Below are 72089 nucleotides of genomic sequence, written 5' to 3' on the forward strand. Positions count from 1 at the left end.
AGGCCATTGTTAGAGCACTGGTAACATTTACTTGTATTCACTGAATATTTCAATGAAAACCTGACCCTGGGGTAATAAAACTCAGATGAGCTCACTTTTGATCTCAGTCTCACTTTTACCAAAGGAAAATATAGTGGAAAAGTGAGACCGAGATCAAAAGTTTTATGACCCTGGGGGCCTGTAAATATTTTAATTTAATGTCAGTAATTTTAAGTTCTAGTCTTGATAACCGGACACATTGGTTTCATGAGACACACTATTTAGTACCGTAATACCCAATGCCTGTTTTGATTTCTTTCAGACGTCAGTGGAGAACTGTAATGTGTCTGCTCTAGATAACATGTTCAGGACACCATTACACTGGGCAGCTGTACTGGGTAAGTTTCAATTATCACTATGGATTAAATTTTGAAAATCCAATTAGATCTGCACAAGCATTACTTGCTTAAACTCTCTCAGTATAGTCAAAAACCAATACAATACAATATTTAGGGTGCAGACAGGCAGTGCACATTTTATCACAGATGATTTCTTATTTGATAGGCCATTCTGCTGTGGTTGCGCTGCTGCTGGACAATGGTGCTGAATACTCTGTATCAGATTCTAATGGTGCCACTCCACTCCATTATGCTGCTCAGAATAATCACTATGTGAGTCAAGAAAAAAATGATCTACTGATTGAGTCATTTTTATTTTAAAATGATTTTATTTACTAGATTGCTATTGCACAGTATTTTTTTCTGATATGGTTTTCAAATTAATTTCAGAGCAAACATAATGTATGTATTCAAATTAGGGTGGTATGACAATCTTAACAAAGGGGAATAACTCTTAATTATGCTACAAATCTATTTACATGACAAATGTGATTTGACGTTAATTTTCTTTTCTCCTATAGGAAACAGTTGAAGTGTTCCTTTCGTGTAAGAATGTTGTGGATGAGCCAGACATTGAGGGTCGCTCGGCATTTATATGGGCTGCTGGGAAGGGTGCGGATGAGGTCATCGGAGTCTATCTCAAACATAATGTGGACATACAGCAGGTAGACAGTCACGAAGGATCAGGTAAGTCCACTTAACTAAGCGTGTCCATTACTTACCAGTATGGTAAATTTAATCCTGTTGTGTATCTGAGTGAAAAAAATTTCTGCAAATTCCTTTTATTTCGAGATGATTAGTACACATTTACTGCAAAAGTGCTCTTAGACAATAGCAAGAACAATTACGGTATTCACAAGTAGATGGTTGCTCAACAGATTTTTCATATATATCAGCACCATAGCAATAAAAATGGGTAATTTTAATTTTGTCAATGGTGCTTTTCACAAATTTGTGCTATAATTCTCGTGTATATTTAGGAATCTACCGTATGTGTGTGAAACTGATGATCCTTTAATGATTTTTAATTGCAGGAGTAATTTTTAAAATCTTCTTGAAACTTAAGATTGATGAATGACATTCTCTTACAATTTATTGAATTTGGTAATTTTATGAATTTTTTAAAATTTTCAAATGACATTCGATGTAGAAGTTAACTAAATCATCACTTTCTTTGGTGTTTCAGCCCTTCATGCTGCTGGTTTGTCAGGCCATGCTTCGACGGTGAAGCTTCTACTGGACCAGGGAGCTCATATCGATGCTGTGGACCGCCTGAAGCACACTGCCTTGTTCCGAGCTTGCGAGATGGGACACACGAGTGTGGTTCAGTCATTGATTGATTATGGTGCTAGAGTCGATGTTCTGGATTTTGATGGAAGGTCACCCCTTCATTGGTAAAATTTTATTCAATACACAACTCGAAGTTCGTGAAAAAAAAAATTCTCTTGAGGATACGCATTTTCAGACATATGGCAATTACATGTACTTGCATCAATGATTCTTTGAAGAAATAAGTGTGACAAAAGAAGAAAAAAACAATGGTGAAGTTTTCTTCTGACATGTTAATATTTCGTTTTGTTTCCTCTATAACAGGGCAGCTTTAGGTGGGCATTCCTACATTTGCCAGACTCTCATTAAGTATGGCGTGGATCCTAACATCAGAGATTACTCAGGGTCAGTCGATTTATAAGTCATACTGTAAACCAACTTTTATTCACAATGACTTTATTTCGCGATTTACCAAGTCTATTTTGGATCTGTTGTTAATAGACACAGAGACTTTAAGGACGGGTTTGCGGTGAGAAATAATCGTGATGATGAGGCTTTCACGAAGTAGCTGAAATTTCTCATGCAGGAATAAAAGTTGGTTTACAGTAATCTCATACGTGTACAGCATTTTTTTTTCATTGGGAAAGACACTTTGTTTTTTTTGTAGGACACTTTATAGTATATTTATTTCAATAATTTCAATTATAATTTAGGATAACATAAAGTGAGATTCTGAAGTTAAATTCTCGTCATATATGTAGATCTAAAGCATACATGATCAGCTTGTAATTAAATAAACCTTTCTCTGAAAAAGTATCAAACCAAAATTATAATCAACCAAATATAGATACAGAAAGTATTTAAGTGAAATTCACCAAAATTGAACTTTGTCAGTACAGTTCTGTCTTTTTAAATTGAAAGTGATTAAATATCCCACTGATTTAGAGGAAAAGAATGTGCCTGCATGATATGAGCTTTCCTCTTTCTTGTCTCCTACAGGCGGACTCCTTTGCAGTGCGCTGCGTATGGTGGTTTTGTGAACTGTATGTCAGTGTTAATAGAACACAAGGCAGATGTTAATGCCAGGGACAGAGATGTAAGTCAAGTGACAGGATGTTCATTTCATTATAATTAAATTAAACCCTAAGGGTTTAAAATTTAATGTTTCATACAAATTAATGTACATGAAATATATATATGTAAATATCTTTATAGTTCTACTAAACTTTAGGAAGTTACGAAATTTCAGCATTTCATACATGAATTGTACATTTCATTGAAAGTGAGTAATTTATAACTTGAAGATGAAAAGTTGATAATTAGATAGACATTAAATAATATTTGACTATTTCAGGGTATGACAGCTTTACACTGGGGGTGTAGTAAAGGACATTTAGATGCTGTTAAGTTACTGATTGAGTACCAAGCCTTTCCTAACCACATGGAGATGACAGAGGACAGGTTAGTTTCTCAGGCACATTGAACCATCACTCAAGTGCATAGTTGATATGAAATCTGAGCTTGATTGATAATAGGCAATATTTCTACTCTAACCTTATTACTGTAAAAAACTTTTTATTAATGAAAACTTCAATTTTTCACGTAGTTACGCGAGTTTGTCTGTTGAGGAAAATTACAATTTCTTGTATATTTATGATAGTAAGGATTATGTGTAACAAAACCATATATAGCTAGCAAAAATGTTGCCTCACTTATAAATACGCAATAGCTATCTCACAAAAATAAGGTGTCACAAAAATATAATAATCTACAGTATGCAGCTTACATACGATGTGACATTGGTTAGCATATTTTAGAATTTATAATACATAAGAGTAATTAATAATTTCTTCCTACTACTACAGTCCTTTGGCCAGTTCCGAATTTTGACCAGTTCCAAATAATTATTAATTGAAGAGCTGATAATTAACAAATTCAAGGTGTAAAAATAAATTGATACCTATGGTAAGAAGGCCTATTGATATGTGTTTGAATTATGTGAAGTTTGATTTTTTCACTGTCAGTTCGATTTTGTTATCGTACTTGAAACAGTTGCCATACTTTTACAATGCAACAAATCTGAATCAACACGACGCGTAAGTCTGCAGAAAAACCTCTGTAGAAATGTCAAATTTTCACATAACATTCCAGGTATCAAAAGTCAGTTTGATATGTACTCTAACAAATACTAAAAGTTTGTCTTAAATATATACTTAGAACACTGGAAGATATCGGAATATTTTTGTGTTTTCCTTTTACTAGTTCCGAATACCCATTATAAACACTATAATAAGTATTCATTTTTCGTTGTTTTCTTCATTGTTAACATGACTTATTACACCCAATCTTGAAAAGAAGGGGTAGAGGGTATATATATTGATGGGATGTTTGTCCATCCATCCGTCATTACTTTTGTCCGTCTAGCTGTACGTTAGCCCGTCTTACACGCTTTGACCCATTTCTTCTCCCAAATCCTATTCTACCACTGAATGAAATTTAATGAGACTTTCACAGAATTTGATGAGGCTTTTACAGAAGCTTTGTTAAATAATAAATAGTGCCAAAATGCATCTTCTAATTTATTTTTTGATCGATACATAATTTAGGCTCCTTTAGCAAAACATGGATACTGTCATTCTTTCTTATATTGAAGGGTATACCCATCTCCTATCCGCAATTCCTCCTATACCACTGAATAGGATTTGATGATACTTTCACAGATTCTTTATTCAAAATTCCATTGTGCACCAATTATTTTACTGATCTGACACTTATTTTAGGTCTTTCAGAGCAAAACTTGGACTTGCTATGATAATCATAGAGGAGACGTGGGCAATCATTAAAGTGAGCACAGTGCTCACAGTACCTCTAGTTTCTCTTTATCCTTCGGAAACACAAATACATGTAACTTATTTGTAAGCAATGATTTTAAATTTTCTTGGGCATGCCAGTGGATAATGTGTGAGACAGATATTTTTTTTGATTTAGGGTCAAATTGAATCGGAACTTGTCGGCTTATTCGTAGCTGGTAAAATGAGTACCTATGTTAACTTGCTAAATAAATTTTTTGGGAAATGGCTGAACTTTTATGAAACAATATTTTATTCCACAGGTCATTGAACTGAGAAAAAAAACTGAGATTTAGAAATAATGCCTTGTACGGGTATATTTACAGCACCACCGAATTGGTTTATTTCTTATTCTGAACTGGTCAAATAACTGTTCTAATCTATTAATAGATTCTACCACCAGAAAATAAATATGAGTTAATTTATTTTGCAAGCAGGGATTTTTGTGAAATTATTCAGCAATTGATTTCGCATATTTTTAGGGTTCTAGTATGGCATGCTTATAATTTTATAGGATTATTTTATCTTGTGGCTGCTGTATGAGCTTTATATGTACCTGGTAAAACCAAGAGAGATAACTCTTGAATTTTTCACCAATTGTATAACTACTTATGCCAAAATCACAGCATGAAGTATGCCATGATAGCCATCATCTGCCTCTCCTCTGTGAAAAAATTTGTAACAGCTAGTGATCTTTTCTATGACCTTGACCTTACCTTTCTTATTTTTGCATTTAATTCATTTTCTTAATTACAATTAGGTATTCTTCAAATTCATAAAAATTCCTTCACAGATGCACCTTTAATTATAGTGACAGCATTTCTTCCAGCCTTGACCTTTCTTGTGAGCTTACTTTTTTAAAAAAAATGTATTCAAAACATTTTATTTATAATGGTTAAGTAATTCATAGAACTTCATGCTTACTAGGTGCATCTTGATGAGAGCATCTTATTATCACATTCATCAGAATCCTTGGACTTTCCTAATGACTTTAAACTACATGTAACATTTGATTATATTATTTTTGCTGGGAATATTTCAATTGTGGTGGTCAGCTGGGTTTGATCGCCGGTGGCCAGATAGCTCAGTTGGTACAGCACCTGACCGGAGATTCAGGTGGCCCGGGTTTGAATCCCGGTCTGGTCCGCTGCATTTTCTCCTCTCCGTTACAAAATATTTTTCATGTTCAGCTTTCTTGTGACCTAATTTACTCTAATTTCTTGATATTGATGTAGCTCAATGAGGTAGATATTCATGTCATACAAAAAAAATCATTTTAATTACATATGCTAGATGTTATTCGACCTGAATTACTTTTTTAAAAATAATGTGATCCAATATACCTGCTTTGAATGCCTAGCTTTCATTTTCTTTCGATTTGCTGATAGACAAATACTTTGTTGTAAAATTTAAAAAAATATTTGTTTAGAAAAGAGATTTGGCAGCAGTTATTATTTCACTGCAAGTTATCTTGATGCAATAAATGATTACTTGTTTGCATAGTTCCAATTTTGACATGTCAAATTGAAATTCTGCACGTGTACGTAATTTCAATAGCATCTTACATGAGTTTATGCAAATACTATTTGAACATGGACAAATAATGGTATTTAACTTATTTGCCTTTACTAATTTAACCCAAAATTTCATTGATACTGAGCAGCTGGTTTCAACAAACTGCAGACAACAATTTTTGTTAAGTATACAATTGGCATTCAGAACAATTTTCAATTTAATTGCAACAAACGTGAAGTGGAAATTGAATTTCAGATATTGACTGTTTAAGATTTTTTTTTCAGTATTGCTCTGAGAATGTAAAAATGTTTTTAGTTGCATAGGAATTATCATCTGAGATGTATCTTGCAATTGCTCTTTCTTGTAATGAATTACAAAATGTATACAAAAAAATTTTCTGCCAAAAGTGAGATTTCCAAAACAGATTTCCTTTGACTTTCTCTTTTGTCTTAAGTCATAATCTCTTGTTGAAACTCAAATTTATTTTATTGATAATCTGTTTTCCTTATATTGTAATTACATTATTTTAAGTGTGTACAATATTTGGCAGAAATTAATTTTCAAACAAGTTAGCGTAGATTTGATTGAGTGATTTCTTAATGTTCCTATTCCTGTGTATATGTTCAAGACATTTAGCATTGAACTAATGGAAGTTACTCTCCACCAAAAGTGCTTTCTTGTAAAAGAATACATAATGCAGCCATATGTAATATGCTTACAGTACTATTTTGCTAACATGATCAATGAAATTATATAAAAGAGGGAAAGATTCTGTTGATGAAAGTTCAGAAGGGGAGATCACACTGTTTTGTAATAAAAAAAAAGAAGAAAATTTTTTGCAATGTTTTAATTAAAAAAAAACAAAAAATGGTGATTATAGATAAATTCTACATGTAGTGTCAAAGAAATAGTAGCGTGAGATATACACTCAAACTTTGGTTTATCTTGAATACAATGTTATAATGTCAGAGTGAATTGGAAACCCCAACCACTTTTCTACTGTATATATATGCATTTTAATGTTATCTCAATTTTTTTGACGTCTTGAAGTTTACTCTCAATTCCATTGAGTTTAAGATGAAGAGGTTTGGCTGTATTTATAACATAGAGTAGCAATAAGATTAGGACCCCTGATTCTGTTCAACAAATTCATTGTATTTAATATATAGATGTTGAGGAGCAGTAGATTAAACCATACGTGTGTGGTTTAATGTAAATTCTAACTACTATATTTTAGGTACACGCCCCTGGATTATGCTTTGATGGGAGAGCACCACGATGTCGCACAGTACATGCTGGAGCAGGGGGCACTGTCTATTACGGGTATTCAGGATCTAGCTGCCCTCAGTATCCAGGTATTCAGTCATTCGTTATCGCAAATCTTGCTTCTGAATAAACACTTGGTGATAAACTATGCGTTTAAATCCAACTTAATTGCTTATAAATTCAGCCAGACAAAGAATCTGAATGGTGCTTTTCTATATAGCCCACTTTCACATGGAAACGGTAAACAGTGACTTATTTGACTAATTTTGAAGTATATAGTAGATCTATGAAATACCTTATTTATTATTGTGACTTTTTAATGAAAATTCTTCAAATAAAATCCAATCCAGGACTGGCAGAGTTTTAGAAATGATACACGTCAATTTTTTGTGATGAAACAAAACCAGCTTTCCCGGAAAGAGGCTGCAAGGTAGGCATCAAATTAAACGTACTTAAATGTTGGAAAAATGTATTTCTATTTGATATTAATTATTTTATAGTGAACGTATAAATAATATTGATTTGTTCAACATTACAGTAAAAAAAAAAGTGCACTGCATGAAAAAAACCACAAGGATTTCGACTTGTTTTAAAATCGCCAAGACGACCGTTAAAATAGCAGTAGCACACACACATTTTGAAACATGGTATTTTTGACAGTCATGGCAACAAAACAGTAAACTTTTGAATAAATCCGATGTTTTACCACGTAGGAATATATGTATATATTTTTTCATCAGATGCTCCGGTATTAGGTGGGTATGCTTACTACGTAAGTACGCAGTGCAACATCGAAAACGGAAAATGCCGTGAATAGAAAATTACTGTCATACAAGTACAATATGAAAATAGGTGTGTCATCGAACGATATAAACATGTTGATTGGATTATTATATATGAATTTTACAGGTGTTTTTTATTTTTGTTTGTGTTTTTTTGTCAAAAAGTCACCATCGGTTTCAGACAAACTATTGCAAGGATTCCAACCTAAATAGGCAAAAATTTGTACACTTATTATTCACCATATGAAAACGCTTGTGTTATGGAATTTTGAAACCTTTTGATTTAAATTTTTTTCATTTTACAGGTTTTATTTTTTATTTTAATTGACTCAAGGCATTTTGGGCTCATGTATAAGGTTTGAGATATATAATACACAATACACTCAGGGACATTTTGGCCTCCGTTTTATTTTTGCCTCGTTCACCCAACCTTAGTAGGTGAATTAGAAATGATCAAAGTGTTAAAAACAATTTTATTTTACAGAATTGACAGAATATAAATTGATATTTAAACAGGGCAAAATTGTGTGCAAGTCTAAAAGACCGAAAATAACACAGGTCAAAAACAAACTTGTATACAGTATAAAGCTAAATTACGTGATTTGTTTTTGCAGTACCATATCAAAAAATATTTTCGTCTTGAAGCAGAGATTACTCTTAGTTAACATATAGGATCTTTGAATCAAAAAGTGGCTATATACATGCACCTCATGTCTATGTAAGTTGCTTTAAGTTACATCTCTCTTCTACTAGATTGCCTCTTAATTGTATATTTATTGTCATGTCAAAGCACTTCATTACTGAAAACGATATAACCCGCTCTTGAGGCATTCTTCATGTAATGCAACTTTAACATTGATATATCAAATTTCATTGAGATGTTGAGAGTGTTTTTTTTTCAACAATCAGTTTGCAGATTACTGCCTCCTGCAGTGATATATAATTGCAATATATTTTTGCATATGTGAAATACATGTAACCAAAAAAATAAAATGAAAAAATAAAAAATAAATGTTACAATGGAATTACAATGTATTAGTATTGTATGTTTCATTTGTTTTGCACTTTTTAATTGTAATAATAACATTGCATATTAACATGATGAGAAATAATATTTCACTGCAAATTTTTGTAAGTAAACTTGATGAAACATGACCAGCTTCGGAAAGAGGCTGCAAGGTAGGCAGAACTGGCCAATGTTGGAATCAATGTATTTCTATTTCTATTGTTTTGATTCTATAAATACAAACACTTTATCAAAATTAGCATAAAATGTGTCAGTTGTAATGCTGATGTGTTTCTCTAGGACCATTTTATCTTTTCAATACAGTAAATTGTTGTTAAAATATAATTTATTATATATATGTCTGTTTTGATGTGATTTAAAAAATTATTATGAATAATTCATCAAAAAATTAATTTAATGAATTATTATACTGTAGGAAGCGAGCTGTGGAAGAAACAAGAAAGAAAGAGGACAAAAAACACAAAGAGGAAGTCATTAATCGCCAAAATATTGTGTTCAAAGAAATGAGTCTGGTCGAACAGGAACCTCCTCCAACAGTCAAACAGGAAGAGGTTCTACAGGAAGAGGAAGTGCCAAAGATAAGGGAAAAGAAAGAGCCCAAACAGAAGAAAAAGTGAGTACAGTTCAGTCAAGAACCATAAATATTTAATCAAATATTTTCAAATCTCATGTAATTGTAAAAATATTAAAAGAAAGATTTCAGCAAAATTTTAGAAAACAAAGTCATTACGTAGATGAATATAGCATAACTGCTTTTACACATATACAGGGACTGTAAATTTTTGAATGTATACTTAAAGATTTTCCTGTCAAATGAATTTAAAAAATTTAGATACTATTCTCACCTCATTTTGGGGATTATTTACTTGTTCTGCATTTTTGTTATGTAAAAAATACATATAAATTTACATTGTAATCTGCACCTGTAGAAGAACTTTTAACCTTTAGGTAAATTTGCTGTAAAGGCTTGAAATGATCCAGTTGATAAGACTGCAGACATAAATTCCAATCGAGGGTACAGGATGCTAATCCTATTAAATTTATGTTATGAAATTATTTTCACTTTTTCAAAACTGAAAATTATAAAATTTTCAAATGTTTTGTTCAAATGAGAAAATCATAGGCATAAAATTTTCAAATTAATTGACAAAATGAACTTCCTTATTTTTGAAGTTATTATAATCAGATTTTACTGTAAAAAACATCCATTGCTTCTGATTTTGGAAGACTTATGGGAATTAAATTCATTCTGTAACTGGAAATTATTCATTATCCAATATTGGAAAACACAAGGTTTAATAATATATACATTGATCCTAAAAGGTTTAAATTCAATAGAAAAAACTTTAATCGGAAAACATTAACATGCTATAAAATTGATTATGTGCTTTAGTGTTCCCTGTTTTTGAGATTTTTTATTCGATTAATATGCAGATACTTTATACATATTGATAATTGTCTATGAGTTTTAAATGTTTTTGTGGTACATGTATTCAGTTCAACCTTGTTAACTTTGATGCTTGTATTTTCAAGCTATATAGCTGCCCAAAATAATGAAGTGTTACAGTAGCTGAAATTTGCCTGTAATAATTGCAAGGTCTCTACAAATGTAAATTGTGTCCCCCTAAAATTTGATTGAAAGGTGAAACATCCAGATAATTGGAGTCCACTTTACTGAGGCTGAACTGTAGCTCTATAGGTACTTAAAAATTTGTGAATGTTCTTATCAATCTAGATTCCAAGACTCAATAAAATACTTTATTTGGCAAGATGAAAAAAGTCTTAATAATTTGACTGTCCTTAGAGCTTGTCTGAAGATTCAAACACATTAGGGTACATCATTAATGTTGCTAGTTATATTGAAACATTTTACTTGAACTCATGGCATGATTAGAGAAATTGATTTTTTAAAGGGGATCAGATTGTTTTGTAGAAATTTTCAAATCAATGTTTGGTGCATTTTAGGCCAATTACAATGGACTAAAAGATCATTTACTTTTATTTCAATAAAAATCTTAAGAAAAGAATTTACAGAAATAACTTGCATGGATTTTATCTTTAATGATCATGAATCAGTTCTGAATATTGGAAAGGTCTGTTTTAATAGTGGCTAGGGTAGCATACTACAATTTGCATCATAAGTACTTGGATAATGAAACAATCAATCTGCCCATCATTGCATAAAAGATGCTGCTCTTTAGAGTCAACTACATCATTGATTTTTATGGCTCTGAGACTGAATCATTTTCAAAAAGATTGGAGCATTTTATTCTGAGGAGAAATATTAAAATGGAGGTCTTGGATGGGAGTGTTTGATTTTTTTTTCTTGGAGGTCTCATGCAATGTGTGTGTCAGAGATAGTATCAGTAGGATTCTGACATATGAAGGGATGCAGTATGACCAAATCAAAATTGTTTCTTTTAGAAGGTTTGTTTGACATTTTTAGTATCTTTATTTTTGTCATTTTTTAAATTTTGATATGTCATGCTGTACTATTAAAAAAGTATCAAACTTGTTTGATTACATATCAACTGTTGTTATGCCTGGATTAAATATTGTTTTCATTATGAATCTGTCAAAAGTCCAATGTTTTTATTGAGCATAAAAAAACTCTGTGTTAGATTTGTTGATGAGGTAAAAGTATGACAAGTGTCTCCCTCCACCTACCCTCCCTAACCCCTACCCCACTCCCAACCCCCATAATAATGGGCTATGTGAATGGAACAGTTAAAAAATTATTTCAGGAAAACTTTTCATTTTTTTTAAGATATCAGATAATCTCTCCAAACTAAATCAACTTGATTAGATACTTTGACCAAGTTGAACAGAAGATTCGACCATTGTAGACTGTATAATCTAAGTAAATTAAAACATTGAACAATAAATTTGGGAAATGATATACCAACAGCATTCCAAAAAGGAGTCTCTTTTTCATATTACTGGTATCTTAATTCCTTATTGTTATTTATTTGTTACAAATCGTCTGGGTAGATTTCCTAGGTGTTAGGGGAATTGAATAGCCTTTGATTGGTAACATGAACTCTATGGCTATTGTCCGACAGAAAAATTACGAGATAGTCAGTCGTACCTTTAATGCAAATACTCAACCATTAAAAGTGTTTTTTTAATTATTGAATTACTTCTTTTAAATGGGGATTATAGAAAGTAGATTTTAAATAGCCTATTTTAAAGACAGGATTTATGTAGATGTAAAGATAACTCTTTAGAAGAGAACTGGTGTGTGAGCTTTTGTTCTCTAAGTTTATCGTATCTGACAGACAATTTAAAATTCGAATTGTCCGTGGATATTGTTTATGGGGAAGAATTCAATTTTCGTGGAATGACCAGATTGATTTCCAATATTAAATTGTGAGCTCTCAACAGTTAGTTGGTGTGTGCTAAATTAGTGGATGAAATTTGTGCAATAATTTTTTTACAGCCTTAGAATTCTATGATGGAGATTTTTTTTTTAAATCCCAGAATGAAAATGAAAAAGAAAAATTCCATAATTACCTTTGCTCATAATGGATTAATTTGATCTCGGTCAATTTTATTTTCATTGTTTTATAAATGTGATGTGGGAATTTAATACTCCAAGAGTCAAGTGTTTTTAGTGGCTTTTATAAAGTTATCTAATTATGGGAGGAACTGTGGAACAATTACCAGACTTAACTGGAACAACCAAAAGTGTGAAATGGCAAAAATTCACAACAAAACTCAACATCATAAGAAAATTTATGAACGAACCTTTGAAAAGCCAAAGGCCAAATTCACTACCGCCAATTAACCAAGCGTTTGCATGGAGACGGTCATCAAGGTAAATTGTCTGATTAAAAGTATATGTTTTTTTTAATCTGTACATGAACATAGTAGAATTATATTTCAGAATATGGCAGTAAATATTTTGGAGTCCATATTTCAAGTCTCTGAATAATTAAAAGGAACTTTTTGAAGGTAGTTTTTTTTTAAGTGCCTTGGTGTTTTGTTTCTGTTTTAGCTATTTTGTGTGTGTTTTTTTGGCAACACAAAGTTTTGCAGATGGTGAATTTTGAGATTTACTGGGGTTTTCAGATCTTGAGAGCATGTTTCAGCATAATGGAACAGAAGGATGGTTCTTCTATTGCCCAGTTAATACTTTAGATGTTGTAGGGAAGGCATAAAATAGTTACACACACTGACGGGGTTGGGATGTTGGAGGTTTGGTTTGGTTAAACATTTAAGAATTGAATTGATATTTTTGCTCAGTTTAATACTTTTTAGCATGTTTTAAATTCCTTTTTATATACCATTTGGTTGATAATATATCCTTGTTTTTTTTTCCTCACAATTGCTAAAATACTTCTTTATCCTTAGCCCTTTACCGAAATTGTCCTTTTAATAAGTTCTACTAATTGAAGAGCTAATATGCCATCATAAGTTGTCTGTCTTCCATCTGTCTGTAACCAGTATTTCAACATGTTATTCTTCCAACAGTTTTGGCCCCTATTTCAAATATTTTCTTAGATGTTCAGATACCCATCCAAGTCATCTGTGACTTTTTTTCCACCGGGAAGGATCTAAGCAAAATTTCAATGGACACTTGTCAAAATTTATGGCAGAGATTGCAATCACATGGACTTGCCTCTGTTATCAATTTCAAAGATGTTATTTGAAATTTTCTGAGACCTATGAAACAAGAGGGAAACATATATTGTTCTTCTCATTTCATTTAATGAGTATCTAATTGTATATATTTCAGAGATTTTCTCATCAGTACCAGTATAATTCAAATTTATGATGAATTGGAGAGGTAAACTTTGTAATATGGTGTGAAAATAATGCAGTTTGCAACCATCATAATCTGATAATAAAAAATTATGTTTTTATTGGTTTCTATGTATAATTGTTCTTAATTAAAAATGATTAACCGACTTTATGTCATACAGTGAAACCTGATTATAGTGAACTCTGCTAGAAGGACCACCTGATAATTCTTAATAAAACATTAATTCCTGTAAAAAAAAGTATGTCAAATTTTGATTTTCTTTTAATTTTCCATGATGTTCACTGTCACTAGGTTTTCTGATTTTGAAAATGTAGGCTGTATTAATATAAAGTCTACTTTTTACATAATTTGCTGAAAAACCATTTTATAATTGACGGGTGGTATCTTTGTCATATTTAATTATACTGATTGGAAACTTACATGGTTGCTGTTTCATATATATAAAGCTATTTACATATATGCTTGAAAATTTAAACTATTTTAAGATATTTTTTTGTATACAATATAATTATTTATTAATAATTAATTAATTTATTAATTAATAGCTCTAACATGTTGTGCATTTTGTTGAGGATATTAATTTTATAAACTTAACAGTCTGGGTATCAACAGATATATGCATGAATTAACAGTCTTTGTATCATACAAAACAAATATTGTCTTACATAATTATACTTCTCATTTAGTAGGGTAATGGAAGACTTTTATAGCTTAAAATGATTGATGAAAACCCAGATAATGTACATCATTTAGTTCTTTGAAAATGCATCTGTTTTATTAAATTTTGATCATTTTTATTTTAGTGGGAAAAATCTGTATAGGTCTCAATTTTACTGAATTAATCTCAGATCTCAATTTTATTGATTTAGTCTCCGATCTCAATTTTATTGAATTAATCTCTGATCTCAAGTTGAAATCATTAAAATTTCTGTTGCCGTGCATAATTTGGGAAGTGTATAATCAAACAAATTCATAATGTCACACTTTCTTGTTTACAATATAAATTTGTACTTTAAGTACAGCATTTGATTAAAATTTTATTGAATATATATCTTTTAAATACACCATTTCCTTTCAATTACTTTAAAATCAAGGGTAAATTGAATGTGAGAGATTAGCATTGTGATTATTTGCCCCGCTTGAATACAGAATTTGTCAGTTTACAAATTGGTAGTTCAATAGTTTACATCCAATCTTTTGACAAACATTTCTAAAGAAACTACAGATTTTTAAGCTGTGTGGCTATTTAAATACTATAACAGAAAGGATTAGGAGTTTTCTTCAAAATAACCAGATAAATTGTAGAGGGCTAATAATTGGATGTTAAATGTATATGTCTATAGAAACAGGGTTTGACAGAAAGCATAAGGTCATTAATTGCAAAAGTTTATCTTTGAATTACGTACATTGTACACCTTTTCTGGATGTTTTGTTTTAGTTGTAGCGGAAATTTTTATGGTGCAGGTGTTTGAACACCCAGTTTCATTATTATTTATTTAAAAACAAAAAGTGTGTTTGATGGGGATTTAAACATCTTTCCTTTTTTCAATCACTTCCATCAATATTTGGAGAAAGAATAAGGAGTTCTTTACAAGACTGGATATTGGAATAAATATATCCCATTGAAATTGGTCTAGCTTCTTTTATAATACAAAAACTGTTCTACATGGACATGGTTTAATATTCTCCAAGACACTTCTCAAACATTTCCAAAAATGGAGACTCTGAAAAATTAGCTTGGATTTTTTAAAGATATTGAGTGAAAAATTATAAAAAGAAGTTTCCCTGTTTTGAGTGATTGGGAAGTTTTAGTTTTAGTTCTTGGAGTGCTTTATATAATTATTGAAGGGAAATAACCAGAAATGCCACAGTTCTTCAGAGCACTCTCGGCCACGTTTCAAAATTTCTTCAAATCTTCTCAGCATTCTCAACCTGGTCAATCTAAATCTTACAGGCGGAAGGAAAGAGAACTCTCGGAACAGGAAGTAGTCCTGCGACAAAAGGAAAACCAGAAGCAGATCAAAAGTACCGAAAAATCTCGACAACGACAATACAAGCTAAAACAAAAGGCAGCATCTAAAATCCAGAAGGCATGGAAAAAGTAAGTACTTGGCATACATATAAAGTCAACTTTTTGTACTTGACAAGTCATGAAAAATAAGGCCATCTTAAAAAATTGTTTTAATTTGCCCTCTCCGGATCAACTGCGTAAAAATGGTCTTACTCTTAACTTTTTTTTAATCTCTAGAAAACTATATTTTTATTTTCCTTTAATTCTTGCCTTTTTTCATTCTGTCAACATGTATGTCGAAATTTTTTAGATAGGTAAAAGAAATTTTCACCTTGTAACCTATTGACCCAATATTTTACCCTGAGTCAGGAGAGGGCATATAAACATTATTTTAAAGATGGTCTAAGTATAAATTAATAAAAAAACATTACAAGATGATACAAAGTCAGGTTTTTGTGAAACACTCCTTTGAAAGTTGAGTTGAACTGAGCATGGATATTTCAGTGATGTGGAAGTCCCAACCACTTATACTTAAGGATGGTTTATCCTAGATATCTCAAATCCTTGGATATCTCAAAGTGTTTCTTAGCCTTATCGGGTTCAAGATAAGGAAGTTTGACTGTAATGAAGTGAGGGGGTACCTCTCCCAGATTTTCTCCTCCTGCACCCCCATTACCAAAAACCTGAAATCAAACTAAGACAATAGTAATATTTTTTTAAAAATTGAATTTTAAAATAGTTAAAGGTATATTTTAGGTATTAAAATCCAATACCAGGTGTTTTCTATATCCATAAACTCAGAGGAAAATCCTAGCATAGCAACTTTTCATTTATCATATGTTATAAACATTATTAAGGTTTAAATAAACTTCTTTTCTAAAATTATTGTCATGCAATAAAATGAGACCCTACATGTATTGTTTTTGGATGGATTGTTAAGAACAAGGCCCCATCTGTTTACTCCCTCTAAATATCAGACTGAGTTTACCTAGCCGTTACCTGTTCTCTACCATACCTGGTATACCTGGCCACTTACACACATTTTACCTGACAAAAATTTAAGGTATATAATCAGTACTTGTTCAAAATTTAAAGACTTCTTAGTTTTCCAGTCATTTAATGCATCTCAATGGATGCCATTTATCAAGGCTTATTGAGGAGTTGCCAAATACGTTTTTGAAGGAAAAAGGGCCCCTTTATCTCATATGGCTAAAATTACAGGGTATTGAAGGCTTGTACACACATACTGCATAATACCGAAGTAAAGCCCCCATTGAAAGTTTGAAATGAGAGATCTTCATGATAAGTGTTCTGTTTAGTATACAGTTTTGAAATTATGTGTAATATTTGGAATCTATGATCATGGCCATGGAATTATATGGTAAGAAACTTGTTTTTAATTTACTGTCTGGGCAACATATTATGTAACTGTAAATGAGCTCGAACTGATAAAAAGAATGATAAAGAATATATTTTTCATTTAAAATTGTTCATATATTCTAATCTTTGTTTTCAAAAAAGGCCAAAATATGGGTAGAAGTTTTGTTTTTGATGATTTTTCAAATGATTAGAAATCCAGGGACAGTAGTTTATCTTGCTGTATTGTTTTCTTTGGAGAGTGTAAAATAATGTCTGTATATTGAAAGGTTTTTTTTATGAATACATGTAGTTTAAAACGAATAGTATGTGTATGAAAAGCAGGGTCTTGGGCTGATGTCATCTTATGAGCACCTTCCATATTTCCTTACATGTGTAATGGGGGGGGGGGAGGAATCTCCAAAACTCTAATGCCTTCTTCTGCTCATTCCAAACTTAGTAAAAGAACTTCACCTTGATTATAGCCCATTTAGATTCCAGAACATCCTGATTAAAAATTCTAAATCATTCTTATATATATATACAAAGAGGAGACAAAAATTTTAAACAGCAAATAAACAGCATGGATTACAAAATACTGTAAACCAACTTTTATTTGTGTGCAAGAAATTTTCGCGAAGTTCACGAGAGCCTCATCATCACGAATATTTCTCGCCGCGAACCTGTCCTTATTAAATATAGTATATTTGTCAATTAAAAACATATGCAAAAAGGCTTGATCGCGAAAATAAATTGTCGCGAACTAGTTTATCCTTGGTTAATCGCGAAATAAAGTTGTCACGAATAAAAGTTGGTTTACAGTAAGTGCAAAAATGAAATAACCATGGGCCCATAAAGTTAACCTAAATGCTTAATAATCTAAAAATGAAACATATTGCAGTGGTCTTATATGGATGGACCCTCAGATATTAAAGTGCTTGCTTTTCCTCATGACTTGTTTAAATGAGTCATTGTGGTCCATCAGCTTTAGTCATCAATAGCTATAAAGATACATCAATTTAAATGGCTGCTTTGGGTAATATACTTGTCAATTTTATTCCCTTAAAAAAAAAAAGCCAGCTGTTACTGTTCTTTTTTGACTGATCAGATTACATGTATATCAGTATAGACTTGAATGAAAATCCTATCATCTTATTATGTCTTGTATCTCATTGACCAATGATATTTCTTGCCCTGTTTTGTCCAAAACTAGTAAAGACATGCAACCAGTGATATATGAACAATTTACAATTTTTTCAACTGGAAAGCTCAAAAATGACTTTAGGCCTTAGATAAGATTACCAATTTAAACATAATTACAAATACATGAACAGTCAAACCTTGTTAACCCAAACTTAATGGGGTGGAGAAAAAAACCCAAGGACTTAAGAGAGTGGGTAAAATTCTTTAAGAATATGCAGTTGGGAACTTGGGACTCTGAATCATGTTGATATATCCATGGTTTTTATACGCCCGTCTTAAGACGGGACGTATTATGTTATAGGCTTCATGTCCGTCCGTCCGTCTGTCCATTCCTGTCCGGCTCATAACTTGAATACTATTAGGCCTAGGATTATGAAACTTTGTCAACTTATACTTCTTGGGTAGACGGTGTGTCACGCACAAAAAGTAGGTCGCTCTGACCTTTAATAAAGATGCTATAGCCAAATATGGAAAAATTCTGTCCGGCTCATAACTAGAAAACTATTAGACCTAGAGCTTTCAAACTTGGCAAACATATACATCTAAAGTAGAAGGTGTGTCGCAGCCTATTTCAAGGTCACTGTGACTTTTAATTAAAGTGAATTTTTTTAAAAAACTAAGTCTTTTAAATTCTAAATTTCATAATCCTAAACAGTGTAAAAATATAGTTGTATGCTTATTAAAAAACGTTAAATTAAGTAAAAACTTATTTTTTCATTATATACTTTACAGCAATCTGTAACAAATGTTTATGCTTTGAGAGGAATTCAGTTTGTCCCATGGGCTTAATTATCAAGCACTGGTCAAGAAGAATTTTGATAGCAGAAATTTGCATGTCAAATTAGAGAGAAAGTAATGAGTTTATTGTCAAGAGCTAAGACCATCTCTAGATCTGATGCAGCTGTTATCTTAATTTATCTCTTGGGAGTTGGGCAAAAAGAAATGGCCTCATAGTTGCTTGTGCTAATTAAGAGTTCTTGATGGCTAGTCCAGATAAAGATCTTTCAATTGATGTAATGTAATTAAAACAAATTGAAGTTTTAGAGTATGATTAAAGCTAAATTAGTATTGTATAATATGATTAAAACTAATTATATATGTGTTCATTGAAAAAAAAAATTATATTTCAATTTTTATATATTTGCAACAAAGATGCTATAGCAAAATATGGAAAAATCCTGTCTGGCTCATAACTAGAAAACTATTAGACCCAGAGCTTTCAAACTTGGCAAAAATATACATCTAAAGTAGAAGGTGTGTCACGGCCTATTTCAAGGTCACTGTGACCTTTAATTAAAGTAAGCAGCTGTTATCTTAATTTATCTCTTGGGAGTTGGGCAAAAAGATGCTTGTGTTAATTAAGAGTTCTTGATGGCTAGTCCAGATAAAGATCTTTCAACTGATGTTCTAGTGTATGATTAAAACTAAATTAGTACATTGTATTGTATAATATGATTAAAACACAGGCACCTGACGTTACTTATTTTTCTTTTAATAAAAAAAATATACACATACCGAATAATAAACAAGGTACCCATCGAAACCCGCCATCTTGGATTTTCGAAGTAGGTCATCACTTGTATTTTCGTCTGAAACTCCGACAAATAAATTCCCTGCAACCATATTCTTTCTGTAGCCAGTCTTTCGAGGTCTAAACTTACGGACACTGCAACCAGAAAGGCACATTACACTTGCAAATATTGAAAATCCCTCGTCAAACTCAACCTACTGCTTCAACATTCCGAGAAATCGCCAAAAGGGGGCCGGAAGTTTACATCAATATGCTAATGGGAATTCCGTATTTGTAAGTTTTGTGGTGGATCTAAAGCGGGGTGTCATAATTACTTTGAAATTTTAATGAATATTTCGATTATAGAAATGAAAAAAATGCAAAATGGGAAAAATAAAACACTTCTTATAAATATACCTGTAAAATATACTATATTAATCTATACAGGTCGTTGCGTTTGAAACAATTTTGAATTAAAGAGAGGGGGGGGTGCTTACAAAAAAATCAATAACAAATCATCTAGAGTTAATTGAATCGTTTTCAAAAAAACAATAGACTGCAAACCATCCAGTTATATATATGTATACATATATACCTGGCATATGCTTTATTGAAAAAGGAGAGGGATCACACTGAAAAAAGGATATGTAATGAAATCAAATATAAGCCTACGCGACATGTATATGTATAATCTGTCACCAAGAAAAAAATTAAAATGTCACCATGTCACTACTTTATTGCAATACATAAAATTGCAGATCTCAACATTCCCTGGGATAATTTTAGTGTGGACCCCCCCCCCCCCTCACACACGTGCGTACATACTTATAAAGTCAATCTTCTGCACGGATAGCGCTCAATCAGAGCATCAATAATGACAGTGTTATTGATTATATTTAGTGCATGTAAGTAGGGCCTTACAACCAACTCAATTTGTCTCAAAAATGTTCATTGATCAGCTAGCATGATCAGGCCGATCTTCGACATTTACAAAACATAATCGCTTTATTAATCAAGCTATATCGAAATTATTTTGAGAGAAATAAAAAGAATACATGTATATTACGTTGTATTATTGTCTGAAATATTGTTCATATATACTAACTTTCGCCGGTTATTTTTAAAAATAAATGGCACAAATATATTGACCAATCAAAAAAGGGCTTTCCCTAAGAATTTCAAGTCGTATGTTTTTGATCGGAATGTTGAAGCAGTAGGTCGAGTTTGATGAGGGATTTTCAATATTTGCAAGTGTAATGTGCCTTTCTGGCTGCAGTGTCCGTAAGTTTAGACCTCGAAAGACTGGCTACAGAAAGAATATGGTTGCAGGGAATTTATTTGACGGAGTTTCAGACGAAAATACAAGTGATGACCTACTTCGAAAATCCAAGATGGCGGGTTTCGATGGGTACCTTGTTTATTATTCGGTATGTGTATATTTTTTTTATTAAAAGAAAAATAAGTAACGTCAGGTGCCTGTGGATTAAAACTAATTATACATGTGTTCATTGAAAAAAAAAAAAAAAATTATATTTCAATTTTTATATATTTGCGACAAATTGCAGTCATGTCTCACTAGTATTATTTGTTATAATCAATCCCTACACTGTAAGTCTCTTACAGATGTATAATAAGAAATGGAAATTAGATAATTGAAATCTGTGTCAATCTGTTAATCAAGGCTACCTGATTTTCTTGCATCCTAACCAATGTATGATTATTGAACAATATTTGACGGGCGTATCATGCTGTGGCGGGGCACTTTATTGAGTTATCAGTGTTCAAGATAACAAAGTTCAACTGTATTGTGTACCAAATTATAGTTAAAAATTATGATTGTAAACACTTTAAAAGATAACCTATATGTTACAATGAAGCGCATTGAAGTGGTAAAATTCTCCGTTTGGATATATATATATATATAATGACACGCCCATATTTTTAGAAACGAGAAAGTAATATTCGTCGTAGTTTTAGGACATCCCATTCTTCGCGACAAGCATCATGAGTTACACTGAAATGGAGCTTTAAAAAAAAATAGAAGAGGGAGTTAGAGACTCGCTTCTGTTAAACACAAATTGCAACGAATATGTACATATTTTTGAACTTATCATGTCTATTGAAGTTACCACAACAAATGTTTCGGTCGAACACGTGTTTACTCGGTGTTTATTTAGATCCTCAATTTGATTGGCTATTATATTTATGGAAAACCTGTTCTACAGGTATTTGAAGAAACAACTTGACCGTTTTATCAATTTCTAAAGAAATGGGCGTGTCAAAAGATGACTATAAACACTCTAAATATAGCTCAAAACGTTCCATTCGAACGGAAAATTTTACCACTTCAATGCGCTTCATTGTAGCAAAGTGGCTTGACCAGAAGTTATCTTGAAGTTTGAGAGTTTATCTGTTAATCTTGATCGGCATTTTAAGAAAACATGATATGTGGTTTTTTTTTCAATTGAATAAAATCATTTATAAAAACAGGCATTTTTATCAGTTATAAATACAAAATGGGGAAAATATGCATGAAATTGGCAGAGAAAGTGAAATAAGCATAAAATTTTAACCACTTTATGTAAATTAATAAAATATCAATTACAAGTGTCTTGATCATGCACTCACTAATTGCCATCAAAACCAAATAGCTCTCATTGACTTATTCAGTGTAAAATGCCCATTGAGGAATTAGACCAGTGTTATCAAAATAAAAACCTGACCAGAATATTACTCCAGGTAGATAAAGCCCAGCAAACACCTTAAACGTCTGTTAGTTCATCAACATTTAGAAGGCAAATTCTCAATCCTGTAAGATTTACTTTCATTGATTTTATGTTTGAATTCTAGCTTCTTTTTTTGAGATAAGGCTTTACAAGGTAACACTATCAATTATTCTTATGGAAGCATCAAAGTATTAATTCTGATATGTTCTATAGATAAAATGATTAAATGTGTTATGGATCATGTGAATGGTCTGTTTGTTTTGATGTCTTGAAGTCGGAATTGTGAGGATATATCGAAATTCCCTGAATTCACTTGGAAAATTTTTCAAGCCTAGAATAAAAAGATTTTAAGGTCAGTTTTACTGAACATATTATCTATAAAGGTATTTTTAGGTCACCTGAGTAAACTCAGGTGACCTATTGCTATCTGTTTTCGTCCGTCGTCGTGCGTCGTGCGTTGTGCGTTAACATTTGAACATTTTCAGCTTCTTCTCTGCAACCACTGAACCAATTTTAACCAAATTTGGCATAAAGCATCTATGGGTGAAGGGGAACAAAAATTGTGAATTTCATGATCCCTGCCCCACTGGGGCCTGTGGGGTGGGGCCAAAACTACTAAAATTAGTGCAATCTTTAAAAATCTTCTTCTTTACTCCTGGACATCAAGCAGTCAAACTGTTTGCATGATTGTAATCAGCAATGATTCCTCTACCAAAATTGTGAAATTCATGGCCCTGGGGTCAGGGGTTTAGTGCTAGGGCGGGGCTAAATTAGGTAGTGAAAATGCATTATTTCTTTGAAAATCTTCTTCTCTGCTCCTGGGTATTAAATAAACTAACTAAGTACATGGTTATGATGAGCAAGAGTGCCTCTACCAAAATTGTGAATTTTATGGCCCCAGGGTCAGGGGCTCTGGTGTTAGGGCGGGGCTCTATTGATTATATAGTGAAAATACATGAATTCTTTGAAAATCTTCTTCTCTGCTCCTGGGTATTAAATAAACTAACTAAGTACATATTTATGATGAGGCTTTTTACCAAAAAATTTTATGGCCCCAGGGTATGTGTTAGGGCGGGGCTTTTGATTATATAGTGAAAATACATGAATTCTATGAAAATCTTTTCTTATCCTGGGTATTAAATAAACTAACAAGTACATAGTTATGATGGAAAAGTGCCTGTACCATAATTGTGAAATTGGCTGGTGTTAGATTGATTATATAGTGAAAATACATGAATTCTTTGAAAATCATCTTTTATGCTCCTGGGTATTAAATAAACTAATAAGTGCATAGTTATGATGAGCAAGAGTGCCTCTTCCAAAATTGTGAATTTTATGGCCCCAGGGACAGGGGCTCTCATTGCCTTTTATATAGTGAAAATACATGAATTCTTTGCCATTTCTAGGAAATAAATAAACTAACTAAGTGCATAGTTAAAATAAAAACCTGACCAAAATAATGAATTTTATGGCCCCAGGATCAGGGGTTCTGGTGTTAGGGTGGGACTGTATTGATTATGTAGTGAAAATACATGAATCCTTTGAAAATCTTCTTCTCTGCTCCTAGGAAATAAATAAACTAACAGTATATAGATGAGGCAAATTCTTCCATAATTGTGAATTTTATAGCCCCAGGGTTTACTGGTGTTTCTATTGATTATATATGAAAATACATTAAATCTTTGAAAATTTTTTCTCTGCTCCAGGGTATTAAGCAGATAACACTACCAATATAGTTATGATGGAAGGGCATCACAATTGTGAATTTCAAGGCCCCAGGGTCAGGGGTACCATAGAGGGGGGTTGTTATATACTGAAATGAATGAATGGATTGAAATGTGTTTGGATCAAATATGAAGGGTCAGGGGTTCATGTATGGTAGGGGCTCTACTGATTATTGCTGAATATTACTGATTAGTTGAAATGTATTTTGTGTTCCCTTACCCTGTATGGGTATTAAACAAACTAAGCAACTGCTAAGTGTTTGTTATGATGATCAATGGTGCCTCTAAAAAAATTGTGAATGCCATAGCATCTGGCTTAAAACATGAATCAAAATTCAATCAAGTTGTTATATAGTGACCTATAATTTTTGTTATCATAAATTTCAATGAAGTGACCAAGTGATTTCTTATTCTTTATAGCTACAAAATGCGACAAGTTGGAATTCTGAAGGTGGCCAAACAATCTATCAGAACCATGAGGTTACGAGCGGGGGCTGAGGAATTCGAGAAATCCATTGCTGCTCTGACTATTCAGCTAGCCTGGCGCAAATACTACAGGTAACAATTTGTTTATTTTATAACTATTTGACTATTCAGCTAGTTACGGGTAACAAAAGTTTAAAATATAAAACAGAAGTCTATTGCTGCTCTATCTAGTAGTTAACCTGGCACAGATATGTGCTACTTATAACAAATTTCAATGAAAGCTATACTGTATACCACTGTATTTAGTGACACCTTATTTTCACGAAATAGCTATCTGGTATTTATATAACTAGGCGAAATAAAATTTTCACAAGCTTCTATAATTCTTTAGAATACAAAAAAATGCGAGATTAAAATTTTCGCAAGAAGACAGACTGATCATATGTTATTGCGTGAAAATAAAGTTCTCGCCAATAAAAAGTGATAAACAGTAACAAGTGATTTCTGAAGACCAAGTTTGTATCTTTTTTTTTTGTTTTGATGTTTAATTATTTTTATGAAAAGAATCACAACAATTCAAATTTGGTTCAAATTTATTGGACAGATTAAAAAAATTAATAAAGAGAGTTCATTTGGTATAATCAATGTAATCAGGCAGAGAGTTCGATATCATTAATATATAAACATGATTGAGCACTATAAGCTTGTCTGCCCTTGATTGCTCAAGAATGTAGAATCAGTGATATCATATTCATAGCTCTCTTTTCTTCTGATGTAAAGCAGCGGGTCATTTAAAGAGACCCATCAATACATGTCCTTTTTTTAAAGCACATAAAAGTTGCATTTACTGTGAGGCAGGGTTTTCTGCAGAGCCAATACATTGATTCAAAGGAGGAAAAAAAAACTATTGATTATTATATCCATGATTTACTATGAATGACAAAAAAAGATACATTAATGTCAGTTAGATGGATAGAATGATTTCTCTTGGCTGGATTTTGGATTTAAGTGAATCTTGAAAAATGGTGAGTTCATTCATACTGATTTGTTTGAGTTTAAATCTAGATTTGAAAATTTCTATGCTCCTGAAGCTTTAAATCACTTTCAAAGTAGAAACCACACCAGCAGAGCAAAGTTGCTGGCAATGACATATTAAATCATCATTTCGTGTACAGTACATGCTTATGAGATAATTCCTAAGGAGACAATTTGACAGGTAGCTGATATTGCTTTATCATAGATTACATCATTTTTTTGTATACCTGGTATTTCATTGCATGTATCTTTCTTATGATACAGTTAAAGTATATCATTGAGGGCGTTAGCAAGATTCCACTTCCCTTGGACCTGCCTGGGGGCCTTAAAACTTAGACAAACTCACTTTTGATCTCAGTCTCACTTTTCCACTATATATTCCTTTTGAAAAAGTGAGACTGAGATCAAAAGTGAGCTTGTCTAAATTTTATGGCCCCTAGGCCAGGTCTATTTTCCTCGACTGTGCCTCAGGAAATAGTCTTGGTCTTGGGGAACTAGAATCTAAAATGCTGACTCCCTCAATGATAGATTTTTTAACTGTTTTATTATACCAATACAAAAGTTCAAAAAGTAGATAATGGGGTTTAACTGTACATGTTTATAACTTATATAAATAAATATATATATATTAAGAAATCCCAAATCTTTAACAAAAAGTTTGAAAAAAGCTATAATAGGTCACAGACAAGGTCACAAGGTCATTGACCTTGGTGTCAGTTGAAAGAACTTGATTAGCAGAGTTTTCATAGCAAATATGAAGTCTCTATATCTTATGATTCAAAAGTTATAGCAAATTAAGGTACAAAAAAATAGCATATAGGTCACAGTCAGGGTCTCAAGGTCATTGACCTTGGTATCATTTGAAGGAGTTTATTAGTGGAGTATGCATGCATACCAAAAATTAAGTCTCTATCTTTCATGGTTCAAAAGTTATGACAAAGGTTTAAAGTTTGCAGACAAACAGACTAACAAACAGATAAACAGACAGACAGGACAAAAACAATATACAATTTGATCTATCAATCCGAGCGCATAAAAATCATACAGATAGACGCAAGGCTTTTTATTAGTTCTGTTATTAGAACTAAAAGCTATAATTGTACAGTTTTTGAAGATGAATCAACAGTGCAGGATTGGTTAAGCGGCAAACTTTGTCAGATGCTGAATAATGAATGTAAATCCATTTACTCTTGTTTATATATGTTGTAAGTGTGCTTTTACATTCACCAACAAACTCAATGTTGTTTCAATGAATCAATTTTTGCTCTTGAAAAAGACTTTTAGATGAAATATGGCATTGACCATATACAGGAGTCTTAATAGGATTATGAGTGACTGCTTATTGGGTGCGCCTTAATTGATATCGATAAAACTCCTACTGCCGTAATATAAATGCGTTTGGAATAAAATCCACAGCATATTATCAAATCAAAATTGATTTTTTAATAACATTGTAAGTAAAAACCCATACCTACAGGGTGGGCCAAAAGTTTTGGCATCAACTTTGGACCATTTAATATTAAAAGCAAAAGTAATTAAAATCAAGATTTTTTCTAATCTGCATTGTGTTTCCTAAAACTACCGGTATATTTATTTCAATGTTCAATACAAACAATTATAGGCAGGAAAAGCTTGATCAAACAGTAAGGATTTCCTGTTAAATGTGATCTTTCATTAATTATAATGTCTGCCTACTTTCCTAAACTTTTGGGTTAAGACCGTGAATGTTTAAAGGGCTAAATCTGCTATTGTTCCCGTTTTAATCTCAAATCCATTGCAATACACTCTTTGTCTTCAAGTGAAAATCGCACACACTTGGCAGTACATTGTACAGTAAAATTCAAATCTGAATGTCGTTGAACAGTGCACGTTGCTATTGACAAATCAATTTCAGTGAGATATTCTTTTTTTTATATGAAAAGAGAGAAGGGTACATTGCAATGTTGTGTATTCATATTAGACATAAAAGAGAAAATATGATTTGAATTCATCAATTGTCACTTTCTAAAGGTAGGTATTCAATTTGTGTTAATTTATGAAATACTATTGTGTGAAACATTTTGCCGAGTTTGATATGCCATGAATCATTTGTGACCTTAAAAATAAATGGCTTCCAAAAAGCCCGTTTTTTATGTAATTAAATTTGTGGATAAAGGCAAAGGATTTTTTATTATTCATGCCATGTTGAAGATATTGAATTGTAATTAGAATTTGGACATTCATTGTACTTTTAGATGGAATTTATTTCAATTGCTGTTTACTATTATACTTTCATACATGTGCATATTTCATATCCTTAGCCACCCCCTTCCATTTGCTTGATTAGTATTACACAACCAGGAAGGGTATGGGGGGCATCTAGTACCTAAATGCACTTGTTATGACCCCGATCCATGTCACAATTTGATGTACAACCTTTTCATGCAAGTATAAAATTAGTGTTAAACTGAATCAAGTTAGAAACCTGGTTTGATAAGTTCAAGGTCACTTACATTAAAATTATGATATTGAACCACAATCTTTGTTTCAGGTTTGTTTTACCAGCATGTGGGTACTTTTTGCTGTTCATGAATTTCATTCTTTAACTGAAATCTTTATTTCTCATGAAGTCCTTTTCATTTGATTTTTTCAGGCGGAAACTACTACGCCAACTACATCCCAATAAACGCCAGCTTCATATGTGGGATCCTGAAGTCATAGCCATGAAACAAAGAGCACTAGTCAAATCAGTTTACGGTCAGTATCACAGAAGACTTGAATTATATGTCATTTATTGATAAATCTCCAGCATATTTTATATCCAAAATTAAATTGTCACCAAACTTTGACTTTTATTGTCAAATCTGAATTATACAATGTACTTCTATGGTACTATTCTGCTCAGGTATTGAAATAACACTGTGTTAATTGTCCTGATATGATATGTGTACTACAATCAGAAGGATTAAAGATGCAATCTGCATAGAAGCAATTTTCTTTGAACAAATATTTAAAAAATCAGACATGTTTGTGAAACTCTTACAAAAATGTAAGTGTTTCACTATGTACCTATGTACCAGCTCATGACCAGCAAGGTTATTGTTTTTAAAAAAAAAGTGAAACTCCAAGGTCATATGGTCAAAAATTTTGTAGCTAAGGAAAGCCCTGTCACAAAAAAAAAAAATAAATACCGGTAGCTGATATATGAAATCCCCAGAAAGTTATGGTCTTGCAGGTCAATTTTTTTTCTAAAATATGTCAAGGTCATGGGTAAAAAATATTTGTACTCAAAAAGGGCTTTGTCACCAGAAATTCACTTATAAAAAGGGGTGCGTATCATTACCGCTACATTTTCGAAATTTTCATTACCGCTACAAAAAAACGTTACATTACCGCTACATATAAAAGTTTACATTACCGCTACATTGCCTCTTTCGTTAATCAGCTACTTATGCATGTACAGTACAACCTATACATATACAAGACCTGTTTCCCTGCTCACCACGGGGAGGTGAAAGTAGGACTTTGCAGGATGGTTTGTTTTTATTATTATTAAAATCAATTTTATTTCATAAAACACTGAAAATTAAATCTAATACTAATAATACGTCGAGGTCTGTTTTGCAGCTGCTTTTGCAACTCTTTTCAACGTATCTCCACAATTTTGAGTTTTTGAAAGTCTTATTTTTTTCAAAATTTATAACCATTGATAAGTAAGCCGGCATTCCCTTGATTTGTAAGAAACTTCTCAATGGTGGTCATAATGTTCAGATGAGGCTAAATAATTACTTTTCGACTACAGAGTTATTTGTATAACGTTATATTGTCATTCTGATTAGAATTCAAATCAAAATTGTACTTCACTACTTAGTGAGTGAATTCTGTTGATTAGAACTCATAGACCGAACCATACCTGGCTAAATCGATATGTAGCGGAAGTGAGCTGTTTTTGGCTGATTCAATATGTAGCGGTAATGAGTTGTTTTCGGCTGGAAAAATGTAGCGGTAATGATCGGTAGAAAATCTGAAAAAATGTAGCGGTAATGAGTTGAAATTTTTGGCAATGTAGCGGTAATGTTGACCTCCCATAAAAAGGTAAGGAAAGTATTAAACTTTTTATAGATAAACAGACAGATACATAAATAAATTTCAGACTACAGGGGCATGTTCAAGATATTAAAATTTTTATTATTGTCAGAATAAGGATATTCATAGATTTGTTGACGTTTCAGGAGAGAAAGTCAACGCCACATTTTGGCATCCACAACAGAGGAAACAGACAAGGCCTTACTGGGCAAAGTGGATCCCTTCCCCTGCTGGTAAGTAGAGGAAGTTAACCAGAGATTTAAAGTCTTCACAGTGGTGCTGTTCTCTTTGTTTGGGTCAGAGAAGATGGGGTTATACTGGAGTTATTGTGTCTGTGTGTCAGAAGATCTGTATGTCTAGATTTAGATCAGCTCATCCCAAGTATCCAAAGCAAACTCACATCGGTTTATCTCTAGTTGCTTCCTCTAATGCATGCACTGAGGACTGCATCTTACCTTAAGTGACATTTGAGTGACTCTGTTCAAGGCCAGCAACTGGCAACAGGGCTATTCATGATTTGTGACAAGTGTATCAAAATAAGACCTCCCATGATACATGGTCCATCCATTGATGCTTAGCCTGACACAGTTTAGTATGCATCTAACCTTTGGAATGCATAAAAGGTCTTGTCCATTATTAGTTGATGCAGCATCTGACATACTTTTTAAGCTTGAGTGATAAAGGTTAAGGGCACCATTCAAGGTCTTTTGAAAAACTTTTCCTCTGATTTTTGTGGTAAATGCAAACAAGAATTGTTCTACTGAACTACGTGTTATATAGTAAGGTATTCCTTATACATTCTGTAGTTTATAGCAGTTCATTGTGTGAGATTTCCCCATGGAAATATCACTAGTAATCTTTGGCAAAGATTTTTCAAAAAGTTTCACTTTAAAGTGTCAAGAGTCAAAATATGATTCACTCCGGATGGTAATTTAGACAGGGAGTAAGGAATGGGAATGTGTTGAGCTTTGGACATACATTATTTGTTTTCTCACTCTGTGTTAAACATGTTCCTCTTGATTTATTCTGCCATATTATTTCTTTACACAGCGTTATCTTATAATTTTGCTGTTGATAACTATCATCCCCTGGCCAAGAGAGGATTCCTCCCGACGCCATTTCTTGACGATTCCGGGCATCCCAGAGATTTCGACTGGAAACCAATGGAAGAGGAAGATTTAGAAAGTAAGTATACTTAGATAATAAAATGGAAAATGAGATAGAAAAAATATATTTGTATGTATTTTTCATACATAGGGGAAGTCAAAAGAATAAATATTTTCTCAATTCTATTAATTCAACAAAGGTTGATTTGATTTTTGAATTAATTTTCCTCAAGATGCTGCATAAAGGTTTCCCAAGTTAATGTTCCTCCATGAATTTGGAAATATGAGTCAAGATTTTTTAAAATTATGTTTTAAAAGTAGGGCACATGCAACTCTAAACCAAATCATCAAATTAAAAACTTAATTGTTCTGTACATAAATGTGATCTGCTGTGGTCTGTCATCTAGACAGTAGTACATCCTAGTACAAAAAAAGATCGGGTATTTAATTGATTTTAACAGCTTTTGATTTTTGGTTAGAGATGGAAAATTGCACCTTCATTAAAATTTTACTATTTAGAACAAATCTATAATTTCTATGTATCAGTTATGTCTGAAATTTTATCTTTGTATGCTTTTGGGTTTATGAAATACTAGCGGCTGCCAGTCTCCCAAAAGCATTAAAAATCACATATGAATATGATACATATATATGAATGAAATTATCATATCACATTTTTTAATGTCATAGATTTATTGCATGATTATTATTTTTTTTAAGGAAACTTGAGAGATGTACGAATTAGTGATAACCCATCCAGAAAATCTAGCCGTTACTCTTACAATTTCACTCCGTCCCGCGGGGCTGATGCAACAGACATGTCTGGCCTCAAGAAGAAACTTCAACAGATTGAAGATGAATAGGCATATATTTTTGTTAAGGGAATATGAAAACTTTGGGGATTTTTTTGTTTCTGATTTTATAAATGATACAGTACCATATGCATTTTCAGTCTGTGCTAATTATTGTACAGAAAATAAAATTGTTTAGGCATAATTATAACCTAAAGGAGAAGAAAAGAGTGTTTTGATTTTTTATCATAAATTGCAATTCTTATATCATTTACATGTACATCACTTTTAGTGATAAAATGCTAGTCTGAAATGAAGTTTTTACCCATTTTATTTCATATTATAGTATAAAAATGACATAATTTTTATATCTGTCATGGTTTGTTTTCATACAGAGAATAATAACTGATGATAGTAAATATAGACACAATGTCTGAATTTTCTCTGACAGTATATTAAATTAATGAAAATAAAAGAAACTGCTGATTTATTTTTGTGGCAACTTAACAAAAGAAAGTATAATGTTTTGTCATATTTTTGTATTTTCTGATAAATTTGAACTTGTAATGATTTATTGTCTTTAGAGATATTTTCCCATAAAGTATGGAATTTTATGGATGTAGAGTTCTGGAACATTTTTTTCCAGACAAAGATTAATTTTGATATGGATTTCTGAATTCCGTCCGTTATTTATAAGTTATAAGCAGAATGGTATTTAATGACTGTCTGATATCATCAATGCATTAATTTTTGATGAAGTTATTGTGCATGTACTTTAATACACTTTTGTGCTACTAAACCAAAGTATTTTAGTTTTTCGTAATGTAGCATTTTGTATTTCGTTTTGAAAAGTGTGTTTTCAGATGTTGGTATGTATGTACCACAATGTAAGTTTTAGTGGAATATGCTCATAGATATTTTGCACTGCTTTAAAAAGACGTACAATACAGATATCATTTTAAACTGTAGAAATGAGTGTTTTGATTATTTTTTTTAAAAATATTAAGAAAAAAAAAATGTCATTTTATTTTTAAAGATCAAATTTAATTGTACATGAATAATTGATGATTATTGGCATATGGATTCACGGTTTGTATTTAGAGGAAATAATTTTGTATTTTATGAGTAGTTGTTAATTAGATTTTAAAAAAAACCCTGTAATTAAAGGACTGTAAGGATATCTGGAGTTCTGTCCCTTAATTGATGCTTATGGATCATGCTTGATTCTGTTATGAGCATGAATTTCTTATTACTTATGATGTCTGTGATACAGACACTGTATACAAAATTGTGATATATTTATTGTTATTGATGAATGATTGTAGGAATATATTCTGTTATTTACATTATTAAAGAGATATAAATCACTTACATTGGAATTTTGGTTATCTTTATTATTCCCTCTATAATAACCCCTTGTGTGTAATAGTGTGTGTGTTTGGTTGACCTTTTGCATGTGCATGCTTTATGGGAGGGGAGGGGAAAGATATGCATGCTGTGTGGGAGGGGAGGAGAGGGGATAGATGTGCATCCTTTGTGGGAGGGGAGGGGGTAGATATGCATGCTCTGTGGGAGGGGATAGTTGTGCATGCCCTTTGGGAGGAGAGGGGGTAGATGTTCATGCTTTGTGGGAGGGGAGGGGAGGGGATAGATGTGCATGCTTTGTGGGAGGGGAGGGGATAGGTGTGCATGCTTTGTGGGTGGGGAGGGGATGGATGTGCATGTTTTGTGGGAAGGGAGGGGATGGATATGCATGCTTTGTGGGAGGGGAGGGGATAGATGTACATGCTTTGTGGGAGGGAATGGGATAGATGTGCTTGCTTTGTGGGAGGGGAGGGGATGGATATGTATGCTTTGTGGGAAGGAAGAGGATAGATGTACATGCTCCATGGGAGGGGAGGAGATAGATATGCATGCTTTGTGGGAGGGGAGGGGAAGAGGTAGATGTGCATGCTTTGGGGGAGGGGAGGAGATAGATGTGCATGCTTTGGGGGAGGGGAGGGGGAAGATAGATGTGCATGTTCTGTGGGAGGGGAGGGGATAGATATGCACACTCTGTGGGAGGGGAGGGGATAGATATGTATGCTCTGTGGGAGGGGGGAGGATGCATGGCTCTGCCATGCCCTTTACCATATACAAGTAATCTTAAAGGCATTATTAATAGCAGTAATAAATGATATTTTAGATGGAGTATTGATCACTGATATTTTGTTGTATAGAAAATTAATCTCCTTTACTCTACATCAAATATTGTTTTACATGGATGTATATGTATGTATTAGGTGATACTTCCCTGTGTTACTTGCAATTGAGTAAAAGAGACCATGTAGTTTTTGTTTGGACTAAGGTATGTACAACAGTTATTCTATCAATCTGCAGTAAAAATTCTGCATGAAATATACACGGGGAGGGGACACTTTTTCTAAACATATTCTCTACTATTGAAAATGCTCATCCCTTTTGTTGCTGTATAGTTAAATTTTGGTGATGTAGTGTATGCCTATGAATACAATGTGTATAAAAGTTAATACCGAAGGAAGTGGAACACCAACATCCCTTCCCCACCCACCCAAACATAATAGGATTTTCGAGTTTTGGACAATTTGATACACCCCCCCCCCCAAAAAAAAAAAACAAACAAACAAACAAACACACACATACACTTTATTTTTGCTTGTCAATATTTTTCATGTAAGTTATAAGTTAAAATAGTTGATTTTTCCCCTGATTGTTTTCAAAGCCGATGCTACTGATATATATAATTTTATATTACGTAAAATCATTTGGGCTTGGAATACAGGTGGTATTTTGATACATACTCAAAGTTTAGTTGTAGCTATGAAATCCTCACATTGATCTTTCTTTTTTGAGTATTAAAATGTAATGTTCATTGAAGAGTCGCTTGCCATTTGCCATTTCTTTTTGTGTGTTCAAACCCTCCAGGTTTTATTTTTTTAAAATTAAATAACACCTTCCGAAGCTTGGACTAGTATATATACTTTAAAAAAAAACAAAAAAAAAACAACAGTCCACGTACCTGTGATTGTATTTGTACAGGTCGGCGGAAAATAAAAAAGAAAAAAATAGGGTCATTCGGCTGTCATGCATGGCTACATGTATAAATGCCTGATCATATCAAATCAATATCAAGTTTCTCGTAAGAAAAATGTGAAAAATCAATTTCTAGTACTTAACATACACGACATATAAAGTTTGATAACGAATTCAAAACAATTCATTTATTTCCCCCCCTCCTTTTTTTGGGGGGTGGGGGTTATGGAACTAATGGACACAACAAATGAAACCGCGAATTAAGAAAATTCGAGGGCTTCCTTTTTTTACGGGGTCAAAACTTGGTTATCGATTATTGTATAAACTAATCCCCCAGGAAGGGGGACCCGGAAACCCCTCCTCTCGACTAAATCTGTTACATGTTACAATTTGTTAATCATTCGTTTAGTACATGTACGTTTAGCAGTTGTTTGACATGTTTATACTTCTAGGATTTGCTACCGTCTCTAAATGTGTGTTCCTCCTTATAAATCGGTGCGTAATTTTTTTTTAAACTTAAACACAACAATTTTTTCATCACTGTTCACAAGGTATTAAAACAGCTTCAATCCGAACATCTCATACACTTTTTTCGCAAAAATAGACATTACCGGTATATTGGCATTGAAAATTGGGATTTACCTTTTTGCTGGTTTAGCCCCCCCCCCCCTCCCCCCCCACTTTCGATTTGCTTTCGACGCCCATGTATCTAAAGGACATTAAAATATGCATGGATTCAAGATTTTTTTTCAGGAGGAAAAAAAGATAATACATAATTTCGCCAATCCCGAAAATCATATTTCAACACCATGATCACAGGGGCTTGCTCCCGGCGTGTAATAATTATTTATTTTTAAAAACCATATATGGTAATAATGTTTTTTTATTACTGTTTAGGATTTTTTTTTTTAAATAAATAATTATTACACTCCGGTAGATAGCCCCTGTGATTTCAGTCATAGGTCGGGTGGGGAGTGTTGGGAGATTTTGCCGCTTTTTAAATAATTGCCTCATAGATTGATCATTCTTCATGTTCTTCAGCCGTTTCCCGTAGCATTTATTGTTATCTATGAAAAAAGAGGCCCAAAATCATTTTGAGTTACTTTAATCTATAAATTAAACTTGGAAAAATCCAGGGGCGAAACACCATCCCTTTTCTAGATCCGCGCATGTTTTTTTTTTCCTTGTCCGGAAATCTATATGCTTTTCATATTCAATTCTAAATTTACATTCCCAATAAAATTTCCGATGAAGAGTAGTAAATAAAATCCTGACGTTAGTGATGGTAAGATTTAGGTTGAAAGGAGTTTCAAAGAAACTACCCTTGTTATTACAAATTCCTTTATTCAAGCAATTTTTCTAACCGTATTTAAGTTTTTTTTTAAATTTCAGATTACAATTTCAAGGCGCTATGCCGTGTCATTTTTGGCAGTGGGGAAGAGAAGCGTACCTTTAGCAGTGTTTGTCATTTATATTGGATTTGTGACATTTGCATTATTTAATTATCGAAGTCATTGTTTATTTACTGAACCAACTACGCTTATTAAATACCACTTACTTGAAAAAGAAGAGGCAGATAAATTGTGTAGAATTCCTTGGGATTCCCTAGGTATGAATAACATCAGTTTCTTATGTACTGCAGGGCTCAACATAGATAGAATGTTCTATCGTTAAAATGATAAATGTCCTACAGACCCGGTTTAACGATAGAATTCGTTACGTGTATTCGTAATGTAGCAAAAGAAACACGGGCGATAACTCGTACTAGTACATTTACTGTACATTTGCTACCAACACTCTTGGAGAGTTCCGAATTGTAAACATGGCAGGTAAATTTGAAGCGAGAGAAAAACGTTGAGAAAATTAATTGGATTTTCGTCTTTATATGGATTATTTTTTGGGGTAAAAGACATAAACAAGCTCAAAAAGGTTTGTTTTGATTAATTTGATAGTTATTTCCATTGCAAATCGTTTTATATTCTTCAAAATCGTTTCGGAGCGGATCCGCTCCGATTTGCTACATTGCAAGTATATGGGACGTATCCTAACTGTGGTGAGGGCTTGTACCATGACACAGTTAGATTATTCTAACTACGACTGGTCGTGTAAAAATATTTCGACCAAAGTTCAAATGATTTTTCAATCAGGTTTCACTTTCATTTTTTGATCTCAACTAAAAAATCATATACTTAACAAAAATAATGTTTGTTTCCTGTAGGCCTATTGCTGTAAATGTAATCCAACCGACTCAACATGCAGCCGGTGGATTTTTTTCTGCCAAATCTGTGTTTTATCAATCAGCTGATACAATATTTGAAACATAAAATATGCCAACCTAGTCAACATTCACTTTAAATATAAAAAGTAATGATCATTATTATATCATTTAGCAGGGAGGCAGTCAAAGCGCCCCCTAAGAAAAACGTCCCGGTCAAAGCGTTCCCTAATTTTAGTCAAAACGTCCCCTGATTTTAGTCAAAGCGCCCCCTAACATATTTTTATAGAAAAAATACCGCCCCCAAATATTGGTCAAATATTGGTCAAAGCGTCCCTGGTGATTTTAGTCCAAGTGTCCCTGATTTCAGTCAAAGCGCCCCCTAACATATTTTTATAGAAAAAATACCGCCCCCAAATATTGGTCAAAGCGTCCCATGATTTTAGTCAAAGCGCCCCCTGATTTTAGTCAAAGCGACCCTGACTTTGGTCAAAGCACCCCCTAACATGATTTTTAAAGAAAAAATACCACCCCCAAATATTGGTCAAAGCGTCCCCTGATTTTAGTCAAAGCACCCCATGATTTTGGTCAAAGCGTCCCCTAACATATTTTCATAGAAAAAATATCTTATATAAACAAATCTTTACTGTCCCCAAGAAATGGGCAAAGCGTCCCCTGGTTTTGGTCAAAGCGCCCCCTAATATATTTTTTTACTTTTTTAGGTAACTGCAAAACAATGATAATATTATAAATACAAAACAGTTTTATTCCGTAACATATTAAGGGGCGCCTTGACCAAAACTCAGGGGATGCTTTGACCAAAATCAAGGACGTTTTGACCATTGCTTGGGGAGGGTTCCCAGACGATTTTTTTATCTAAGAAAGAAATGTAAGGGGGCGCTTTGACCAAAATCAGGGGGCGCATTGACTAAAATAAGGGGACACTTTGACCAAGATTTGGGGGGCAGTTTTGTAACATCATTTAACTGTAAAATTCTAAAGGGCGCTTTGACCAAAATCGGGGGGCATTTTGACCAAAATCAGGGGACGCTTTGACCAATATTTGGGGGAAGTTTTGTAATATCATTTTACTGTAAAATCTATAGGGGCACTTTGACCAATATCAGGGGGTGTTTTGACCAAAATCAGGGGAAGCTTTGACTGGGACGGTTTTATTAGGGGGCGCTTTGACTGGATTTCAGTTAGCAATCCCCCATAACTTTTGGAACTTCGTTTTCTACGCAAGACAGCCATGATGGATGTCCACTGTAAATATCACACCTGGTTAGTTCAGTGCGGGATGTTTGAACCCATTACTTAGGCATTATGGAAAGTGAAAATAAAAGTTTTAAACTGGGAAGTTCTCAATTTATGAGGTATCTTATTAAGCCAAAAAATAATCTACTGACCAACCCTTGTTTTTAGGCTAATATTACCATGATTACAGGAAACCAAAATATTTTATTCCATAGTACATGTAGTATACATATCAATATTTCATAAATAGTGCTGTCATTTGACTTTCTCTTTAATGCTAACTCTACCAAGATTTTTCCTTCCTGCTAGGTCATTTACAACAACTGTTGCATGGTTTGATTTCATTTAACCATGCAGTCATAGAACTAAATCGAATTGAAATACAACTCCCATTCTGATATTTTCTTGAATTTATTAAAAAGAACTAGATGTTTATTTTCTTTAATTTTCTTTGCAGCAAAACCAAGTTAAATGATAAGCATCAATTTGCTTACATTGACAATGTTATCCGATTAATGGGTTTTTCTCTTCATGATAATTTTTTTTTCAGATTTAATATTTATTCAGTAAACCATGGATATTAGGTCAGGTCTAGTAAATTTTTCAGGTACTGCTCCGACGGGTCTAGATAATTTTAAAGTTAATGTTGAGCCCTGCTGTACTCATACTTCCTGTACTAGTGTAAGCTATAAAGGGTATTCAGCCATGTGAAATGAAGTCACATTAAATTCTGATAAAATGGAATCATTGGATATATTTGTTTCATTAGTTTAACATGTTAAAATGTAGTTTAAACCATTAACTCAATACAGCTGTATATTGTTATATGTAATTTCTGATGTTGAAGAATTTGTCATGGTTTTTTTTAATTTGGTCAAAATAAGTTAAGATTTGATAAAATGTTTGGGATCTAGTTTTATTATTTTTTCAGGAGTAGAAGATGTTGACATTTTTCATGACCATGATTTAACCGCAATACAACATAAGAATCCACTGGTGCAGAAAGGAGGGACATGGAAACCAGAGGGCTGCACATCATACCAGAAAGTTGCTATCATTGTACCATACAGAAACCGATATTTTCATTTAAAGTTATTGCTCTCTAGGCTTCATCCCATGTTGAGGAGGCAGAATATTCATTATAAAATATTTGTTATAGAACAGGTGTGTACGATTTTCCTTTTTACTCTGTGTTATGGTTAATTTTCAAGGATTTCCCTCAAGCATTTTCTGACATTGTCCAGTATTTACTTTGCTTAAGTTTAACCCATACTCTTTAAATTGAAAAGAGTATGAATAAATTGATATTTTGGCAGAAAAAAAAATGACTTTTGAGTTGAATTCAAATTTAAAATATGCTAATTAATTCCTTTATTATTGATTTTGCATGTTTAATGATATTTCTTACATTGGTTGAAGGCTACCAATGACAGCTTTAACAGAGGGAAGTTGATGAATGTAGGATTTAAAGAGGCACTTAAGGAGGAGCAGTATGATTGCTTTGTCTTCCATGATGTAGACATGATTCCTGAAAATAATAAAAATCTCTATATTTGTGATGATCATGCCAGACATTTATCATCTGCCATTGATGAAATGCGATACCAGTATGTATTTTGTTAATTTACACTTTTCCCTTTCTTTAACCATTGAAATACCAACATAGCTTTAATATTTGATAAATCTAATTAAAATAATTGAGAATTCCTGTACATGTAATTAGTTTGTAGTAATATCTAGGCAGCAGAGTGATTCATGAAAGTTGAGAAATTGGAATTTTTAAAATTTATAAAAGTCTGAGACATAATGATTCCTGTGCATGCTGAAAATTTCCTTGTAAGCAGGTTGAAACAAAATTGATACTTTTCAGTGTGATGTACTATAATTATGCTGGAGGTGTAATTGCCATGAAGAAGGATGTTTTTAAAGTCATCAATGGCTACGCCAATTCTTACTGGGGATGGGGCAATGAAGATGATGATCTCTCAGCAAGGTAACCAGATCAGAAAGTTAACTGACATTATACCGGTACTTATCAGTTACTCATAATCAGTAAAGAATAAGTACTTCAACAAAATTAGGGGAGGATAAAAATTTGATATAAGCAGGCCAACCTAGATTTATTGATGTAGTGCTGAAATCTTGGAACATCAGCTATTATTCATTTATTTCCATTTAATATCCAATGGAAAACAATGAAATTTTCCAAATGCAGTTACAAAATCTACTGGTAATATTAAATCTAATTAAAAAATACTGTCTTTTTTTGTAGTTCCATCTTTGTTTAAAATTAAAATAGTATTAAAGATTGCTTCATACATGTACATGTATTAAGTTAAGGAAAGTTTAAAAATAATTTTTCTTCAGAATACAAGAAGCAGGATATTTATTAACCAGACCTCCAGAACATATAGGAAGATATAAGATGGTGCGACACAAAAAGGAGTCCAGATCAGAAAATGGGTACATAATAAAAACATAAAGCAATGCATAAGATTGATAATTTCAAATAAATATCACAATAAAAATCAATAATTTTTTTCTATTATAAAAATTTTTATTATAATGTTTTTGCAGCTCACTTCTCTGTTGTCCGTATATATCAGAAAATATTAGCAATTTTAGAATTGATAAAAATTTTTCTTATAAACACATAATTTGAGATAACACTGATTTGTAGATACGAGCGTTTTCTGGGTTGGAGAGGTAGATGGTTACAAGACGGACTCCACAGCCCTAAGACGATGACCTACAAAGTCCTCAGTAAATCCCAGGAACCTCTGTATACCAACGTCACAGTCAACCTGCTGTACGATAAAAACAAAGAGATCAACGTCGCCGAGGACACAACAAAGGAATCACTGTGGTGGTATGGTCTTATAGACAGTGTCTATATGCATTTGTTCTTGTTTTTGTTATTCTGCTTCACCAATTCTCCAATTTTTGAGTGCCAAAAAAAAACCCTTTATTTTTTCTTCTCTTATTTTCAGGTTTTTAAAGTTTTATTTTCCATGAATATTAAAGAAGTTTATAGTGAAATCCTCAGCAGAACAAGAAAGGAGACTCGGTGTACTTAACACAAGAAAGAATGACCAACTGATTGGAACTGGAAACAGTATGGAAAGTTTTAAATTGAAGGATCTTCATATGTATCTGCTGTAATACGGTTGTTCATTGTGGTAGATGGAGATGAAAAGTAGCTGCACATAAAACTTATATTGTCGATACAATGCATTAATCATTATTTAGAGCTCAAAACACAAATTCATTAGCCAAACTGTTAGATACATTATACTAAAATATAAAGAATGAACTTTCCTCTTTCATCAGATTTTCATTAAATCACCACATTTCTCTCATTTATGGAAGAATGACTTATAAGAGTAAAAAAAACTTATTATAAATCTAATTATAGCACAATTTCCTTTAACATTTTATCTAATATTTAAGTATCATTTATGTAAAATCTGTACAATTTTCTTTAAATATTTTAATTATTTTCCTGTGAAACTGCATACACATACTAAAGAGGACAAAAGGACCATTTTTCATATTTTAACAAAAAATTTTCCATATGAGTGAATCATTGAGAATTGTTTTCATTTAAGTATCTGAAAGCTACTTTTATTTTTAGCTCACCTGAGTGAGCTTTTCTGATCACATTTTGTCCGGCATCCGTTTGTCTGTCTGTCCGTCTGTCTGTAAACTTTTCACATTTTCGACTTCTTCTCAAGAACCGCTGGGCCAATTTCAATCAAACTTGGCACAAAGTATCCTTGGGTGAAGGGGATTCAAGTTTGTTCAAATGAAGGGCCACGCCCTTTTCCAAGGGGAGATAATTATGAATTAGAGAAAAATTAATAGCATTTTTAAAAAATCTTCTTCTTAAGAACAACTGGGCCAGGAAAGATGGAACTCATGTGGAATCATCCTCAGGTAATGTAGATTCAAGTTTGTTCATGACCCCCGGGGCTAGGGTGGGGCCAAAATGGCCGACCCAAGTTTTACATAGGAATATATAGGAAAAATCTTTAAAAATCTTCTTCTCAAGAACCACTGGGCCAGGAAAGATGAAACTCATGTGGAATCATCCTCAGGTAGTGTAGATTCAAGTTTGTTCAAATCATGACCCCTTGAGCTAGGGTGGGGCCAAAATGGCTGACCCAAATTTTACATAGGGATATATATGGAAATCTTTTAAAATCTTCTTTTCAAGTACTTCAAAGCTATGACTAGTGATATTTATATGGAATCATCCTCAGGTAGTGTAGATTCTAGTTTGTTCAAATGATGAATGCCGGGGGGGGGGGGGGTTTAAATTCAAGCCCAATGTGCTCAGGTGAGCGCTGTGGCCCCTGGGCCTCTTGTTTATATTTATTTAGGAAATGCTTTATCATGACATTTAAAATGAAATGTGACATTTCTGTTTATACAGGTTTTATCTGTTTTTTGTATGCATGGTACTGTTACGCGAGAAAGTTGCTATTTTTTTTAAAATAATTTTTTTATTATGATGAATGAATGTGTTTTTATGAAATAAACTTTTGTAAAGTGATCAATCAATATACAATAAGTAATTGAATATAAAACAAGATGTGCTTGTGAAACACTGATGCCCCCTTTCACAGCCTCACGGAAGGAATGAAGTTTTTTAAATGCAAGTCAAACCTTAAGGTCAAGGTCAAGAGGTCAGATTTGGTGGTATCCTGAGACAGGTCTTATCACAAGTAATATACCAATTAAATATGAAAGTGCTAGCTTCTGTAGTTCTAACTGTTCAAATATTATGGACAAAGTTAAAGTTTTCAAAAGGTGGGTCAGGCTCTAAGGTCAAGGTAAAATTTTTTATGACCATTGAAGGGTCTCAATGAGCATACATATGAAGTATGAAAGCCCTAACACCAACTGTCCAACAGTTATGGCCAAGGTTAAAGTTTGAAATATTTTATTTAAATTGGGCCAAGGTCATGAGGTCAAATTTGGTGTTACCCCAAGAAAGGTTTTGTCACAAGGTACATGTATACATCTGTGAAATATGAAAGTCATAGCCCTGCCAACTCAAAAGTCATGGACAAGGTTAAAGTTTTCTAGGACAGACGGACTGACAGTGTAAAGATATATACCCTGAATTTTCGATTATGGGGGCATGATATTTGTTTCAAAAATATATTATTTAATACTACTAGTCCAAGATATCTGACGTTTTCCGGGCATTGTTCATGATTTTCATATTTTACGTGCCAGGAAAACGTCAAAACCGGCGCTATTACTGAAACTGGAATTTGCCCGCCTCCATTTGCAGAGGGCATTTTAGAGTTATTTTTCGATACTTGCGAACTAAATTAAAAGCTGAATTTACAACTTATCAATGATACAATGCCTTTAGTAATCACCTACATCGTTTTTATTGTTACATGTAGTTTATAAATTCATACCGTCTCGTTTTTTTTGTTTTTTTTTGTCATTTTGTGCATTTTAAAATCTTACAAGATCTGTATCGAAATGTGTACTATAAAAAATGAAACTATTTCACGAGCAATCAAAATTGCTTTTTTATAATGATGATAACTGGGGAATATATTTTGACTCTAGGTTCAAACACATTTTAAAAACCATAGATGAATTTTTCAGAAGAAAAAGTTTTGTTGGTAATAATTTTATGTTTGCAATGTTAAAAACGTCACCCTTAACATAAGAATACTAAATTTAAACAAATTGAATATTAATCCTTGGATGTTTTTATCCTTACTCGACATATTTGACGCCTTAATCGCCCATCACCTGTTTCAGTTTACTTGTATCACTGCAACTGTCCTTTAAGGTTATCCAATCTTCAGTCAGGAAGGATAACTTTTAAAATTATTTTATTGAAAAATCTCAACATGAAGCTTGAAATTGAAAGTTTTCATGCAACAATTTTAAGTTTACTTTAAAAGAATCTTTTTCTTTGAAGTCTTATAAAGGGTCATGTAAAAAAAATTGATTAACATGTACACACTATAAAATTTAAAAAAAAAGTTTTAGAGAAATAGAATTTTATTGATTGTAGCTTTAGACATCAAGGTCTTTTTGTCCGATATGAAATGAAAAGTTACCTGTGATGTTTTGTAATGGTAGCACAAGATTTTCATGTGTTTTTATGCATTTTTGAATCGCAAAATATAAAACACGCAGAATATTATGTCGGCAATTATATGACATAAAAAATTACCATTTTTTCTTAAATCGTAAAAAATAATCACGCCAAATAAAAACCGTATAAATCAAAAAATTTTTTTTGGGCAAAATTTCCAATACGCATGGCTGTTGTTTCTATTCGCTTTTCTAAACACTGGCTCCTTTGATATGTAATTGCCAAACTGAGCAAATAAACTGCATTTCTTCTTCGTGTTTAATTACTAAGTAAAACAATAAATTACAGTTTTTAAGAATTTAATATAAAGTTATTGCACATAATTTACCAAAACAGACATGAAACATTATATATTATAAATACAAAAAGAGTTTATTTTGAATACACATGTAACAAGGACCACGAATATATAATACTTAAAAATACTAATACTATGGCCGTAAAAAAATTAATTAATAGTTTCTCAGGAAAAAAATTTGTTTGTTTTTTTAAGCAGGTGTTAGACCTATACCTTTTTTCATGTCAGTCGTTTAACAAAATGATGATATCAACTGATTCTTATTTTTTTGTTCTCTTATTAATTATAATATGCACCCAACTTTAAATAATGTTATTCCAAACAAAGTTAATTCATTAAATACTGTATTAACAAGAAATGTACTGTTTATCTAAAAAAAAAAAACAAACCTTACCTGTTTGTATTTATGAAAAGGGTAATAATTCAATTTTCTTTTTCAACTTGAAAAAAACACAGAAAATTAATTGAGTTATTTCCTTTTTCAATATGTAAATAAAATTGATCAGTGCGATAGTGTTTGACCTGATGCAGCGGTGCCTTAGAAACTAATCATTAATTTTTTTTTTGGCCTATACTTAATAATATTGCATTTAAAAGCTACAATAAAATCTGAAAAAAAGGTGAATTTCCAGTGGTCTAAAAATAATATCACATTGAATATCATGGTAACTCAGTCATGGTAAGTACACTGACACAGAAAATATAGAATAAAGCTCTAAAAAACATAGACATTAAATTTTTTAAAAAAAGTCTAAGTAGATTGCCCATTTTCAGATCTGAATGATATTCCTAAGATTTTAAGGAGGGATTCTTCTATGTTTATTTTATTTGGAATAACTGAAACTTTCACATATTTAAAAAAAAAAACATCACTAAGTAATGGTATATCAAATAAATGTAGATTGTATTTGATCGTTTTATTTTCAGAACAATGCCAGGTCAAGTTCATTATCTTATACATTTAAAAGAAATACTGTAACCAATCAGTTGTTGCCTACTTCAATTTCAAAAGATTGTTTTTCTTTTAGCATCAAAAACTATATCACACCTTGAGTCTATCAGATGGTTACAGATAAGATCAAGATACAGTTTCAACACAAATCTTGTCCTGTATTTTTCTGAAATTTTGAAATGATTTAAGAAACTAAAGTTCATTCTTTCTGAATTATTCAAATTACATGCAGTAAAAACCTACAAATCGTTTTTCCCATTTGACAACCTTAATGCTAATTGTGAATTTATATATTTTCTTTTAAAGTTGCAGAAGACATCAATTTTTAATTGAATTTCCATTCAGAAAACATACAGTTCCTGTTTTTGAGATATGTGATTTTTCAAAGAATTTTAAATATTATATCCAAAAGTTGAAGTGGGCAACTATTTTTTATAGGAAAATAAGCACAGAAATGATTCATTTTGAGGTTATTCTGCATAAAACTTTGATATGCGCCAACATTTCCAGAATGGTCTTCCATTGTGCTATATTATTGAATGATTTATCATATTCATATACTCAACCCATGTTAAAAGATGAAATTTTTAGGGCACAATAAAGCTCAAGCCGTACCTTCCTCTTAAAAAAAAAAATGACTATTTGCTTATCCGAATTTCCACTACTACTTTTTTTAATAAAGGAAATATTGGTTATTCTTATACGCTTTGGTTATTTTGATTTTTTAGTCTTATTTTTACATATGGTGAATTATTCATATAATTAAAGATACAAAATGTTAAAAATTCAAAATAAATTTTGACCAATTTGTAAGGGGAAAAATCACTAAGTCTTATTACTGAAAATTTTTTGGTCAAATTTCTTCTTATAGAATGGAAGCATTTAAAAGCTAAAATATTTCAATTTACAAAAGAAGAAAGAGCAAACTTTTACAAAGCTGTCATTTCTTCCCGCTACATTGATCAGAAGATAGAATGAAATATGTTTAACTACTTTTACGACTATATGTATATATGTGATGTGCTAATGTCTTCTTCCCTGCAGACTGAAGTAAGGAAATACATATAAAAAATAAATCAATCAATCAAAAAGATAATCGCGGATTCTTAACATAAAATCTTCTAAATTTTTTTTGTGAAAATATGATATTGATAAAATGTTACCTGTACCCGTTTCCATTTCAAGTAAAAAAAAAATAGGTTAAATTTTTCAATGTAATATTTCAATGTAGTTTACTTAAATCAATAAAGATACAATATTCACATATTACATGGCTTCAAGGGCAGCATACCAGAATATTTTTACCCCAAGGTGACAGGAAAGCCCTGGAGTGTTATTTCACACAATTTGTGCACATGCAAGTACGTTAAGTATAATTCCGAAATCCCGTTCTGTTTCATGACAGAATGTTTTCAGTATGCTGACACTTGTGTTGATATCCTTTGTTGTATTTAAGGAATTTTTCTCCTCAAATAAGTTATTTCATTCCTCTGAAATCAAATGAACAAATCGCAGACGTTGTCCGGGTCGACATTTTAATTTTTGCGGAACTGTTAATAACGTATCCGCCGTAATTCAACAGTTTTTCAGGGTATATGGATAAAAATATTATATTTGTGATATAATAGGAAAACTTCCTAAAAAATGATATATAATTGAATGTTAAAATAAGAATCACTTTTGATATGGTATGGACTGTTGAGCTAGTTTGTGAGATCTGTCTGAGATCAATATCGATAGCAGCCAATAACAACTATGCCACATCTGAAATCTGCTCCTTGGGGTATTATTGGTCTATATAGATACCAAAAACAAAATGTTGGCATCAACTTAAAAGATATAATACTTTTAGTCCATTTTATTGACCGGTTTTCCACAAGAGCATTTCACAAAGCATCTGTCACTTGTTATCTCTACTTTTTTCTTGCATTGATTACATTCGTACTTCTTCAGCCTTGCAACATTGTACGCTTCATATCCGTCTGCAAATGTGAAAGCTAACACAAATTCAACTCGTTCACCAGCATATCGATTGCCAACCAACTGCTCCCCCGTTCTTACGGGAATAAAGAAAACTTTGATTGGAAAGACATTATCCCCTATATCCATCTGGATGTATCCCGTTTGTCTTTTAGTATTAGGTCTGCAAATGGTGCCTTTGAAAATCGCTAAATGAGTAGTTGAAGATTCTCCTGCTAGAACAAGTCCATTTTCTGACTTGTGTACCTTACGTGCAGGAATAATAGCTTTCACCCCTGGACCTTTTCCAAACCACTCCTTGGGTTTCCTTGGTTTTGACAAAGATTTGCTAAGTTTTTTCAATTTTTCTTGCAATTGAGAAGCTTCTCTTAAAAGTTCTGCATTTGGAGCTACACCATCAATACCTCCAATACCAAGTACAGTGAGATATATAAAGAGGTAGAAAGTCGAATTGGGACTTGTCATTAAAGCATACCATCTGCGCATGCGCAGTATTACATCCTCAACAGAATAAATGTTAGAGAAGGCGTTCGTACGTATTGCATTCAACCAATCTTTATGTTCTAGATCTATTGCACCCTTTGACAATGTTATGCCTCCTCGATCCAAATCCTTAAAATTCATTTCGCAAAGTCGAACTATTTCACAAATGTCTTGTTTTGATGATATTGATTCAAGAGTTCCAAGATTTTCTTCCCTCCCATATTTTAATTTGATAAGAGCTGCCTTTACTCGTCTTGTATGGATATTCTCAACGACTTCAAGTTTCTGCAAGTCTTTGGCCTTGTCTTTAAATAGAGCGTTATACCAATGAATATTCTGAAAGAAGTCACTTGGAAGGTCATCAAGATCTACAGAGCCAAGGCATTGCATAAACAGCTCTAAAATGGCTGTTATACTCTCCGTCACAAAAGCCGACACTTCGGAATCGGGAGTTGCTTTCAGGTAATCTGAAATGTCTTTATATGGCATATACCTGTGCACTATTTCACATATTTTTAGACGTGTTGATATTTCTCCAACATATCCATGGGCTTCTTCGCATCCGAGTATCGTGAGATCCCGTGTCTCTTTGAAAAAATAGCACGCCTGTTTTGCATAATGCAGCAGAAGAGTCTTTCGTTCCTTAAAAATTCGTTCATTCATCGTCGTACGCTTTTGACCATGAAGTCTGCCAGTATATTTAGAGATTCGCTGCAAATAGAACATTCCATACATGTGATAGACATGCCTTAATGTGTGTTTTGTTCCCTCATCTAACTCAGAACCATTCTTTCCTTTGGTGGATTTTTTCAATAAGCTGACCGCGTTTTCAAAACAGTTTTCTGCATCTTCTTCGTCCTCCGGGCGACAGATCGATATGATTCTTCCTAAATGTGCATGGAAATTTGCGTCATCTGGAAATATCTCTGTTAATCTCTTAATAATATTTACTCTTTCCGAGTATGGTGGTTTACAGTCAATATCGTTTAAAAGTTTAGAGAGTTTCCGCCTTGTGCTAAATTCATTATCTGCAACATCTAAATTGTCTCTGAAAATAATAGTTTTGGCAAGTATGTCTGCAATGATGCTGGAATTAGCATGACTTTTGGACTTTCTTTTCTTAATTTCACTTAAAAACATCACCACAAAGTCATACAAATGAGCTTTTGCACATTGAGAAAGTTCTGATGACATTGAAGGATCTTTTGCACTTTTCCCATAAGTTAATAACTGTTCGAGAATTTCCTTGGCGATCAGGTAGTGTGAAATTCTGATGCTATTTTCCCTACTATCATTTTGACTGGGTACGATGAAGTGACGTACTAAATATGGAAAATCCTCAAAGGAAACATCGTAATTCTCTTGCCATCCGAGTAATGAGGCAAAAAATTGGCACGGAATCGATGTTTGACCATAATAATATACAAGCGACAGAATTCCCAAGATTTTTTGTGATGGATTAAATTCTTTTGAAGTATTCTCTTCAAGCAGGAGATACCCTTTCACAAATGACCGTATACCCTTAAACTTTTCATGATAAGCTGTCATTCCAAACTCGTACATAAGATGACTTTTTGACCCACTTTTAATATCTCTTACAAGTTCATCAATTTGATCTTTCTTTTGGGGGGTATCACAACGGCTTGAAAACTTTGTTCCCAACTTACTGGCTTCAGCAAAAGATACATTACCCGGTAGCAAGTATTCATTTTCCTTCAGAATCAAATTATCAACCTCTCTTGCTCTTCTCCTTACGTGTACCAGTATAATAATTAAACGATCTGCGAGTTTGTATAAGTGACTCATCCGCTGTTGGTCCTCACCATCGACTAGTAGAATTATAGGTAAATTCGTCTTCTCAAAAAGAGTTTCGATTTTCTGGAGAAGAGATTGGACTGTACCTCTTGTGTTCATCTTTACCTGGACACACGGAGTGAAAGCTTTCAACTCCCATAGAATTCTTTGTCCAAGCGTTGTTCCTCCCGATCCTGGCGCATGGAAAATGGTTATTTTACCAGACTTAAAAGGATCGATAAAGGACGACTTTATATTTGTTGCTATTATTCTCGTCAAATCTCTCTCTGCGTCGAAATGACCTGCTCCAGCTTCATAAAATACAAACCAAGGTATATTTCCACCTTGAAAAAATATGTCTCCCTCCTTTTCAAGTTCTTCCGGAGTGTAGTCTCCTTCGTTTCCTTTCCGATAAGGATTTTTCAAATATAAAACTTCCAAATCTTCTCTCAATTCCGCGGCGGACGGTTCATCAATTGACGGAAGATTCGAGTTATCCGAGGTTGGAAGCATGTAAGTAAAATCTCGTACAGAAAAACGTTCCCCAAGTACCTCGGTTATGCATTTGCACAAATCTTGCACATTGCTACTCATTATGAAATTAGGTTTCATAATATTCGCAAATGATTCTTCTTGTGGTGTTTTGCATCGCAATGGGTCGCAAATAATAATCTGAGGATCTATTATTTCTTCTACTTTCATCAATGCTCTGTGCATGAATCGGACGTCCGCTCCATCCTCAGGCCATAGAAATACAAGTTTAAGGCTTGTATACCCATCACAGAAATTTGCAATTTCTACCAAATGTCTTTCAAAGGATTCGCGAATGAATTGAATCCATTTCTTTTCTTCGACCGGTGTTTTGCTATCTGCTTCTTGTGACGATCCTTTAATCATGCACCACTGTGTACCATGATGGGAAAGAAGAGGAGGATCCTTCCATGTGCATATGTACAGTGACCTTCGACCTTTTATTTTGTCTTCCAGCATTGATAACAAACCATCTGTTCTGCTTCTTTCATCGAAGTCAAAAACGCTTATCCATGGAACCATTGCTAATGCTTCAAGGTATCTTACTCTTGTTTGCCTAGCAGTGAATAAAATGAAATTCCCTCTTTTAAAATTGTGAACATACTTCAAAAAATCTTCTACTTTGGTCGAACATTCGAGTGACTTCCGCTTCTCAAAAGAGGAAGATTCTGAGGTATACAGACAATTCCGTTTTCCACTAGTCACCGAGGCATACGTCTCTTTTGTAGAAGATGTACCTAATGTTGTTTGAAAAGTTTTAACCTTGTTCCTTTCTTTCTCCATTTTTTGTGTTCGAGGATGACGTTTGTGATTAACTACCGTCCAGTCTTGATCAGTTTCATAACTTTCAACAGACAGAGAATCATAATCGGTTCTTTCAGATGAACAAGTACTACTTATGGAACCTGGACTTCTGAAGCCTCTGATTATAGGCAACAATGCTGGGTCAAAAATGCCTTCACATCTGTCAGATGACGGTACACATGAAACATAACATGCCCCAATTCTTTTGTCCGGTTTTACATCAAATTTTTCAGAATTATTTTGCAAAAATTTCTTCATTTTCATGCCTGATATTTCATAAAACGTTTTCTTTTCATTTTTTCGTGTACCATAGAGTTTAGTAAATGCCGATTCAAGTTTTTGAAGACACATCTCCTTTGGTTCCTCGCTGCCATTAGGATTTAAAATGCTTGTTAACATACCTGCTAAAATTGTATTTCTTTTTTGTAGATCTCCTGTAACATGAAAAAAAAAATTGATGAACGCATTAGTCTTATTTTAACTTATGTTGAGAGGAATGGATAAGAATTCATGCAAAGAAAGCAAGTGTAATATATTGTTAATGTATAATTTCTCTGATTTACCTTTATTTCTCTCCAACTCCTGTTTAGCCTGCGAAATTGTGACTACACAGTTATCACCGATAGCTATCCCTGAGCAGTTCTGAAGAACAATCGTTGTAGACTTGGAACTGTCTATAAACAAGATCAATAAGCTGTAAATAAGTACACAGTACATATATATTTTTCAAGGATAAAATGATTTCTGTATGTACTAACAAACCTTCTACATCGTCTTCATCTGTATCCGAAAATGAAATTTGATTTAAGTCCTGAATCAAACTCTCCCAAACCTCTGGCTGTTTGGAGGACTGGTAATCTTAAAAATTGATGACACAAGAATATATTTACATCCACTGAATATTTTCTCCTTTATTTCTTAAGGAAACCCATTGCATTAATCAGTACATGAACTCAATAGGCATGTCATCTGTACAGATTTCTTGATCAGTGGCTGTTCCATCAATAAAACGTACAAGGACGTTCGCATCATTAATACTATAATTAATCTTTTTAATCCTATTTTAAATAATTATTTAAACAGATCTCAGCTATTGCAGAAAAAATTACATGTATTTTTTTCTGCAACAGCTGCTTCATTCATTCCCGTACTAACAACCCAAGAAAACATTTTATTGTTTAAATGAACAGTCAAAGAAGATTGGCGAACAAGGCGGGCAGAATGCCTATAGTGTCAGAAATTAAGAAATCATATTAAATATGTGAATTGATTATTTAAATTAACTTATAATTATTGAAATTTTTGAAATTATGAGAAAAAAAAACTTTTTTAAGAGTGAAAAAAATCTCGTAAAAAATGTCTTTCATAAAATTATTAGATGGTATTCGTGGGATTCGAACCCTAGCAATAAAAATCTGACGTATCAATATCATACTGCTTTGAGGCTAATGCGTTAACCGCTATACTACACCGCTCATGTTGATTGTTCACACATACACGCCGCTTCTACTACGATCAAAGTGTGGTCAAAAGCGTGGCCGATCGTGACAAATCGCAGGAGGAACGTCGTGGGGTCGTCAGAAGCGTAGTGTGATCGCAGAGGAGTCTTCATGATCGGAGAGCTCTACGCTCTCACCACGCTTATTTTGAACATGTTCAAAACAAGCGTAGCGGGATCGTGGCCAACAAGAATCGGGGTGAAGTCGTAAAAAGGGCGTAGTAGAAGCGCCGTAATCGTACAAGCAGCGTGGAAGCATCGTAGAGAGATCTTCATGATCGTAGTGAAAGCGCCGTGAGAGCGTAGGAACTTACCAAGCACGCTCATACAACGCTCCCTCTACGTTCGTACTACGTTCTCACTACGATCTCTCTACGTGCCTGAAGATCCTACGAAGACCTACAATGACCCTACACCGATCATATCACGACCTATCAGACAAGAGTTTGTTCTTATACCGCTGATATTTGACCAATCATCATCTGTTAACTACATGTAAAGTGTGACTCTTTACTTGATGATCATTTACAATTGAGCATTTTCACATCTTGTTACAGTTATAATAATTGAAAATGCCCTAAACCATGTGGTAAAGGCCGGAGAAAAAAAACTGCGGTCGCAAAATATGAATCATCGCTAAAATTGTACTACAAAAATCTGCAGTTTCAAGATATATTTACATCATCACCAAAATCGTACTAGAAGCGTAATGCAATCGTAATATGATCGGCACCACCGTAGCGACATCGCGGTACAGTCATCTAGGTCTGTGTAGCGTCGTAGTATGGTCTTCAATGTCGTAATAGCAACGTAGCGTAAACGCACTAAACACGGCTGCTTGTCGGCAACGGTCTGCGTAACATCGTAGTAGAAGCTTGTTAGCAGCGCGTTTGACGTAGGGACATCGTAGTAAGGTCGTAACGAAGACCATAATTTGCCAAATTGGTCTATTTTGACGCCGATCGGCTGCGATCTGCCCCGATCCAAAAAATTTTCAGATCGTAGCTTGATCGGGATGATCGCCGTAGAGTCGCAGCTCTGTGTGAACGGGGGGTTAAGGAATTTAAATCATGTTTGTGATATGACCCGCGACTTAATGGACTTGGAAGTATTTCTCGAAAAGATGCTAATGTTGTGCCATAAAAGTGTACTTTTAAGGTAAAGTGGGTCTTCTCTCCATGTTTTTGAAAGCCAAAAAATGTGTATTTTATTGCACGCTTTTAGGATCATCTTTCAAAAAATTGGAGATAAGACCCACCCACATTGAAAAATTTTGTTTAAGTATGAGAAAATGATCGTTTTTGTTCTTTTTAGTGTGTGTAAGCTTTTTCATAGGCAAATATTTTCAGTCCTTGTAAGATTTTTGTAAATTGTAGAGATTTTACATAAAGTATACTTTAATATTAGATGAGATATGACATAAAATTTGGATATAATTGAGATTAATTTTTTTCCCCTTCTTATCAGTCGCGCTATAGGCATTCTGCTCGCCTTATACGCCCATCTTCTTTAAAGTTAACCTGCATATGAGGTATATGTTCCTCAATTTATTTGATACGCAAGAGCATGCTCTTCATACGAACGGTTTCTAAAACGAAACAAGAATATGAAGTCTCGTTTTTTACGTCAATACAATGACCTAAAGTTCCGACGAGTTGTTCCATTTTCCCCATTATGACAAGAAGCACACCTCAGTTGTGACCAGTCAACAAGGGATGCTTACTCCTCCAAGGCACTTAGTCCTACTGCTTATGTTTTCAGGGGTCAATAAGTAGTATTTCAATGGACGTTTGAACTTAATTACCGTTGGTTATCATCATTTTTCCCCCAAAATGTTCTGCACAGTGATTTACCATTCCAACATCTTCATATTTTTAACTTATACTGGTTGCTTCCAAATAACCTTGGCACTCTCATTAAGCAGAATTTTGCATTCTTTAAAAATAGAATCTATCATTTCTTCGCAAGAATTCATATATTTGAACAATAGAATGGTTTTTTTTATTTGTTTTAGTACGAGAATTGATGTCGCAGCTGTTGCAGAAATATGCCTAAACCACGTCATAGCTGTGACGTTAATTCCAGTCGACAAACAAAGGAAGACATTAATTTTTATACCGGGGGGGGGGGGGTAAGTTTACATGTATATATTCACATCTGTATAAGAAAAAAAAATCAAATCTAAATAAAATAGTTGAAATATTGTAATTAAACGTAGATATCATTGTATGCATAACTAATGGAACCCCAGACAGCATGACTACGTTGGGCCAACGTTGGCTAAAGGTTGTACGGTTGGTATTTAGTTGGCGTTGGGAAGACAATGTTGGGCCAACGTTGGACCAACGTTAACATGTGAATAACCTCTTGAGTACCCAACCATGTTGGGTTTCTTACGTTGGCCCAACGTTGGTCCAACATCAACTAATTTCGTTTCGTTATATTTTTCTAATGAAGTTGGGGTTCAATGTTGGCCCACTGTTGGCCCAACGTTTGTAATGCAACCTTAACCAAACTGTCAGCTTAATCTGGTAGCAGTATGTTGGCCCAACGTTGGCCCAATGTAAGCTTGAGTGTTTGTTTTAAGTGTTCTTTTATAGTTAGAATAAGTACATTGGGCCAACGTTGGGCCAACAGTTAGATTGCTAACTAAAGGATGATGTGCATGAGTTGGGAGCATTACGTTGGCCCAATGTTGGCCCAGTGTTTGTTATACACTAGGCTTTTATGAAAAGATCATTAATTTCTACCATAGCAATGAGACTAAACTCACTATGGTTTATTGATGACAAGACAATTATACTTTCCTGTTATTAGTATCCACTTCTCAAAAAATCTTCTCTATATAGTGTCTGTTTATAAATTTTGAAATCTTAATTAACCTTAAACTTTGAGTGTAATTGTAAGATTTGTTTCTCTCGTATACAATTAACGAAAAGTCATTATAAAAGGAGACTAAATAAAAGTTTTTCTTACATTAGTTTACCTGGTAATATATAAACGACCGAATAAAAGTTAGCATAATATGGAAACTAAAAGTTCCCAGGGACGGGATGTGAATGACGCATAAATCAAGATAACCCAGCCAGCTTTATAATTGCATTCAAACAAAAGTTAGGCGAGTCGCTAAAACTGAAAGAGTCGCAGCAGATTTAAACCACCAAAATATGTGGAGAGCTGTCAAGTTTAATTACCCACAGCTGGCTGATAAACTCAAAATGCAGAGGAAGTTACAGTAAGGTTGGGATTTTAAAAAATTGGTGCACACAACGGCTAACGGCGAAGTCCTAAAAGAAATGTAAGTAAAGTATTATTATATTTGAAAACTATATCTACTTCTTTTATAAAATGATTTAGTTTATATGAAAGACATGATATCTTACATTGTATATCATGACGAGAAATGAAATAGATAAGAAACTTTCAGTATATATGGTAAGGTGTGTTTAATGGTAAATTCTTTTGTATTTAAACAGGGTTAAATGCATCATGAGTTAATCAAAAAAATAAATATTTCATCAATTTTGAAAGATATTAATATATTCACTTTTCTTAACAGCTATATATTGTTCTTAGACGGGGAAATGTGCTGTGTCAGTGTGCATTAATTTGCCGCAGATATAGAACTTCATACTGGTTCATTGATGACAATGAAGAAGGAGGAAGAAAATGGGAAAAAAGTGAATATGTGAAAAACAATTGCAATCCGAACAAGACTAAAGAATGACGTTTCAAATGCTCTTGGATTATACTATTTGTGTCTTTAAACAATATTTTACTGAAAAGGGGGATTGATAAAAATGGAAATTCAAATATTGCCAAGTTGTGTTGTGAACTTTAAGCTCCTTTATATTCTATAGTTATGGGATTTTAAAAGTTTTTGTGAACAAAGGGATGGTACTGGAATTGATGTTAGATGATGTTTGAAAGAAGATTGTGTTTGAAATTGAAATTTCAACTCCCTCATTATATTAAACGTTTTAGATTTGACTGTGTGCCGAATCCAGTCAATCGTAGAAGCAAGTGATGCAGAGGAAGTGTGGAGTATAAATCGACATCTTGAATACATTTTAAGGCAGAAACGTGAAAGCAAGACGTATTATTATTTATTCTTAAACTCTGTAAGCTTTGGCAATGTTTTTGTTTAATTATTGTTATAATATTGAAGCAAACTTAACAGAATTTGTTAGAAACTAACAAATAAATTGTACAGTTTATCACTTTTTTCTTTTGCCTCATTGTCAACATAAGCTAGTTATTAATTTTGTCAAGATGGCTTAATTTTGAATGGAAATCATTATTTATATAGGATAGGTTGGGCCTCTGTTGGCCCTACGTTGAAAAAATAACTATCCGTAAAATGATAATGGACCATTGTTTGACCAACACAGGTACCGGACACTGGACCCCCATTGAGTCACCGATGGTATGTTGGTGAACAAACGTTGGGCCATTGTTGGGCCAACACAAAAAGTACGTTGGGCCAATGTTGGGCCATTGTTGATAAAATCACTGCTGGTAATTGACGTTGGGCCAATGTTGGGCCAACGTTGACCAAATGCTGTTATAAAATAGGCTAACGTTGTGCCAACGTTGGGCCAACATGTTGGGCCAACGTAGGGCCGATGAGCAAACTTGCATTGGGCCAACGTTAGGTAGCCAACGTTGGACCAACGCAGTCAACAACTGTGCGCCAACGTTGGCCCAACATAGTCATGCTATCTGGGACAGCATCTTCCCAAGTCAAGAGTTTCTGATCCACTCCGCTCCACATAAACCCTTGACCGAATAGGCTAAGTTTGACGGGGTTAGAAATGCGTTCTCTGATTGGCCTCATGAAAGTCTTCATGAACCAATCAAAATCATTGTTTTATTTAAACTTAAATTATACATACTACCCATAGTCCTCTGCGTCTCCGCTTTGGTTTGGTACAAACGAACTCTGGCGGAAGTTTGTTAAATTATATTGTAAACAGAAAAACAAGCCAGTTTTAGTCCCAAGGATAACGTCATTATCATTATTAATAAATAACCCAGTTAAAGGTTTGACTAAGATTTTTAGTTGAATTATATCGAATTTATTACAAACTTCAAATATTATCTCCAATTCTCTGTTGAATTCGTTTACCCCGATTAGCCAATAGCAGAGGTCACTAGAGTTCAAAATGTGTATATCTCACTAGATGGCGTGACAGTAAACCCCGTCAAACTTAGCCTATTCGGTCAAGGGTTTATGTGAGCGGAGCGGATCAGAAACTCTTGACTTGGGAAGATGATGGAACAGCCGTTGTTAAGAAATCTATGCAGGTAGCTTGTTTTAATACACAATAAAGCTAGCTACATGTAGCTATAACCCAACACAAAGGAAGACTGGGAGCTGATGGAATTTAAAAAAAAAAAAAAGATGTACCCGGTTATAAGATGCCGTTTCTAAATAAATTGTCAAATGTGTTTTAACGCTCTCGACATTTCTTATGAGTTTAAATAAGGATTTATTTTAATTAGTAGCTCTTTTATTAAACGAGTACATTATATGAGTATACTTACAAACTAATCCAAAGCAGATACACGAGTATATGTGCTTTTTTAAAATTGTTTTTAAATATGTGCTAATGATATACTCATATTGCTTGCTCAGAAAAAAATATTTACATGTACAATATTGTGGTACAATAAAAATGTTTTGTATGTGAAAATAAGAATAAAACAAACACATGTTTACTTCGTGCACATCCATTGATTTGCATTCGTAGCTTTAGCATAGACTTGGCATTGTCGATGCCAGTTTATGAAGCTCTTCAATGCGATAGTACATTTTGTAGATCTATACATGTATAGCAGCTTTTAAGGTAGAGCAGTAAGAAATTTGAAGTTGATTACTTTAAATAAATGTGGAAACAAAAACAAAATGGAAAGGTGGATGGCGTTATAACTGACATAAGGACATTGGAGGAAAACTAGAGGTTCATGGGCAAAAACGCCTAGTTGAGTCGTCTTAATTAGACAGCAGTACTTCAGGGGATCATAAAAGATTTTGTCCCGATATTACAACGCACTTTGAAAAATTAGGCACTTTGAAAAAAAATTTCAAAGTGCGTTAAATTGGGACCAAGTCAACGCTCTTTGATAAAAAATAAGATTTCTTTTCAAAGTGCGTTAATATGGACCATATTAACGCACTTTGAAAAACTGTGTATGGATTGGTCAATATTCCTGCAAATCTTAGGTATGATAAATAATTGAACCTGTTTGATAACTCTTCTGTGAACAGGTCACTTAAGGATGTGAAAGTAAGCGATATTGATTTTTTCATACTTTGAAAATTCTTTTTTGTTTAAATGCTTTACTGTACTTAATTTTTTCCAGTTTGCATGCATTTTGTGTAAACTTAAATTTATTGAAAGTTTTCAACGTCATTCCAGTTATGTAAATACATGTATTTGGGTGTGGCATAGGCATTAGTACCAGGAAGGGGGGTGGGTTACATGTAGGCACATAAATATTTTGCAAAGATATACATAATATATGTATGCATTATAAATTGATGCTTACCTGTGGGGTCAACTTTCAATTTGCTACCGACGGCTATGTACAATGTTTAAGAAAAAAGAGTTGGGATGAGAGACCTTCTACTCATCTTCTCCTTGTTCTCAATGAGGTTAAATGAGTACATGAAAATTTTAAAAAAGTTTTTCAAAAGATATAATTATTACAATTTGATTCCCTCTATTACTAAAATCTAAGTCTAGAATTTTTTGTTTCATTCATATTTTTTTTTTTCAAAATGCGTTAAATGCCTCCATGGTAAAACATGTTTATGTACACTCTTAACGCACTTTGAAAAAATTTTTCAAAGTGCGTTGAGTGTGTCCAAAATTTAACGAACTTTGAAAAAAATTTTCAAAGTGCGTTGATTTTGTCCCAGTTTTAACGCACTTTGAAATTTTTTTTCAAAGTGCGTAATTTTTTCAAAGTGCGTTGCCACACCCCCTCTTTAACCCATGAAAAATATTCCTCATATTGTAGCCCCCACCTTGCCCTTGGATGGCATGGCTTAAACAGAGTAATATTTATAATCCGTTTGTTTCTCTTGCAAAATACTCGGGTAATATTGAATCCTCAATTTAGTTTTTGTGTTTTGGATTTTCCTAGTTTTGCCAGGGTGATTTAAATAATTTAAAAGTTCTAATAGCTAGAAGCTGTGCTTAATAATATAATTGTAAATTGCACTTGTACGAAAAATGGTTATATCTCAAATAATTTGCTGAGTCCAACTACTAAGAAATATCCTAAAGTACTTATGAATTCTAGCCCCGGAACTCTACTTTTTACCATACCGAACGCATACATTTAGTGTAGTAAAGAATATACTAAGCAAATGTAAAAAACGAATTGTACTCATAGCAAAAGAAGTTGCGTCTATAGTCCTATGGACGCCATTGAAGACTGCAGGTTCATATAGTGGGAGAAAACAGAATGCAAAAACATGTTTAACATTTAGAATGACATCAATGCATTAATCGTTACATGTATTCTCTGGCATTAAAACTATTTTTGCGCTATTTAAACAATAAATAAAGAAATTAGAGAATTTGCCTGTTAATATTTAATGACAAAAACAATTTAAAACATCAAGCCGACTAAATTTATCCGTCGATGTTTAAATGCGATATAATGGTTATAAATTCCTCACCTTTCCGCGCTGAAAAGAGAAAAGGTGTTTAAGCTAGCCAGCTATCGCTTTATTTATTCCCGCTATTTTTTTATTCTTACTGTAGTATTAGGATTGAACAATTTAGTTTATTTTTTTTTTTTTACATTTGTCTACCATATATCAAGGCTTCTGCAAAACAAGATCAAACCTTCATACATGTACATGACCCATGCAACATATCGAAATTTAGAAATGTCTTCTTCCATATTCATATATAGTAGCTTAAAAAATTGAAATGTGTTAAAATACACATGTAGTGACTTTTGAAAAATATATAATTATTTTTTTTTAAATTAATGTGAAGACAGAGACCGGGGGATTGTATTCATATTGATGTCTGAAATTTGTTTATGTGTGTGTTCTTTAACAGGAGATGCCCGTTTACATTTATGGGCAAATAGTGCATACTCAATGTGTTTAAGACCAGAAATTTCCACTTGTTTCTCTGAAAATATGTTCACTATTTTAAAATTGCTAAAGTAATTTAAATTGCTCATATTTTCCAATCAAAAATAAATTTATTTTTATAATACTCAATTCATTATTAACACATACCCTGACTGAAATGGCCCAGTACAGTTTCGGCTATTTTATCAAGTCCACTAGATTGCAAACTCTTGTAGAGAAGAGGAATAAACTTCAAAGTGTGTTTGACTGCTGTTTCTCGCCATATTTGGAGCATGCGCTTGGAGCAAATCGACACATCGTTGTCATAACGCTGCTGAAGTTTTGTCAACTGGTGGTACTCAAAACCAATGTTTATTCCAAGTTTAAACCAGGAATTCTTGTCAAGGTAGGGGCAAATGATATCTTCAACATCTGGAGCAGTTGCAGACCCACCTATAACGATTTCCATCATTCATTTTCCGGTCAACAGAAAACTTTTACCATATAAGATTTTAGTTAATCATTTCTTTCAAAATAAGATTATACCGGTATATCAGCTATATTGTATTCAGTTTTATCATTATTTTTAAAATGAACAAACCCTTGGATTTACTTCCTCTCTTCTTTCTCGAACTTGCAGCACATGCCATGCTAATTTTCAATCTGCAGGACGTATCTGCAATTCATTGTATTTTTTTAAATATTATATAAGTAACCATACCTCATTTGATTTTCTAGTCGGACTGCATGTTACTAGAGTTGATTTTGCTATTATACTATATGGAAGCAGGTGAGAGCTACATAATTTGGTAGCTATTGTACAATGAACTTTCAAAAATTGTGAATTTCGAAAAAAAAATTCAAAGTAAAACTGGGACAAAATAAATGCACTTTGCCAAAAAATTCATTTCAAAGTGAGTTTATATAAAACTATTAACGCACTTTCATAGAAAGAATATTCTTTCAAGTTTTAGATATGATAAACAATAATTTGTACATAGTTGTACATAATTTTCCGGTGATGACATCACTTCAGGATCTCAGTCATAGACTTCTTCATTTTTTTTTTTAAATGACCCAAAGGGGCTCAAGAAATTCGACAGAACGGAGTTCAAGTTTGTATGCTCCATGAATTTAAAAATAATTTTCCTGCATAATATATGATGGTCAAATGTTTAGAAGTATGAAAAACTGTTTATTCTCGTATTATATGATGTCTAATTAATGATATTTCTTAAGAATTAAGAGACAGTAAATTCTTATTTATGCATAATAATATAATAATGCATACATATAATAATGCATACATAATAATAATAATATGCATTATAAAAAAAAAAAAATTGCATGTTTTGTGAAGCGCGATGCCACGTAACAAAGGAACAAAGTTAATTTTCACAGTTTTTGATAAATAAATATTTTAATGTCCAATTAAAAATTTTTCTTTTCCTATATCTGGCCTCCTTCATTAAGTTGAAGATTTTGGTCCGCTTTTCAGAAAGAAAACAAATCTACGAGGTTAAAATCAAATAATCTATTTATAGATTTAAAATTGACACAATTATCTTACAGCGGGGATTTCCAATTTTCTATGTTTTGGCGATAAAAATAGAATTACTTAATGGCCTCCTATTTTGGAATGTTAACTTCACATCAAATATTGTCTGTTAGTGCACACACTGTATAAATATTATTACCGTTCTGAGTTCTTTGTCTGAATAGTAAGTATAGTACAAGCAAATGCAAAACAAAATTAAAACAGGCAAAAGCATCAAACCGAAAATATTCATGATATACATGTACTAATAAAAAAGTATTTTATCGCATAAAATGACATGGGTAAAATACATGTATGATTAACCTACATACTCACCAAAAAGCTATCAACGTGTTCTTTCCATAACGAACAGGTCCATTTACTGGCATCCAGCGTATTCGGGATTTCCCTAAGGTATTTAAAGATTGTCTACGTGTCCACATTCCTCCTTATCCACGTGGTAAATTAAAGACCGCTACAGAATGCTACACTTCAACAAATGCATTTTTAGAAGATTAGAGAATAAGGCGTGCAGAATGCCCGCATAGCTTTATGATTTGTGAATTAACAATTTAACATTAAGTTCTCATTATTAAACTTATGAAATTATGATAAACAAAATTTATCTGATGAAAAACTTTCCCTCATGACCATGATTTTCCCGCAACTGTTTTTTCTCTCAAAGATTTGAAGCTTAAAATTTGTTAAATTAATATATACATGTACAAGTGTAAATATTTCCATTCAATATGAAATACTAATATGCAATGTATGAATCGGAGAGCATAAAATTTAACATGAAATCTATTATAAAATACTTTGATTAATAATAACAATGCCTCGATGCTAAATTAGCCTATAGTTAACAACTGTAAATTATAATTTACTATAATATATTTTGTAAGGGTCGAGCGCCTTACTAGCTTATAATTAGACCTTTTGTTGCTGTCCGAGAATTGAAGGGGAGGACTTAAAATTACCGGTATGTAGACTATGTCTGATGTCCAATCTAGGCATGTTATTTGATTTTATATCATACCTTTATTAACTTGCGTTTTGTTGAACCAAAGAACCCATCTGTTTTCTTTAGGTCGTGATACCAAACATTGATCAAAGTCATGATATTATACAGAAAAATTTGATAAAATATTAACCTCGTATCTGGTACCATGTACCTTTAAACAAACCAGTCAAAATAATACTAATCGTGGGTTAAATTAGGAGATTAGGTCATTATAAAGTCTATAAAATATGCCAAAATGCTAAATTTGAATAAGATAGCTGAAACATTTAACTTAACTTCAACTTATTTGTCAATAACTTCAACTTATTTGTCAATGCATTGTTTGTTTCGGTATAAAAATTGAGCATACAAGCTATTAAAAATTGTCTATAGTCTTCAACCAACAGATTTTAATTTTTTAAAGATTTTTTTTCTCCTTTTTTGTAGGATTACTGATCATGTAAATAATAATAAAATTATTTTTTAAAGGGAAGCTACTTGACAGTTTGTGACTCCTTTTCCCATCAAATTTCAGTTTGTCTACAGTTATCACTTCCTATTTATTTTACAGCATAATATTAGATTAGGTTTAATAACTTATTTTTTTCACTTTACTCTTTTTAATTTTAATTATATGTCTTTTTATGATACCACCTTCTCGTTTGCTCCTTATTCATAGGCTAGATTGAACTAAACTAGTATCAAGCTCTTGAGTAAAGGTCGAAGACATAAAAACCGTAAGCAGCTTGTTTATTGTAGAAAATCATTACTTAATTAAGCGAAAGTAATTGATGAAGACATCTTGTCTGTCATAAAATTTAGTTTGTTTTTAACGTTTATAGTCGTTAATAACAAGAAATTATGAAGTAAAAATGTGATATAGACTCTTAATTCTGTATCTTATTTTGGTTTCACTTAGCTTAGATATAACGAGTCAACATATGGATTAAAGTAGCCATTAGTATTGTTAATCCATATATTCAAATTATAATAAACAAAACATACAGCAATTTTAAATATTTTATTATGAGTGAATAATGTTTCACCAATGTAAGGACATCAAATTATGAATTCAGAATGAAAATGTGAAATCTTTTATTAATTTTTGAAGGAAAATCATTATGGAAATAAATCATTCTCTGAGTCGAGAGTCACATCAATAATGTATACATGAATATATATAATAAAGGTTAAAGTAAACATTTTCCAGTTCTTAGTAGAAAAAAAATCTAAGAATTATACACTTTTCTAAACTTGTGACAAGATAGTAAGTCTCCTCCAAAGAAAAGCAATTGTTTGTATCATCTGCCCTTAAGACTCGGCGTAAAACAATTATAATCAATCAATCAATCAACAACTTTTCAATACATCTTCAATTTTTTCCCAACATTTAAGTGTGCTCTTGACTTAAGATCCCGGATTTTTCAATTCTTGTCTTATCTTCATCCTTCAAAAATTTACAAAACCTTTTGATTTCTTCAACTTCAGATATATGTTGAGCAAAACATCTTCTTTCTTCTTCATCGAGCCTTTCTTTCAATTTACGTTTAAGTTTTTTGCATCTGTTGGAAGGATCACTAAGATCGACATTAAGCGATCTAGCGATGTGTTCATTCTTGTTGTCTGTACTTAGTAATGACTCTTCCAGTGCACCATACTTCCAAATAAAAATGTGCTTTTTTCTCAAATGTTCAGAAAGTTCCTGAAAACCTTCCCTAAGAAAGTCCGATTCATCTTTCCAAACATATTCATTATCCAATATTTTTAGACCTTCCGGAAAAGTTGATACAAATTTATCACGATCCAGTAAACAAGAGCAGGGAAGATTGATAAACTCGCAAAATTTGAGCACGCTTTTGACGTTTTGGCACCCACCAATTGGAATTATTTGGTAAGTAGTTATGTCTGGTTTCTCCTCTTTACCAATTTCAATTTGTTGGTTTTCACGCAGGTGTGTGAAGAGAGCTTGCACGACATCCCTATCAGACGGACCTTCCACTAACAAAACTTTCGTTGCAAAGAGAAGATTTCTCAGCGTGTCAACATCGGATACTTTCGAAAGCTCTCTCTGAAGACCTACATTTCTAATATTACATTCATAATTTGAGTCTTTCGAATCAGTTCGGAAGAAAACATGAGTGTTATTGATTGTACTAGTATCGATGAAATAGGGACTATGTGTCGAAACGATGATAGTTTTCTCCAATCCCTCTTGACACAGGACTGTTTTTAAGCGCTCAATCATCTGGGCGTGCATTCCTCTACAAGGCTCCTCCAAAATGAGCGTTTTAATGTCTCTGTGTGAAAGAAGCAAAGAAACCTGCTTGGCTTCTATTATACCCTCAGAAGTTTTTAATAATGGGAAGGGCTCAAACCGACCATGTTGAACCCAAATTCTATCTTTGTCTTCTTTATCTCCTAGTATAAAAGTGAATTTCTGCGGATAAGTTAAATAATCAAAAATAACTTTTTCTTTATCTGCACCAATTGATTCAGATGATACAAGTTCTGAAATTATTTCTGCCCGTTCACATGCCATTTTATAATTCCTAGCCTTATCTCCAATTTTGCAACTTTTTGTCCACTGTACTATTCCAATTCCTCTAAGAGGCATTGTTGCCACGTATGTGTTTTCTAAATCCTTCCAATCTAATTCACCTTCCCTCTTTTCTATGATATTCTCTTTAGATTGTATTGTTTCTAAAATATGTTGAACGTACTTGGATTCTTTTTTATGCTTTTGAAAAAGATATTTCATATCATCTCTATCTTCTGGTTCTGTTAATATTTGAAAACTTTCATGTGGTGCCGATTCGCTAGATTCAAATGTATTACAGCGAAGGATTTTTCCACGTTCGTTAGAGTATATCAATATTTTGTAAAATTTGCATTGTCCACATTTGTTTTCTTCCTTTATTACTCCAGAAATTACTTCTTCAGACTGTAAGTCGAATTTACAAAACACATATGCCTTTTTATTTTCATTGAACGATCTAGTCACGGATACATTGATTTCTTTCGTCATACATCGTCTAATTAATTCTAACACGGTGCTTTTGCCGCAAAAATTTGCACCAACGAAACAAGCAAGTTTACTCTTTTTGTCTGATCCATGAGATTGTTCTTCATCATCTAAAATTTCTTCTGAAGCTTTCTTTTTATCATCTGTTTTTTGTAGTACAACTTTCTTATTCTTTTTATCATCAGTTCTTGTTGTAGTTTCGAAATTGATGACTTGCTTCTCTTTGAAATGTACAAAATTTTCGAAAGCAATAACCTTGAGCATCTGAAAGATAAATTGTACTTGATTAAGGATGTTATTTGTTGTTCCCACATCTCCTTCTATTCAAATAATTTTTCTAATTGCTAAAAACAATATTAAATGTATTCATAATCATAAGAAGATGGTTATATATCGCTTAAAAATGCAAAGCTATACAATATAATACTATGTTTATTTTAGAAGCAGAAAGAAGGAAGGACACACTCATTCAATATTTCATGACTACAACATTTGACTTTAAATAATTGCAACCAGGGTCGATTTGATTAAAAAAAAACTTTGATGAGATTTTTTGTTGTTGCATATTTCAAACTAAAGTTATTGAAGGAACATGATAAAAACATTTCAAGTAGTGAATAAGCAAAAAAAAAAAAAAAAAAAAAAAATTCTGTAAACTTTATTAAAAAGCTCTTGCCAGCGGTGGGCGTCAAAAATTTAATCCTATTCTCGACATCGACACTCAAAGCCAATGAATAGTATGGGGGTCTTTTTTGTGCTACATGTAGTGCTTTCTAACGACACGGGACTAAACTTAATATACAATCACATTCGAGGAACCGTTCTCCACGTCCCGTAGGGGGGTTCGAACCCTTACTATAATGATCTACTCTTTAAAGCAAACGCTCTAACAACTGCCTTATTTATTCTTTTATTAAAATAAAGAAAAGAATACTTGACATGAGGCTACAACAGTATTTTCCATGGCCGGCCCTCAGGCCTGGACATATTTTCGATTACATTTATATTCAATCAAAAAATGAATTTGAAAATATGACTTAATAAAATCTTATAATTTTTTGACATTTTTGAAACATTCATGAAAAAGAAAAATGAAAAGAAAAACCGATTTGACTTGAACCCTCTAAAGAGACTTCACAGCACGCTGACATACTAGTATATGTTTACGAAGCACCTAAATAACGAAACATACATGTACATTACAATTCATCTTCTGTATAACGTAAATGGAAAAATAACTAAAACATCATTAATTAGTTGTTTATATCAATCGTGCTTCACTCATAATTTACTCGTTAAGCAACTCACTTCATATGATAAAGTTAAGTATTTAGGTATAGGACACTGTGTAATAATACGAGAAGCTTATTTTCATGTTTTACATGTATATTTTCAATTTGTACTTTTTTGTTTGCATGTAAAATATCACCTCAAGGAATTCATGCCTTGACAACAGAAGGAACTGTGCGCACAGGAGAACCCCCTTACAAGACTGCGTCCCTCCTAAGGTTGACCTACAACAGCCATCCTTACCAGCCCCGGAGCCATGTATGCAGGTTTCACAACATCCAGCAAAAGCCTCCCCCCCCCCGCAACAACCAATGAATGCAAGTCCTTCTATCAGCACCACCTGCTCAATAACAACCTCTGCAAGTCTTTCACCTTATTTTTATAACTTTATGTTCATACCTCTAATCAGAATTGTATTGTTTATAGATTAAGTACAGGTCTCTGTAAGAATCAGACAAAATGTATATAAAAGTGAATCATGAGGGTTCTCAGAATTCAATGATTTTTCACACATTGGTTTCTCTTACACTATGAACCATGTATGTAAAATGAAAATTATTTTGGGTCCTGGTTACTATGGAAACACGGCCAAAGAAATTTTCCCTAGCAACCAGTCAATTTTCCATGTGAATGGTCAAATATATCACTAAACTTAGGGGCTTGAAATTGAATGTGTATATTACCAGAGGGGTTTTTAAATAATGTTATCATAAAGATAAACATTTAAAGTGATAAAACCATGTAATACATAGAATTTTATTTTAAGATATTTCTTTTACAGGCAATGGAAGATATGCATGTTTTGCACTTTTTGCTGATTCAGCATTTTTGTTAATTTTGACAATTTTGAAGGCCATATATCTAAAACTTCTAGCATGATACAAGAGTATGGTATATTTTACATAAAGGCCGAGGAATATCTTTTTTGGAATTTAAATTCAAAAACGTGTGTTTTTTAATATTTACAATCGGTTGCCTAGCAACAAAAATGGATGTTTTGATTAAGAGAAAGAGACAAATTGTCAAATGTGCGAGTTATTTATGGAATTAAATCTTATCGGTGGATACCAAAATCAAATTTTAAAGTAAAAACATATTTCTGAGACTTCTTTATGAATCCAGGAATATTTTGCAAATACTAATCGCCATGGCAACAGAAAATTCCCCATAGCAACAAAGGAAATAAATCCACATTTGACATGCACTCATTTACAGATTTGATTATTTTTGTCTAGAAATGATGACTTGGTAAATATAAAAAAAATAGTGGTGAACTTTAAGAATAGTAATTTTTGTTCTTAATTGATGCATAGCAATATTATTGAGCTTATAACATTAATAAAATTTTACATTACAACGAGTTAAAGTAATCTCTAAAGTCTCAATTCATAATAATTCTAAGACCAATTCTCCATAACTATCAAAATTGGTTGGCAACGCATAGTTACAGATTTGGATTTTTTCTATCATAATTTTAAACAAACGTGTGATTGATTGTGAAATCTGTAAGTATTTTTGAATTATAACCTTGGTTGCCATGGAAACGGGATACAAACTTTTTCATTTCTGTAAATCATGAAAATCTGTACTTTTCATGAAGATGTCCAGAAATGTCTAGAAATGAAAGGAGATAATTAAATTTGTGTTTATTGTTTTTAATCCAATACTTGAGATTCAAATAACAATGTTTACGGTTCAGTTTTAATTTCACACTCGTTAGTAGTCATGTAATGTACCGGAAAATATCAAAATATGGTAAATTTTGCTCAGTTTTTAAAGGCTAAAAACAAAAAATACATTCATTTACAAATTAAGCATAGAAACATGAAGGTCAATATTTATTATATTAGACATTTTAGATAAAAAAAAAATGTAAAAATCGGGTGGCAGATATATGTGTAAAATAATTTTAAAGGAGAATATTCATTTTTTTCTGCATTTTGAAGCATTTTTTGCTTCCCAATTACTTCCTTTGAATTACTCTCTAGTGCTTGGAGGTACAGTATGTAGACTGGTAAACCTAAATCAAAATGTTTTGGTAGGAGAACTTATCCAAACAGGCAAGAATTTGCAGTTTGTTAGAAGAAAAAAGACCAACATGTAATACATAATAAAGACAAGAGGCAATAACTATGAGCATTACAAATGCTATGTTTTTCTACTTTTTTCTCTCCATTTTTTGGCTTTCATGCATTTAACCCGAGATTCCTCTGCTTTGAAATTGTTGACACCTCTGCCCTGACTCTCTCCCGACCCCGGTACATTTCGCAATAAGAATATTAGATTAAAAACACGTTGATGAGAGTCAATGTAGACATACATGTACGTCAGGTAAGACAGTCATGAGTGACAGACACAATCTCTTATACATGTACGTTACAATGTTTACTTAGAGAAGCTTGCTTAGACGGTTAGATGTTTAAACTAGCATGGTTTACAATTTTTACTACACTTTAAGTTTTCCTCATGAGCAATCTTTTTATGAAGTTAAAAAATGCATCTTGGTGCACTGCAAGGGCTTGCTCTAGCTGTGTAAAAAATATTTATTGAAATATCATTGTTTGTATAATTGGTATAAGATTTTTTTTTCAATGAAAGCACACCTTCAGCTAGCACCAAATTTTATTTTATTGCAATAATACATTTCCTTTATTTCCCTTAACTGTAACAGGAAAAAGTTGGGGGGGGGATAATGCTTTCCATTAAACATTTCCTATAGTGACAAGTTATGTTTTAAAAAAAACTGGGGGGAAGGGGGCAGTCTCCCACCCTATATTTTCTCTTTAGAGAAGTGGACAGGCTTTCGCCTACACCGGATGTAGGCGAAAGCCTGTCCACTTCTCTAAAGAGAATATCTCCCACCCTTGGGCCCCCTGTTGCTACATCCCTGGTTTGAAACAATTACCCAAATTTGATATAATAAATTTACAATGCGTCAATAGGGAATCAATGCTCTAAGTAGGACAAAGACAAAAAAATTGTCTGCAATTGTCCAAGAGTCAATACTTTCCATAGAAATATGGGACTAAAAAATTATAGCCTAATATTTTGCACGGTAAATTTCTATTTCTAGCGTTCATAGGATTATTGATCATTTTGCACGAGATGATACATGTACACTTTTACCAAACAATGAATTTCGAAAAAACAGCATACATCTTTTAAAGTGTACAGTCGCCCGCAAGGCGCAGTGGTTAGCGTGTCTACTCTAGAGTCGCGAAGTAAGGAGTCAATCCTTACGTCGCGGGTTCGAATCCTACTGTGGGAAAACGTGGAGACCGGTCCATCGGATGAGACCATATAAACCGAGGTCCCGTGTCGCAGTAGGTGCTGGCACGAAAAAGATCCCTCCCTGCTCAATGGCCCTCAGTGCCGAGTATAGGACATTTGAAGCTCTCCACCGACAAGTGGTGGTCTCTCCATGTGAGTGAAAAATTCTCGATCGAGACGTTTAGCATTACAATATACAATCAATCAATCGAAGTGTCAAATTCCCTTTAATTTTGTCCGTTTTTTTTAAAACGTGTAATTTTTAGTCCATTTCATTTCAAGAGCATTAATTTAAAAAGATAAATCAAACTGTTTTAGTAACTTACAATAATATAGTGTTATTTAAAAGGAGGGGTGTTATGATGTATTCAATAAGTATACCCGTATAAATCAATACACTGAAATAGTACAACAAAACATATATCTGCACACCGCACTATGTACCCTTTTCACTATACATATAACAGTGTGGTAATATATTGTGAATTAGGTGAATTTCCTCTGGAACTGGTCAGGAAAAAGAAATTCCTTAAGCACTGGTTATTTTTTATAAGTAGTGATAATTATTTATATTCTTCAATCATGTCTCCACAAACCTCAAAAGGATAGAACATATTGATGACTGCATTGTAAATATTAAAAACGAATTTCATTGGCTAGGCTTAGCAGAACTGTACATGTTCGATAGAAACTGTAACACGATGTACTGTACTATACTGCCGAAGACCAAGTGCCCTCAAATTGGTGTAGTTACTTAGTCATGTTAATTCATAGAATAAAAAAGAATTATGTAATCCAGGAAAATTGTGCAACTAGCGAGTGCATCAAGAACAGTGCCTTTAGAAAATATAATATGTACCGTACATGTTGAATGTTAAACTCATCATTATATTTGTTAAAATGCATGATTGTGAGATATATGTCTCCTGACTTCAATAAACTGAACTAAACTGAGATAAAATAAATAGAATGCCTAATGCCATTAATATACCTTAATTTTTAAAGAATTAATTCATTTCCAAATGTTTGAATTTAATAAAAATATTTGTTTAATTTTATATTTGCAA

At 32.9% G+C, this 72089-nt stretch overlaps 3 protein-coding genes and 1 long non-coding RNA gene across 5 annotated transcripts in view; 2 read left to right on the forward strand and 2 right to left on the reverse strand.

Annotated features, from left to right (window-relative positions):
* Positions 1–5: 5 nt before the first annotated feature.
* LOC134269724 (inversin-A-like) lies at positions 6–43763 on the forward strand (the record flags this gene model as incomplete). The annotated part of the gene is given in 25 exon segments (XM_062751932.1): positions 6–20; positions 302–377; positions 544–650; positions 899–1064; positions 1564–1771; positions 1971–2051; positions 2646–2742; positions 3001–3107; positions 7248–7365; positions 8575–8638; positions 9195–9237; positions 9501–9707; positions 12774–12902; positions 15805–15951; positions 24801–24938; positions 28474–28577; positions 30053–30139; positions 30957–31091; positions 31733–31783; positions 39261–39490; positions 39746–39933; positions 40197–40319; positions 40694–40789; positions 41007–41195; positions 41317–43763. Coding segments are annotated over 25 exon segments (2931 nt in total), but the record flags the coding sequence as incomplete, so codon positions are not given.
* Positions 43764–46792: 3029 nt separating this feature from the next.
* On the reverse strand, positions 46793–62861 carry LOC134269747 (uncharacterized). The gene is made up of 6 exons (XM_062751954.1): positions 62774–62861; positions 61502–61563; positions 61069–61353; positions 52064–52159; positions 51865–51975; positions 46793–51735 (listed from the first exon to the last, which is right to left on the reverse strand). Exons 2-6 carry the CDS (start codon positions 61548–61550, stop codon positions 47558–47560), a joined length of 4719 nt encoding a protein of 1572 aa, XP_062607938.1. The 5' UTR covers positions 61551–61563; positions 62774–62861; the 3' UTR covers positions 46793–47557.
* LOC134269757 (uncharacterized) lies at positions 55966–57016 on the forward strand. The gene is made up of 2 exons (XR_009992632.1): positions 55966–56097; positions 56359–57016. It is a non-coding gene; the product is annotated as an uncharacterized LOC134269757 (long non-coding RNA).
* A 1628-nt stretch (positions 62862–64489) lies between the features above and the next one.
* LOC134269764 (uncharacterized) overlaps positions 64490–72089 on the reverse strand; it is a 15487-nt gene continuing 7887 nt past the window's right edge. For both annotated transcript variants that reach the window (XM_062751973.1, XM_062751981.1), the window contains exon 2: positions 64490–66726. In XM_062751973.1, the coding sequence (XP_062607957.1) occupies positions 64831–66726 (1896 nt within the window). In that variant the 3' untranslated portion in view covers positions 64490–64830. The remainder of the gene's footprint in view (positions 66727–72089) is intronic.

The sequence above is a fragment of the Saccostrea cucullata genome, unplaced genomic scaffold, assembly GCF_032062105.1.
Source record: "Saccostrea cucullata isolate Sc308-1 unplaced genomic scaffold, CSIRO_AGI_Scuc_v1 ctg763, whole genome shotgun sequence".
Taxonomy (NCBI): Eukaryota; Metazoa; Mollusca; class Bivalvia; order Ostreida; family Ostreidae; genus Saccostrea; species Saccostrea cuccullata.

Coding starts and splice junctions, on each gene's coding strand:
- LOC134269747 (XM_062751954.1), bottom strand. CDS start 61,550: ATGGCATGTGCTGCAAGTTCGAGAAAGAAGAGAGGAAGTAAATCCAAG. Junction 61,354..61,501: donor GAGAGGAAGTAAATCCAAGG/GTTTGTTCATTT, acceptor AAATCGTTATAG/GTGGGTCTGCAACTGCTCCA. Junction 51,736..51,864: donor GGAGTTGGAGAGAAATAAAG/GTAAATCAGAGA, acceptor TTCATGTTACAG/GAGATCTACAAAAAAGAAAT.